This window comes from Nicotiana sylvestris, chromosome 12 (genome assembly GCF_000393655.2).
Source record: "Nicotiana sylvestris chromosome 12, ASM39365v2, whole genome shotgun sequence".
NCBI classification, from domain to species: domain Eukaryota; kingdom Viridiplantae; phylum Streptophyta; class Magnoliopsida; order Solanales; family Solanaceae; genus Nicotiana; species Nicotiana sylvestris.
The window spans coordinates 150,526,810-150,598,898 of NC_091068.1; the positions used below are offsets into that span (position 1 = coordinate 150,526,810).

General features: G+C 41.1%; 1 protein-coding gene across 1 annotated transcript; it reads left to right on the top strand.

Annotated features, from left to right (window-relative positions):
• The first annotated feature begins 15,741 nt into the window (after window positions 1-15,741).
• On the top strand, window positions 15,742-16,116 carry LOC104246309 (uncharacterized mitochondrial protein AtMg00820-like). Its single transcript, XM_009802109.2, has one exon. It carries the CDS (start codon window positions 15,742-15,744, stop codon window positions 16,114-16,116), a length of 375 nt encoding a protein of 124 aa, XP_009800411.2.
• Window positions 16,117-72,089: the final 55,973 nt, after the last annotated feature.

Below are 72,089 nucleotides of genomic sequence, written 5' to 3' on the forward strand. Positions count from 1 at the left end.
GGTCTCATTTTTGTAATAGAGCTTTTGACACTTTGCTTGCAAATTATGGTATCAACCACAAAGTTTCTACTCCCTATCATCCTCAAGAGAGTGGCCAAGTTGAAGTCTCAAACAGGGAAATCAAGAGTATATTATCAAAGATGGTCAATGCAAATAGGACCGATTGGTCAAAGAAGTTGGATGATGCTCTATGGGGTTATAGGACTACTTACAAGACTCCGATTAGTATGTCTCCGTATCGGTTGGTATTTGGAAAAGCTTGCCATCTACTGGTTGAGTTAGAGCACAAGGCCATGTGGGCTTTAAGGAAGCTGAATCTTGAATGGGATATGGTAGAAAATCTTTGTGTGGAGCAGCTTAATGAACTTGATGAATTCCGATTCCATGCCTACTCTAGTTCGTCCTTGTACAAGGACAAGATGAAGTACTTTCATGATAAATATGCTTGTGGCAAGGAGTTCAAAGTGGGTGATTTGGTTCTCTTGTTCAATTCTCGGTTACGTCTATTTCTGGGAAAGTTTAAGTCGAAATGGAGTGGAACTTTTGAAGTGGTATTTGTGACTCTGTTTGGTGCACTTGACTTGAAGAACAAAAATGGTGAGGTTTTCAGAGTGAATGAGCACAAGGTCAAGCAGTACCTGGGCAATATTAATGACATCCACGTGGTGGCACTTCTTCATCTAAAATGATTTAATGGTAACCTGCGTCGTGCCGCGACGTTAAATCAGGTGCTTCTTGGGAGGCAACCCATGTGTCTTTCTTTTGGTTCTTCTTTGATTTTCTTTGTAGTGTAGGATTTATTTTTTGACTGACTGGTTGTGAGATGATGTAGGATTGTGTTGATGTAGTGCAGGATCAAGTTGAAAAATGATCACTCTCTGAAGTTTGCAATGCGAACCACACTTCATTTTGTGCGGCCGCAAAGGCCTGTATGGGGGGGGGGGGCAAGAAATAAATGCGGGCCGTAGAGTCATTTGTCAAAAGTGGAGAGTCTCTAAAGTTTTCCATCGTGACTGCATTGCATTTTGTGCGGTCCGCGCTGGACCACTGCGGCCGCACTGGAATTCTTGCGGTCCGTAGTGGCCAATTTCCCAGGGCTTCATGGTTTTGAGCACCGCAGACCGCGGTGCCATTTTGTGCGATCCGCGGTGGGTAGGTGAGCTGGGGCCCAGGACCTTTTTCTATAAATAGGACCTGAGGCCCTCCATTTGAACTTTTCGATCTTTTTAATCTCAGAAGCCTAAAAATCAATGTTCACTCTCTACATTGCATGGATTCAACTGCTTATTCTTGATTAATCATCAGTGCGTCTCATTTCTGGTAACTTTAATTCCTTTCTAGTTATTTAATTTTGCTATTTTCTTTGACTTTCACTGTCTCTTAGCCTTTCTTCCAGTTTTTCTTTTAATTTAGTAGCATATGTTAGTTAATCCTGTTTAATTAGGAATAATTAGTTACAATTGAGGCAACACCTAGGGTATTGTCAAGGTGAAAATTTGGACTAAAAATGAACAAAACTTGAATCCTAGGTTGGTGTTGCTGCTGGGCACTCAATGCGGATCACAATGGATTTTGTGCGGTCCGCGGTGCCTCTAATTCGGTCCGCAATACTATTTTGTGCGGACCGTGGTGGATTAAGTTCTGAAAGCTAACATTTGAGGACCACGACCGCAATGGATTTTGTGCGGTCTGCGGTGCCTCAATGCGGACCGCAATGTATTTTATGCGGTCCACAGTGCATAGATTCAGAGAGTGGGTAGTCTGAACCCCACCTCTGTGTGGACCGCAATGGATTTTGTGCGGTCCGCAGTAGCCTTTTTGCGGCCGCACTTCATTTTGTGCGGTCCACATTCTGCAACATTTGACTTTCTGTAATAATTTTCCTGCAATTGAGCACTTCATTGATTCTATTGATACTAACCAAGCAAAACTGAATATTGCTTGTAGACAATGGTGAAATCATGAGGCAAAGGTGGTAAACAATCAGGAAGAGGAGAGTCCTTCCGGGGTAGGGGACAAGGAATGATAAGATTAACCTCGCAAGCCCAAAAAAACATCAAAAACATTAGGAAGCTCATAAAGGCTGCTGATAGAGCCATTGACCAATCAGGGAGTGAATATGAGCCTTCCTGGGAGGTATCGTCAGACTCCGTGCCAGAGTATGTTCCTGACTGGCCAGAGAGAAACAGGTTGAGGGATACACCTCCATCCTCTCCCACTACCCAAGCATCAGTGCGCGTATCTTCTTAGTTGTCTGAGGGCTCAGCTGTAGGCAGTGGCAATGAATATTCCACCTCTCCTATAGCTTCACTATCCGGGAGGGGCCCGTAGAAGAATAAGGGGGTGAGCCCCAAGTAGGTGGGATAGAAAGGACTAGAAATCCGGAGGCATGGCAGGACTGCTTTGTGAGTGAGGTTGCCTATCACAAGTTCAGAGAGTGGCGGCCCGAGAGGAAATTGATACTTGAGTGTAAATTTATCACCCGGGACCTTTTGCCTCACAACTTCAATATGTTGAGGCAGTTCAGAGATAGAGCTGGATGGGACTACTTTATATGCCATGTGGAGGATGTCAATGAGCACTTGGTGAAAGAGTTCTACACAAATGTTGCCCACATCAAAAAGGGCACTAAAGTCACCAAAGTGCGGAACTTGAAGGTGAAATTTGATGGCAAGACCATAAATGATTACTTGGGCTTCATGGAGGAGGATGGGTCATTTTACTTGGAGAAGATGGCATTGAGTGAGGCTGCTCGTCCTTGGTTGGTAGAGTACTTGGCAATCCCAGGTACCACCCCAGATTGGTTGACTGCATGAGTGAAGATCTTAAGGAGAACTTTGAATTTTGAGGCTAAGGGGTGGGAAACGTTTGTGTGTAGCAGGCTCGATCCCACCACTTATGACAATTCACTCCCTATTCACCGAGCTATATTGGCAGCGTCGATCATGGCGGGGTACCCGATTAACATTGGGAATATGATGTCCCGTGTTATTACACGGGTGGTGAACGAAGGTGACAAATCTTATCCCTTCCCCAACTTCCTAACCATGTACCTGGAGGACTTAGATGTGGAGAAGTGTAAATTTGATATGAAAGTGAAGGCGAAGGCACCGTTCTCATGGTAGAGCCTGCAAGGTGATGACAACCCTAAAGGCAAGCACTTCAAGGGCAATGCAAGAGCCAGTAGTGGTAGTGGTTCCTACTCAGCCTTCTTCCACCTCAGCAGACATGGCCCCAGGTCCTTCCACTTCCACAGCTCCAGAGATACCCTCCTCCACTGCATACCCATTGACTGCCTATCACCTGAGCTAGACCCTTGCCAGCATCAACAATTGGATGCAGACAGCTACTTCTAAGCCGTCTGTACTATCTACTACGGTAGCAGCCCAATCAGCACCCCTTCCTCCACAGATCCCACAGTCCATTGAAGACACTCTAAAGGAAATTCTAGACAACCAAAAAAAGATCATAGATGCAGTTGACTATCATGGAAAGGAATTGTAGGAGCTTGCTAGGGAAGAGAAGAAAATGAGGAAGACTCCGGCTTCAAAAGAGACAGTGAAAGAGCTAAGGGTCGAGGTAGAGAGGTTGAAGGCGGATCACCTACCTTTGGATTTGCTATTGCATGACTCGGAATCAGTAGCCCAGCCCTAACCAGAGCAGGAGTCCGAGAGGCCACCCAAGAGGAAAAAGGTGATTCTCCGTTCTGATGATGCAGTTATAGAGTTGGAGGACCTACATGGAGGTTCCTCCAGCTAGCCCTAGGACTCAGTCCATGTCCAGGCACAGGTCCCAGCAGAGCCATAGATCACAGGGAGCCCGTCACAAGTTCCTAAGCAGACAGAGAACCTAGGGACCTAGACTCAGGATCCTATGCAGACAGAGGGCCCATAAGGAGTTTCTTTCTCCTCTTTTTTCTATTTTTGTGCTTATTTTGGTTAGTTGGCATTGAGGACAATGCCAGCTTTCATTTGAGGGGGTAGCCCTATTTGGATATTTGGATGACTGTATATATGACAATATTTTATGCTTTCTTTCTTTTTATCTTTGGTATGTATATATTTTATCAATTCATTGCACTTTTTGTACTTTTTTCTTTGGGTCTGTATATAAAGTTACATTTTTATGTATATATTCATTCTCCCTATTGTATATAAAGCCCCCTTGTACATATTCATTTTACTTTCTGCATTTTTTCCTTTCTTAGCTTCTTATTTTATGTTCGTAGCTTCTTGTTTTGAGTTTTTGCAATAAGCCTTTGGTTTTCTTAATGCCACGGTTCTTTCCAAAGGTGGAATTTGTGTGAACCGGGTGGCTCTTCCCGATGATAGATGGCATGACAACCTTCTTAAGGGTTTGAGTCTGTTTTTCTTTTTGCTTTTTAGTAGTTAGTTGGTAAGGGTGCCTCAGGCAAAACTTCACTTGGGCCTAACACATTTGCCTTTGATCCTATGGTCAAAAATAAATCGTTGTGTATATGATGATGAAAGTTGTGACCTTGAGACTCTTGTGTTGGCCGATAATCATCAAGTGGTTTTTCGGGACCATTGTGTTGCTCAAATCTTAGCTAAGGTTGTTGTGGGCTCCTGACTCCGTGTCTTTAGCAATCCCATGGCCTGTGTGGTGAGAATTTGAATTTCAAGTCCAAGTCCCGAGCCCTTGGTCTAGAACTTGCCCTAAATGTTTGTCTAGGCGAAATCCTAAGTGTAATTAGACTTGAGATGTGATTATAGGCTCTCCTTGATCCAAATGATATCTTGAACACTTCCATAACCTACCAATGATAAAATCCCTAGTCAACCCTTTTGAGCCATAAAGCTTTTTCTTTCAAGAACCACAATACAAGCCTTTACCCGTTCTAAAAATACCCTCTCTTGGAACCCGATCTTTCCTTAGCACATGGGAGCCAGAGGTAGGGGTCATACCGCTAAAGGTGGAGGTCAGGCCGTTAGAGGTATAGGCCAGGCCGCTAGAGGTGGAGGCCAGCCAGTAGGAGGCTGTCCCAGAGATATGGTTTAGAGTGGTAGGGCCCAGTCCTGATGTTATACTTTCCCAGCCAGGCCTGAGGCTGAGTCATCTGATGTTGTTATCACAGGTACTGTTTCAATATGCAATAGAAATGCTTCAGTTCTATTTGATCCAGGGTCTACATAGTCCTATGTGTCATCTTACGTTGTTGCATATTTGTTTGTGCCTCGTGATTCTTTGAGTTCTCCCGTCTATGTGTCCATACTGGTAGGTATTCTATTATTGTAGATCGTGTCTATCATTCGTGTGTGATTATTATTGGGGGTCTTGAGACTCGTGTAGATCTTCTACTTCTCGATATGGTTGATTTCGATGTCACTTTGGGGATGGATTAGTTGTCACCTTATCATGCTATATTGGACTGTCATGCCAAGACCGTGACCTTAGTCTTTCCAGGGTTGTCCCGATTAGAGTGGAGAGGGACTCCTGATCATTTTACCAACAGGGTCATTTCTTATATGAAGGCTCAGTGGCATATGGTCGAGAAGGGGTGTCTAGCTTATCTGGATTATGTTTGTGATTCTAGTTCAGAGGTTCCTTCCATGGATTCTGTACCAGTTGTTCGAGATTTTCTAGAGGTATCTCCTACAAACCTGCCTGGGATGCCACCCAATAGGGATATGGACTTTTGTATTGACTTGATTTCGGGCACTCATCCCATTTCTATTCCGCCATACCGCATGGCCCCGCTAGAGTTGAAGGAGTTGAAGGAGTAGGTACAAGATTTTCTTGATAAGGGCTTTATTAGATCCAGTGTCTCGCCTTGGGGTGCGCCCGTGTTGTTTGTAAAGAAGACGTACAAATCAATGAGGATGTATAGAGATTACCAGTAGTTGAACAAAGTCACCATCAAGAACAAGTATCCACTGCCGAGGATTGATGACTTATTTGATCAGCTTCAGGTTGCCAAGGTGTTTTCAAAGATTGATTTGAGGTCTGGCTACATCAGTTGAGTATTAGGGCATTCGATGTCCCTAAGACAGCTTTTCGGATGCATCGGGAATTACACTCAAGTAACGATCCAATGTATTTTACGATTTTACAAATATGAGCGAGTTTATATTAATTAGCCACGGATAATAATTCTTAATTAGCTTCTTCCGAAGACTAACAAGACTTCCTAATTGAATTATCTCTAAAACAATTAAGAGACTAAACACACCCGGAATGGCTACAAGTATTTCAATCCTATTCCTAGGTAGAATCTATAAAATGAGGTTTAAAGCCTCAAGTTCTTGTTAATTAATCTTTTCCAACCCCAAATTATCTTTTCGAAAATTAATTCGGAGTTAATGGGCGAGTCCTAGGGTTAGCTAATTCCTTTGAAAACATTAAAGAACAAGAATAATTAAAGAAAAAACAACTCACTTCATAAAAATATAAAAATCATTCAATACATAAGCACAATAAGGTATTTAATCCACACTTTAAATATGAATATTTCCATAAACAAGATTCAAGTTTTTGAATAAAATACTACATACTTAGATATCAATACAAAGCAAGGAAATGAAGAAATAAACATAAATGGATAAGAAAATCTTAACCACAAGCTTCAAATCTTCAAGACCAAAGTGTGTGTGCAAAGCCCTAGCTTCCAAAACTTGTTCTCTCTAGCCCTAAGAACTGAAAATAAGCCAAAGATCTCCAAAAAATCTGTTTGGACGAGTATTAAAATGGTTTGGGAATGAGAAAATGTGAAATGCCTAATTTGCCCAGATCTGATGCCCGTTGACCGCATCTGCAGATGAATTCTCGTAGATGCGGTTCCGCAGATGCAGATACCTTATCGTAGAAGTGAAATGTTGAAATATGATTGCCACCGCAGATGCGAACCCCAAATGTGCAGATGCGCTACCGCAGAAGCGGAAAGTGACTCCCAGATACGATTTCTTCCAAGCCTAGACTCCACCGCAGAAGCGGATCTTCTCACGCAGAAGCGGGGTCACTTCTGTGACCATGCTTCCGCAGATGCGGAATCATTGGGGGGGGGGTTGCATTATTTTTACCCTCTTTTGCTCAATTCCACTTCAATTCAATTCAAATCACTTCATAGAATCATTTACCTGAAAATCTAACAATACACACCATAAACGACCTCATATTATAGTTAAAAGACATAAAAGCTAAGGAAAAGAGACTATATTGAGTGGTAAAATCACCACTCATCAACACCCCCAACTTAAAGCTTTTGCTTGTCCTCAAGCAAACCAAAACCAACACTTCAATGAGGATTTACCATTTAAAACACAAGTGGTATTGCTATTATTTACAATTCACATTCTCCAATTAGGTACTATACTTATGGATTTGGTTGGTACTAATAATTAGGCTCAAGTATGTGTATCTTTCCCGAATGACTCTCCCAGTTAAAAACAACTACAAGATTGTGCAAGGGAGTTTCAAAATAATCAAGTGACAAGAATAAGCCTCAAGAAGTGACTCAAAAGCACTAGTCCACTACATATGCTCAACTTACTCAATTTCACCAATCCTTCCTAATTCATGTGCCCTCACAAGAAAGAAAGTCCCAAAATCACTATATTTACAATACAACATAAGGGACAAATTTACAAAAAACACTCACTCTCACAAAGAATTTCAAATGTTACAACATATCATATCATAAGCTTGCCCTCATTTTAATTCATCGCCTATTCAAGAATGTTCGGTTGGAGGCTCCATAAGGACTTTTTAAGCTTGTAATATAGGTTTAGGGAAGGGTCGGATAAGCATTTGGATACAAGTGACTTCACCCTCCTTGAACACTACTCACATTTATCTTTCTTTTTGCACTTTGTTTCTTTTCAACTCACATATCCTCATTGGCATCTAGTTACCAACATAGAACCCCCTTAAATACCTCTCAAATTTTCATCAAGGCTCCATATTTATATACATACAAATATTTCTCTTTTTTTTATATACATTTTTATTTTGGAGCTTGAATAATTTAATATGAACACTTTGAGTATATGTTCCTACACTCACTGTACAACCTTACCAATTTTCACTTTGACACCACACCCCCAACTTAGGCTTTTAGCGTGGGCAAAGAGTCACTAAAAGAGCCAAAATTTTATCACACGAATTATTTTTCACCATGCAACTTACTTGTTTTAGTTCAAAGCCGAAATTCGGAGGGGTATTCTTAATTCACATTTCACGCACAAGAGATTGATTTTACTAGTACCAAATAATCCAAAAGTCTCCTCCTAGCAAAACAAGACTAATTCCCTTAAGAAAGTTGTCACGCCATCTATCATAGGGAAAAGTCACCCTCTTCACTTCAAAAATGTTCCTTGGGAAAGAACCGTAGCATGAAGAAAATCTAAGGAAATATTACTTAAGGAAATAAAAATGAAAGAAAACAACACTACTAAAAAGGATACTAAAATAAAAGCGACTAATACTAATAACAACAAGCTACTAAAGAAAATAAATAACGAAAGAAAGATAAAAAATAGACTAATCACACCAAGCTCAGCAAGAGCACCTGCTACACAAAATAGCCCGGCAAAGGCACACAATATCCATAGCACAAAAATAAGCCGGCAAGGCTACACAGTATCCATAACAACAAAATAAGCCCGTCAAGGGCACACAATATCATAACATGGATACAGTATATTCTTTCAGCCACCCCCAACTAAAAACATTGCAGTGTCCTCACTGCATAATATCAAATATAAAGCATAAATAGTTTAAGGGTCTCCCTAAGGTCTACATCAGACTAGAAGACTGTGGGAGGACAGCTGATCAATGCTGTGCATCGCTCGTGGCCTCATAATCATCAGTCTTCTCATCATCACCACCATCACCAGCAGCCGTGGTGGTGACTTTCCTTTTCTTTCTTTTGACTGCACCACCCTCTCCTATCACTCTCAGTGGATGAAAAGGTTTATCAGCTGATAGCCATCGATCGGTGCTACACACCTCAACCTCTGCTCTCGTGCATAGATGTGTGATCATTGAAGGGAACATCATCCCTGCATCCCTGTCCCGCAAATATTCCCTCATCTCCCGCATGATATAGTATCCGACATTCACAAGAATGCCGTCCAGGATGCATGCAATGATCAATTCCCTAGTGTAGAAGACATCTGAGACATTTTCGCAAGGAGACACCCTGTTACATATGATGTACAACCACATTTTTGCCTCAGCTGTGAAGTCAATTGACCGCAAACATTTTCTCTTGTTTCCCCATTTGGCTCTCAAGCTAGGAGGGTAGAGTTGGAGACAAGCCATTCCCTATTGTCACACTGATCTTTCTCTTGCATTGGCTCCATTAGATAATTGTGAATCCCAAGAGTACCATTTATCTGCTCTATCCCAAGCCTTACCAATTTTCCTCTGATGACGATTTGTGGGCTGGCAAAATCTGTGCGCTTAAAGTTAGCGTAGAATTCATGAACCCACTCCTCATTAGCTTTGCATGGAGTGGGAATGAAGCATGACCATCCGGATATATGGAGTCGGGCATAGAAATCTGGGAGCTTCTCGGCCAATTTTTCTTCATTGATCCCCTTTTCAAGCACTATCCTTTTGTTAACGAGGAAGTCCAAATATCTACGCTGACCGTCAGCTGACATGAAACGTGATTCATCACACGGTTCCTCAACCTCCTCCTCAATTTCATGTTGTTGTCCGCTCATGTTTGGGTCCATTTTAGCTCAAAGTACCTTCATAAAATCAAAAACAAAGTTAGTTGGGAAATAGAATCATGTTAAGCAATTCAAAACACTACAATTAGGCCAAAGAATCAGGTTGAACGGGCTCAGAAAGGCTCTGTTGCAAAGCTACTGGAATTGTGCAATCTGCCCAGTTTTTACATCTGCGGAACAGTAACCGCAGGAGCGGTTCCACTTCTGTGAAAATTTCACCGCATCTGCGCTTTTGCCCAAGTTTCTAGAAATCGCACCTGCGGAACAATCGACATAGGTGTGAAACCGCTTCTACGAACAATTGACCGCATCCGGACAATTGACCGCATCTGCAGTATTCGTCATATTGTGCAACTGCCTAGAATTTCTGTCATTTTCAATTTTAAACCCGATTTTGGCACCTAATTATACTCAAGACTTCTTAATTAGTGCAGTACATGAAACTCAACTTCTAATGAGAAGGACTTTGTGGTACTTAGAAAGAATATTTCTTTTAAACCTTTTGTCAAACACCTTGCAAGCAGTGTAAAAAGACCTCTTCTTCACATAATATTGGTACTCAGATTTCCCACAAATTTGATTCAATAATAACAGCACACACACATGAATCTCTCAACCAATTTCCCTCACTTCCTAAAACTAACAGCAATTAAATCGAAAATAGAAGCATCAAATAAAAAAATGGGTCTGCTGCAATGAAGAAGAAGAGAGAAAGAAAGAAAAGAAAGGAAAAAAGATATAGAATAGAGGAGTAGATGGGAGATACCTGTGGTGTCTTATGCAAGAGCAAGAGAGTGAGATCAGTGAGTGTGAGATATGGGGGAGTTTGGGGTTTTGGGAGAAGAGCAATATGCATAGAGTACCTGATGAAATGAGGTCTATATATTTTTAAAACCTACTCGATTTTCGCATATGCAGTATATTTCCGCTTCTGCGAAGCCGCATATGCGGCAAAAGGAACGCTTCTGCGGATATTTCTGCTTCTGCGGTATCTAAAGCACTTCTGCGTGACCTCATCTGCGACCAAAAATCTACAGATGCGGTTATACCAGAAGATTGATGCACAGATTTTGCAATTACTGGTTTTGGCCCTCCGGACCACTCCAACCTGCTCAAATCAACTCCAAAAAATCTAAAACTTGGCAGATTAGTCACAAATAATATTCTAAGCTATTCTAAAAAATAAAATTTCAAAAACGACTAAATTTTTTTGAAAAAGATGGGTTGCCTCCCACCAAGCGCCGCATTTAACGTCGTGACACGACGCAACTCAACTTTACCACTTTTCTCGCCACTTGGATGATATGAACTGGGAACCTAGCTTGGAATCAAGTTGTGACCACGAGTGATGGGGTGTGGTAAGTTGATGATCAAGCCAAGCTTTAAATTATTCATTTTGGGCTTCTTGAATTTCATGTGAGGAATGTCATTTTGCCTTCTTGTTCCCTCAAATTTTAAGATGTATGGTTGTTGACTTTCCTCCTTGCAATACCTCATTAACTCGTGTAGTTCAATTCCCATATCACCACACAATTCCAATATTGAAAAATGCTTGGAATGTGACTTCAAACCTCCAACTTGCAATTTTTATCAGATTTTGACATCCTCTTCTTTCCCCGATCTAGAGTCAATCTCAACCAAATCTTCATTTACACCGGTTGACTCTAATTTCATATTTTTCTTGGCATCACTAACACTCATAGAGTCGGTTGGCGGATGTTCAATTCTCGAATCCTCAAAGTAAAGCTCATTTCTTCCCCGGAATTGGACTCTTCTTGGCTTCCTTCCACACTCTCAAGTTGGTGGGCATAGTGAGCCTCAACCAATATTTTCATTTGATCTTTCAAAGTGCGTATATGTTTATCATTGTAAGCCAAGCCTTGTTTCAAGTCCTCGAGTGAAAAGTTGTTCTTCTCTTCATTTTCAACAATGGTCTCCAACATGAGCATCATCTTCTCATTTTGAGCATTTGAGAGTTCTTCTTGGTTTTGATCGAGCGCCAAGGAAGGAAAATTCTTGGCTGTCATGAACTTCCGAGGATTTTTGGACCTCTAAAGCTTCAAGCATTTCTCCCATTTGTGAGTGCAACCTTTCAAGTGCCAAGTCATTTTGGAGACTATTCTCCAAAAGCTCCTCCAAAGAACTTTGCTCTTTGTTTCCTCCTTTGAGTAGGCACTCCAACATGAGCTTGAACTCTCCATTTCGTCCATGCTCAACTTCTTCCATTTTCATAGCCCTATCACTTTCATAAAAAACAATAGAATCATCATAGCGGGGGCTTGGGCAAGAGAAGAAAAAATAAGCATAATCATCCCAATGACCATTTTAAAAACCACACTTATCACAAATACTCAACTCATGGATTTGAGATTGTGCACACAATCCACCCCCAGGAGAATTTAAACAATTTTGCCACGAGTGTGGTCCTCCACAATAAGGACAAGGGTCATCAAAGTTGAACAACTACCATCCGACCAATTTTTATTATATGATGCCATTTTTCAAAAGTAAGAAAATAAACAAGAAACAAACAATAAAAATAGACCAAGGTAAGAAAAATAATTACACAAATATTCACAAGTTTGGACCAAAGCACTTACGCTTATTTATCAAACAACCTAAATTACGCCAAATTGTTCATCGGCAACGGCGCCAATTTTGATGACGTCCAAATCCACTACTAAAAAGTAAATGGACACGGTCGCATGCAATATAATTTACCCAACAATGAGTCGGAGTCGAATCCCATAGAGAACAATATATAGGCGATTAGGAATGTAAGAGAATTATCACTTGTCGCGCAATGCCAAACACTTAGAATTGGTTTTGAAGATGTTTTATATCTAAATGCAGAAATGTAAACTAACCTAGAAAGCAAGTAAAATGATCAATGGCTGCAAGTATGGATGCATCGGGAATTACACTCAAGTAACGATCCAATGTATTTCACGATTTTACAAATATGAGCGAGTTTATGTTAATTAGCCACGGATAATAATTCTTAATTAGCTTCTTCCGAAGACTAACAAGACTTCCAAATTGAATTATCCCTAAAACAACTAAGATTAAGCACACCCGGAATGACTACAAGTAGTTCAATCCTATCCCTAGGTAGAATCTATAAAATGAGGGTTAAAACCTCAAGTTCTTGTTAATTAATCTTTCCCAACCCTAAAATATATTTTCAAAAATTAATTTGGATTTAATGGGCGAGTCCTAGGGTTAGCTAATCCCTTTGGAAAAATTAAAGAATAAGAATAATTAAAGAAACAACAACTCACTTCATAAAAAGATAAAAATCATTCAATACATAATCACAACAAGGTATTTAATCCACACTTTAAACATGAATATTTCCATAAACAAGATTCAAGTGTTGAATAAAATACTATACACTTAGATATACAATACAAAGCAAGAAAATGAAGAAATAAACATAAATAGGTAAGAAAATCTTAACCACAAGTTTCAAATCTTCAAGACCAAAGTGTGTATGCAAAGCCCTAGCTTCCAAAACATGTTCTCTCTAGCCCTAAGAACTGAAAATAAGCCAAAGATCTCCAAAAAATCTGTTTGGACGAGTATAAAAATGGTTTGGGAATGAGAAAATGTGAAATGCCTAATTTGCCCAAATCTGATGCCCGTTGACCGCATCTGCGGATGAATTCTCGCAGATGCGGTTCCACAGATGTGGATACCTTATCGCAGAAGCGGAATGTTGAAATATGCTTGCCACCGCAGATGCGGACCCCAAAAGCGTAGATGCGCTACCGCAAAAGCAGAAAGTGACTCACAAATGCGATTTTTTCCAAGCCCAGACTCCACCGTAGAAGCAGATCTTCTCACGCAGAAGCGGGGTCGCTTCTGCGACCATCCTTCCGCAGATGCAGAATCATATGGGGGTTTTTGCATTATTTTCACCCTCTTTTGCTCAATTCCACTTCAATTCAGTTCAAATCACTTCGTAGCATCATTTACCTGAAAATCTAACAATACACACCATTAAGTAACCTAATATTATAGTTAGAGGACATAAAATCTAAGGAAAAGAGACTAGATTAAGTGGTAAAATCACCACTCATCACCCTTCACTTAAGTGGGATCCCAAAAGCAAGTACCCCATACTTTCGAAGAACAAAATTTGCACACACTATGGTAAAACTGGTCACTATAAAAGTGAATGCACTGCAAAAGAAAAGGCAAGTCAAAAGAACAAAGAATTTGTTCAATGGAAAAATAGGCTGCCAAGTTGGGCTAAAAAGAATATGATTCATCCTTTCGCCTATAGAAAGGGACCTAAACTAGGTTGAGTTCCTAAGACTAACCCCTGATTTCCTTTTGCAAGTCCAAGTGAAGGGGGTCAACCAAATAAGGTACATGGATAGTGGCTTCTCAAAGCATATGACAGGAAGTAAGAACAACTCCTTTCACTTGAGGACCTTAAAGGAGGTAATTTTTCCTTCGGAAATGGGAAGAAATGTGAGATCATTGGGGTTGGCAAGGTAGGTAAGACTAACTCTCACTTTATTGAGAATGTCTACCTGATTGATGGACTGAAGTACAGTCTAATAAGTGTATCACAATTGTGTGATAGAGGTAACATGGTTGCATTCACCTCTACAAAATGCTTTATGATTAATCTTATCACTAGCAATATAGTTTTGCAGGAAAAAAGAGTGAACAACATATATATTGTGGATCTGTCCACACTCTCAGATAATGAACTCACTTGTTTAAGTGTGTTGGATAATGATCCCCTCCTTTGGCATAAAAGACTTGGACATGCTAATCTAAGTCAACTCAACAAACTAGTCTCCAAAGACTTGGTGATAGGACTGCTAACATTAAGTTCAAGGAAGATAAAGTTTGTGAGACTTATGCAAGAGGGAAGCAGGTAAGATCCTCTTTCAAAATCAAGAAAATGGTAAGCACCACCAGAACAATGGAACCGGTCCATATGGATCTTTCTGGACCAATGAGAACATTGAGTAGAAGTAGTAAGAGATATATTATGGTGCTTGTTGATGATTACTCTAGGTTTACTTGGACACTGTTTCTAACATCTAAAGATGAAGCATTTGACATGTTCACTTCTTTTGTTAGAAAAACTCAAAAACAACTAGGTAATCAACTTGCATGAATTAGGTCTGATCATGATACTGAATTTGAAAATGCTAAATTTACTGAATTTTGTGATGAGCATGACATAGATCATAATTTTTCTGCTCCTAGGACTCCACAAATAAATGGAGTAGTTGAAATAAAGAATAGGACATTGGAAGAAATGGCTAGGACTATGCTTCTTTCTAATAAATTGCCCCATAGTTTCTGGGCAGAAGTTGTGAATACTGCATGTTACATCATAAATAGGTGCATGACTAGACCTCTTGTTGAGAAGACTCCCTATGAGTTACTTAAAGGGAAAAGCCAAATATATCCCATCTTAGGGCATTTGGATGCAAGTGATTTGTGCACAATAATGGTAAAGACTCCCTAGGTAAGTTTGATCCTAGAAGTGATGAGGGAGTATTCTTGGGATATTCTTTACATAGTAAAACTTATAAGATCTTTAACAAAATAACTATGCGTGTAGAAGAAAGTGTACATGTGCTTTTTGATGAAACTAACACTCTTTATGAGAGGCAAGAACATGAATATGAAGCAATTGGGCTGGTAAGAAACTCAAATAAAACCATAGTCCAGACTGAAGCTGCAATAGAGGAGGGAACAGGTGATGGAATAGGTTCTTCTACCCAGGACAACCTGACAGGGGGAACTGAACAAAGAAGAACTGATCCTCAAACCTTGAGGGAACCTATCCATGGACCTATTTCTCAGCAACAAAATACTAAAGGAACATCTAGGGGAAACCAGCTCGTTGTGAAATCTAACAAGTACCAAATTTCTTATCCTATTGAGAACATAATTATTGATCCAACCTTTGGAATCAAAATCAGATCTTTTTTGAAGAATTTTTGTGCTTTTAATGTTTTTTATACCTAAAAATGTTGTTAAGGCTTTACAGGATGCAGACTAGGTGAATGCGATGCAAGATGAACTCAACCAATTTGAGAGAAGTCAAGTTTGGCATCTGGTACCAAGACCCAAGGACAGATCAGTAATTAGCACAAAATGGGTCTTTAGAAACGAACTTAATGAAGATGGAACAATTACAAGGAACAAGACAAGATTGGTAGTTCAAGGACATAGTCAAGAGGAGGGCATTGACTATGATGAGACCTTTACTCCAGTTGCAAGGTTGGAAGCAATTAGACTCATTATAGCCTTTTCTGCTTACATGGAATTCACTCTCCATCAGATGGATGTCAAGAATGCCGTCCTCAATGGCTATCTAAAGGAACAAATGTTTGTCAAACAACCTCCAAGCTTTGAAATCAAGGAATGTCCTAATCATGCTTGAGCATGACTACAAGAGAGGTAAAATTGACAATACTCTATTCTTGAAAGAAAAAGGTAAAGATCTCTTGGTAGTTCAAATATATGTTGATGATATAATCTTTGGAGCAACTACTGACAAGTTAAGTAAAACATTTTCTAAACTAATGGGGAGTGAATTTGAAATAAGTATGATGGGTGAGTTTAATTTATTTTTAGGCTTACAAATTAAACAAAAATCAAACGAAACTATTGTCATGATTCTAAACCCGGACCTGGTCGTAATGGCGCCTCTCGTGAAGACAAGGCCAGCCGACACGTTCCCAGTTCATTTTTTAAGAAATTAAGTAATAAAACTAAGTCTTAATCATAAATCCCAAAATAAGGTAAATAATACAGTTTGCGGAAAAAGACATAGCCCGACATCGGGGTGTCACTAGTCATGAGCATCTATAATAATACTACAAGTTTGAAATAGTCTACTCAACTATTAGATAAATAAATAGAAGGAAACAAGATATAGGGAGAAGCACTGGACTACGAATCGCCGGGCAACTACCTAGTGAATCTCCGAAATCTACTGGACAGCTCTCAACCCTCGCAAGCAGGACCTGATGCGCCTGAATCTGCACACGGGGTACAGGGAGTAAAGTGAGTACTCTAACTCAGTGAGTAATATTAATAAATCAGACTAAATAATAAGAAACCACGTAAAGACACATCAACAGACTAAAAAGAAGCAGTAAAAGCAATGAAACGGTGAAAAATAGGTAAAGTCACTTAAGTTTAGTTAAAACTTCTTTGGAGTGCCTTTTAACAATTAAGCAAGTAAATGACAGGCAATTAGGAAAAGAAAAACACATAAAGAACTGCTCCTCAGGCATAATACCACAAAATCAGCCCCTCGGGCAACACATGGAACAATACCATCCCCTCTGGCTATATCTCACATCACAATGGGTACCCGCACTCACTGGGGGTGTGCAGACTCCTGGAGGGGTACCTTACGGCCCAAGCGCAATATCAAGCCATCTCGTGGCATAATCAATAGGCTCTCGTCCTCATATAAGCCATCTCGTGGCGTACAACTCAGGCCCTCGGCCTCATAATCATAATCAGTGTATCCTCACAACACAGGCCCTCGACCTTACTCAGTCAGAATCTCATAAGCCACTCAGGCAATAGTAAAACATGATGCTCAACCCAATTTATCATTGAAAATATCATTTAATGTTTAAAACAGAGTAAACATGGCTAAGTTATGAAAATAGTAGAATATAGCATGACTGAGTACAAGTATAAAGTCAAAACAGTGAGGAAATATCAGTAAAAATCCCCTAAGGATCCAAATAGTTGGCACGAGGCCCAAATATGGTATTCAACCCAAAACATGATGATAATAAATAGTTTTCAATTAAATACGCGGTAAACCAGTCATTCGGGATGGATTAAGTCACAATCCCCAACGATGGACGACCCCACGCTCATCATCTAGCGTGTGTGTCACCTCAATCTTGCACAACGATATGCAATCCAAGGTTTCATACCCTCTGGACAACATTTACAATTATTACTCACCTCTACCCGGTCCAAATCTCAAGCTCACGATGCCTTTGGCCCTCGAATCAGCCTCCAGATGCTTCAAATCTAACCAAAATTAGTGTAAAACCATCAAAACATGCTAAGGGAACAAAGCCCACTCGAAAGAAATCAATTTACAACACAAATCCCGAAATTGGCCAAACTCGACCCCCCGGGCCCACGTCTTAGATTCCGATAAAAATTACATCAATAGACTCTTTATCACTCCCCGAGTTCATTCATACCAAAAGAATCAAAATCTAACCACAAATGACCCCTCAAATCCCAAATTCTAGGTCTCCAATTACAAGCCATAGTTCTCCAATATTAGGCTTAAATTTCATGATTAATTAGGTAGAATTACTAAGTCCATAAATCTTACCTCCAAGTGTTTCCCCTTGAATCCCTCTTCAATAAGCTCCAAAATCGCTCAAAAATGGTGGAAGTTAACCCCAAAATCGCGGACTAAATGACTATTTAAACATTCTGCCCAGGCATCCATTCTTTCTTCGCGAACGCGGTCAATGCCTCGAGTTCGCGAAGCACAATCTAACTTTGACCAAAATTATTTCTTCGCAATCGCGATGCCCAGCTCACGAACGTGAAGGCATATCCCCATAACTCATCGCAATTGCGACTCCTGTTCTGCGAACGCGAAGTGCAACCCAACCTGAAACTTAGCGGCTCAACTCCCTCTATGCGAACGCGGCTCCACCTCACGAACACGATGCACAACAGCCCCAGCCTTTTGCGAACGCGGAGCCTTCCTCGCGAATGCGAAGGCTAAATCGTCTGCTTCCTCAATAACCCTTTGTGAACGCGAGAGACTACTCGCGAACGCGAAGGCCATTTCTCTGCAACACTAAACATCAATTTTCTGCAACTCTCAACATCTAGAAATGATCCGATCGACCACCCGAAACTCACTCGAGGCCCTCGGGACCTCAGCCAAACATGACAACATATCACATAACATCATTCAAACTTGTTCCAATCTTCAGAACGCTCAAGACAACATCAAAACACCAAATTCGCATCGGATTCAAGCCTAAGAATTCTAAAATATTCTAAATTATGCTTTTGATAAAAAACCCAACCAAACCACGTCCGAATGACTTGAAACTTTGCACACAAATCCCAAATGACACAACGGAACTACTGCAACTCTCTAAATTCCATTCCGACCCATATATCAAAATCTCACCTAATAACCAAAAAACTCCAAAAATCCGATTTCGCCAATTCAAGACTAAATCTACTCCAGTCCTCCAAAACACATTCTGATCACGCTCCTAAGTCCCAAATCACCTCCCGAAGCTATCCGAACCATCAAAACTCACATCCAAGCCCTCTAACACATAAGTCAACATCCGATTGACTTTTCCAACTTAAGCTTCCTCAAAAGAGACTAAGTATCTTTAACCTTACTGAATCCTTTCTGAACCCGAGCCAACCAACCCGATCACATATAGAACTGATAGACAAAGCAATAAGAAGCAGAAATGGAGGAAACATAGCGGTAACTCATGAGACGACTGGCCGTGTCGTCATATCCTCCCCCTCTTAAACAAACATTCGTCCTCGAACGAGTCAAGAAACATACCTGAAGCCTCAAATAGGTGAGGATATCTGCTCCGCATCTCCGGGTCGGTCCCAGGTAGCCTCCTTCACGGGCTGACCTCTCCACAGCACTTTCACTGAAGCTATATCCTTAGATCTCAACTTTCAAACCTGATGCTCCAAAATAGCTGTTGGCTTCACATCATAAGTCAAATCACCATCCAACTGAACCGTGCTGAAATCCAGAACATGAGACGGATCCCCAATATATTTCCGGAGCATAGAAACATGAAATACCAGATGCACACTCGACAAGATGGGTGGCAAACCAAGCTCATAAACCACCTCCCCAATCCTCCGAAGCACCTCAAAAGGCCAAATGAACCGAGGACTGAATTTACCCTTTTTCCCAAACCTCATAACACCTTTCATGGGTGAAACCTTCAACATGACCTTCTCACCAACCATGTAGGACACATCCCGAACCTTCATGTTAGCATAACTCTTCTGTCTCGACTGCACTGTACGGAGCCTCTCCTCAATTACCTTTACCTTTTCTAAAGCATCCTACACCAAGTCTATCCCCAATAGCCTAGCCTCACCCGACTCAAACCAACCAACTAGAGATCTACATTGTTTCCCATACAAAGCCTTATATAGAGCTATCTGAATACTCGACTGGTAGCTGTTGTTATAAGCAAACTCTACAAGCAGTAGAAACTGATCCCATCACCCTCCAAAAACAATAACATAAGCACACAACATGTCCTCCAATATCTGAATAGTGCGCTCGGATTGTCCGTCCGTCTGAAGGTGAAAAGCTGTGCTCAACTCAACCTGAGTACCCAACTCTCGCTGCATAGACTTCCAAAACTGCGAAGTAAACTGAGTTCCCCTATCTGAAATGATAGAAACTAGGACACCATGCAAATAAACAATCTCCTAGATATAAATCTCTACCAACCACTCTGAATAATAGGTAGTACACACAGGAATAAAGTGCGCGGACTTGGTCAGCCGATCCACAATCACCCAAATAGCATCGAACTTTTTCAAAGTCCGTGGGAGCCCAACTACAAAGTCCATGGTGATTCGCTCCCACTTCCACTCTAGAATATCCATTCGCTGAAGCAAGCCACCTGGTCTCTCATGCTCATATTTCACATGCTGACAATTGAGACACTGAGCTACAAATCCCACATTATCCTTCTTCATTCTCCTCCACCAATAATGTTGTCTCAGATCCTAATACATCTTCGCGACACTCGGATGAATGGAATACCGCGAGCTATGAGCCTCTTCTAGAATCAACTCCCGAAGCCCATCTATATTAGGCACACATATCCGGCCCTGCATCCTCAACAACCCATCATCGCCAATGGTCACATCTTTGGCATTATCATGCTGAACTCTATCCTTAAGGACAAGCAAATGCGGATCATCATACTGGCGCTCTCTGATGTGATCATATAAAGAAGACCGAGAAACCATACAAGCCAATACCCGACTAGGCTCCGAAATATTTAACCTCAAAAACCGATTGGCCAAGGCCTGACCATTAACTGCAAGAGGTCTCTCCCCAATTGGAATATATTCCAAACTCCCCATACTCACCGCCTTTAGGCTCAAAGTATTGGCCACCACATTGGCCTTCACCGGATGGTACAATATAGTGATATCATAATCCTTCAGCAACTCTAACCATCTCCGCTGACTCAAATTGAGATCCTTCTACTTAAACAAATGCTAGAGATACGATGATCAGTAAACACCTCACAAGACACACCATACAAATAATGCCTCCAAATCTTCAACGCGTGAACAATGACAGCCAACTCTAAATCATGAACAGGGTAGTTCTTCTCATGGGGCTTCAATTGACGAGAAGCATAAGCAATAACTCTACCCTCCTGCATCAATACACACCCATTACCAACTCTCGAAGCATCACAATACACGGTATATGAACCTGAAGCTAATTGCAAAACTAACATTAGAGCTATGGTCAAGGCTGTCTTGAGCTTTTGAAAGCTCTCCTCATACTTATCCGACCATACGAATGAAGCACCATTCTGAGTCAACTTGGTCAAGGGCGATACGATAGATGAGAATACCTAAACAAACCGGCGATAATAGCCTGCCAAACCAAGAAATTTGCGAATCTCTGTGGCTGAGAACGGTCTGGGCCAACTCTAAACTACCTCTATCTTCTTCAGATCAACCTGAATACCCTCGCTGGACACCACGTGCCCTAAGAAAGCCACTGAACTGAGCCAAAAATCACACTTGGAGAACTTTGCATAAAGCTTCTCCTCCCTCAATCTCTTCAACACAACTCCCAAATGCTCTGTGTGCTCCTCCTAACTACGCGAATACAACAGAATATCATCAATGAAGACTATGACGAACGAGTTGATATAAGGCCAGAACACGCTGTTCATCAAATGCATGAACGCTGCTGGGGCATTGGTCAGCCCAAAAGACATCACCAAGAACTCATAATGACCATATCGGGTCCTGAAAGCTGTCTTAAGAATATCCAAGTCCCTGATCTTCAATTGGTGATAACTTGAACGGAGATCAATCTTGGAGAAGACTCTCTCCCTGAAGCTAGTCTAATAAATAATCAATGCGAGGCAAAGGATACTTGCTCTTAACTATTAGTTTGTTCAACTGGCTATAATCAATGCACATCCTCATTATGCCATCATTCTTCTTCACAAGTAGAACCGGCGCACCCCAAGGTGACACACTAGGCTGAATGAACCCCTTATCAAGGAGTTCTTGAAGCTGCTCCTTTAACTTCTTCAACTCTACTGGTGCCATACAATATGGCGGAATAGAAATGGGGTGAGTTCCCAACACCAGGTCAATACCCAAGTCAATATCCCTATCTGTTGGCATGCCCGACAGGTCTGCAGGAAACACATCGGGAAAATCCCTCACAACTGGAACAAAATCAATACTAGGAGTCTCTGCACCGACATCCCTCACAAAGGCTAGATACAAAAGACAACCCTTCCTACCCATACGCTGGGCCTTCAAGAATGAGATTACTCTACTAGGAACATAATCCGTCAAACCTCGCCACTCAATCCATGGCACACCCGGTATAGCCAATGTCACTGTCTTAGCATGATAGTCTAGAATAGCACAACACGGAGATAGCCAATCCATGCCTAAAATGATATCGCAATCCACCATAAATAATAATAAAAGATCCACTCGGGTCTCCAGAGCCCCAATAGTCACCATACACGACCGGTACACATGGTCTACAACAACAGTATCGTCCAACAGAATAGATACATGAACAGGTAAAACAAGAGACTCATAAGGCATATCCAAATAATGAGCAAAGTATGATGACACATAAAAAAAGGTGAATCTGGGATCAAATAACATGGAAGCATCTTTGTGGCAGACTGAGACAATACCTGTAATGAAAGCATCAGAAGCAATAACATTGGATCTAGTTGGAAGTGCATAGAAACGGGCCTAACCGCCACCTGATCGTCCTCCCCCTCTAGGGCAACCCCTAGCTGATTGGGTGGGTGGTGGTGAAGTAACTAGTACTGAAGCCGATGGCTGACTCCTCTGCTGAGATGAACTCGCAAGGCGACGAGGACACTGCCTCCACATAAGACCCATCTCTCCACACTCATAGAAACTCCCGGGTGCTGGAAACGGGGACTGAAGGGAACCCCTAGCACCAGAATGATTAGCTGATGAACCTGGCATAGAAGAGCCCTGAATTGATGGAGCACGGGACAAACTCTGAGCTGGAAGGGTACTAAGTGATGACTGGCCCGATGAGAACTGTGAGACCCATGACCCGATGATGCCCCATGATAACCTGGGTGAGCTGGCTGAGCATGCCTGAATGGACGACCTCTGCTGTGCTGAAACTGACCTCTCGAAGGAGCACCACTATAACTACTAGATCATCCAGGCCTCTTGGCCTCCCTCTCCTCTCACTCCTGGCGACGAACTGACTCAATCTCTCGAGCAATGTCTACCACCTCCTCAAAAGTAGCACCAGTCACCCTCTCCTTGGTCATGAGAATACGAAGCTGATAAGTGAGGCCATCCACAAACCTCCTAATCTTTTCTCTATCTGTCTAAACCAACCACATCGCATGACGAGCTAACTCAGATAACCACATCTCGTACTCAGCTCGTCCTCTGGCATGTCAGGAACTACATAGTCCTGAGCAGCTGTAACTAGCTGGGCTGGATGTGCCCCCAGTGTTTGAAGTCCTTGCATGACCTGCTCAGGTGTGCGAGTAGTAGGAGTCTGAGTGCCTTCCTCGGCTTGAGAAGTAGCTGCGGCTGTAGTAACTGAGACTGCTTGAGCTAGGCCAGTGCATACTGATAGAATTTGAGCCAAGGCCTCCTGAAGACCCAGAATCACAATGGGCACAACTAGTGCCTGAGTTGGTGCTGCTGGAGCGTCCACAACTGGGACCTGATCCTGAACTGGGGCGGCTAGTGGATCTACAGGTGCTGCCCTAGCTGATGTGCGAGCTACACCCCTGACCCTACCGCAACTACGACCACATCCTCGGCCTCTAGTGGCCACAACTGGTGGTACTGGTGGTTGTCCATCCTGACCGGTAGCGCGTGTCCTCACCATTTTTGAGAGAATAGAATAACAGAAGTTTAGTACTTGGATCAACAGATTCGCACAATAAGAATTTCAAGCATATGAAGTTTTTCCTAAAGGTTCTTCAGCCTCTCGAGGATAAATACAGATGTCTCCGTACCCTCGAGACTCTACTAAACTTACTCATAACTCGTGAGACCTATGTAACCTAGGCTCTGATACCAACTTGTCACAACCCTAAACCCGGTCGTGATGGCGCCTCTCGTGAATACAAGGCCAGTCGACACATTCCAAATTCATTTTAAGCAATTAAGTAATAATACTAAGTTTTAATCATAATTATAAATCCCAAAATAAGGTAAATAATACAGTTTGCGGAAAAAGACATAGCCCGACATCAGGGTGTCACCAGTTATGAGCATCTATAATAATACTATGAGTCTGAAATAGTCTACTCAACTATTACATAACTAAAACAGAAGGAAACAAGATAGAGGGAGAAGCACTGGGCTGCGAATATCTGGGCAGCTACCTAGTGAATCTCCGAAATCTGCTGGATAGCTCTCAACCCTCGCATGCAGGACCTGATGCACCTGAATCTGCGCACGGGGTGTAGGGAGTAAAGTGAGTACTCCAACTCAGTGAGTAATAATAATAAATGCAGACTGAGTAATAAGAAACTACGTAAAGGCACAACAATAGACTATAAAGAAGTAGTAAAAGCCAGTAAAAGCAATGAAACAGTGAAAAATAGGTAAAGTCACTTAAGTTCAGTTAAAACTTCTTTTGAATGACTTTTAACAATTAAGCAAGTAAATGACAGGGAATTAGGAAAAGATAAACACATAAAGAACCGCCCCTCGGGCACAATACCACAGAATCAGCCCCTCGGGCAACACATGGAACAATACCAGCCCCTCAGGCTAGATCTCACATCACAATAGGTACCCACGCTCACTGGGGGTGTGAAGACTCCTGGAGGGGTACCTTACGACCCAAGCGCAATATCAAGCAATCTCGTGGCATAATCAATAGGCTCTCGGCCTCATATAAGCCATCTCGTGGCGTACAACTCAGGCCCTCGGCCTCATAATCATAATCAGTGTATCCTCACAACATAGGCCCTCGGCCTTACTCAGTCAGAATCTCATAAGCCACTCGAGCAACAATAAAACATGATGCTCGACCCAATTTATCATTGAAAATATCATTAAATGTTTAAAATAGAGTAAACATGGCTGAGTTATGAAAATAGTAGATTATAGCATGACTGAGTACAAGTATAATGTCAAAACAGTAAGGAAATATCAGTAAAAATTCCCTAAGGATCCAAATAGTTGGCACGAGCCCCAAATATGGCATTCAGGCCAAAACATGATGATAGCAAATAGTTTTCAATCAAATACGCGGTAAAATAGTCATTCGAGATGGACTAAGTCACAATCCCCAATGGTGCACGACCCCACGCTCTTCATCTAGCGTATGTGTCACCTCAATATAGCACAACGATGTGGAATTCAGGGTTTCATACCCTCAGGACAACATTTACCATCATTACTCACCTCTACCTCGGTCCAAATCTCTAGCTCGCGATGCCTTTGCCCCTCGAATCGGCCTCCAGATGCTCCAAATCTAACCAAAATCATTGCAAAACCATCAAAATATGCTAAGGGAACAAAGCCCACTCGAAAGAAATCAAATTACAACACAAATCCCGAAACTGGCCAAACCCGACCCCGTGGCCCACGTCTCGGATTCTGATAAAATTACATCAATAGACTCCTTATCACTCCTCGAGTTCATTCATACCAAAAGTATCAAAATCCAACCACAGACGACCCCTCAAATCCCAAATTCTAGGTCTCCAATTACAAGCCCTAGTTCTTCAATATTAGGCTTAAATTCCATGATTAATTAGGTATAATTCACATAAGAATCGAGTATTAAGTCCATAAATCTTACCTCCAAGTATTTCCCCTAGAATCACTCTTCAATCCTCTTCAAAAATCTCCAAAATCGCTCAAAAATGGTGGAAGTTAATCCCAAAATTGCGGACCAAATGACTATTTAAACATTCTGCCTAGGCATCCATTCCTTCTCCGCGAACGCGGTCAACACCTCGCGTTTGTGAAGTACATTCTAACTTTGACCATAATTCCTTCTTCGTGATCGCAACACCCAGCTCGCGAACGTGAAGGCATAGCTCCCTAACTCATCGCGATCGTGACTCCTCTTCCACGAACGCGAAGCACAACCCAACCTGAACCTTTGCGGCTCAACTCCCTCTATGCGAATGCGGCTCCACCTCGCGAACTCAATGCACAACAGCCCCAAACCTTCGTGAATGCGGAGCCTTCCTCCCGAATGCAAAGGGTAAATTCTTAGCCTCCTCAACTAACCCTTCGCGAATGCGAAGGCCATTTCTCTGCAACACTGAACAACAATTTTCTGCAACTCTCAACATCTAGAAATGATCCGATTGACCACCTGAAACTCACCCGAGCCCCCCCGGACCTCAACCAAACATGAAAACATATCCCATAACATCATTCAAACTTATTCCAATCTTCGGAATGCTCAAAACAACATCAAAACACGAAATTCGCATCAGATTCAAGCTTAAGAATTCCAAAATCTTCTAAATTATGCTTTTGATAAAAAACCCAACTAAACCACGTCTGAATGACCTGAAAGTTTGCACACACATCCCAAATGAAACAATGGAATTACTGCAACTCTCGAAATTCCATTCCGACCCCTATATAAAAATCTCACCTAACAACCGGAAAACTCCAAAAATCTAATTTCGCAAATTCAAGCCTAAATCTACTCCGTACCTCCAAAATACATTCCGATCACGCTCCTAAGTCCCAAATCACCTCCTGAAGCTATTTGAACTATAGGAACTCATATCTGAGCCCTCTAACATATAAGTCAACATCCGATTGACCTTTCCAACTTAAGCTTTCTCAAAAGAGACTAAGTGTCTCAAACCTTACTAAATCCTTCCCGAACCCGAACCAACAAACCCAATTACATAGAGAACCAATAGACAAAGCAATATGAAGTATAAATGGGGGAAATTGAGCGATAAATCATGAGAAGACTGGCCGAGTCGTCACAACTATGATCCATCACCAGAAGTATGTGAAAGAGTTGCTTAAAAGGTTTAATATGGATGATTCCAAAGAAATTGACACTCCTATAACACCAACCACAAAATTGGATATAGATGAACCTAGTTCATTTGTTGATCAAAAAGTTGTATAGGGGAATGATTGGTTCTTTGTTATATCTCACTGCTAGCAGACTTGACTTTGTTTTCAGTGTAGGCCTTTCTGCTCGATTTCAGCAAATCCAAAGGAGTCTCACTTGACTGCTGTCAAAAGAATCTTAAGATACCTAAAAGGCACCATTGAACTTTGTCTATGGTATCCAAAAAGTAGTAATTTCAACTTAGTGGGATATGCTGATGCTGATTATGCAGATTTTCTTGTGGATAGAAAGATCACCTCAGGTATGGCACACTTTCGTGGCTCATGACTTGTGCCTTGGGCTACCAAAAAGCAAAATTCTGTGGCCTTATCTACTGCTGAAGCTGAGTATGTTGTTGGTGCCTCATGTTGTGCTCAATTGTTGTAGATCAAACAACGATTATTGGATTTTGGAATTGATGTAGGTACTATCCCAATATTTTGTGATAACATTATTGCAATTAGTATGACTAAGAACCCAGTTCATCATAAGAGAACTAAGCAAATAGATGTTAGACATCATTTTTGAGGGACAACTATGAGAAGGGATTGATCACCGTGAAATTTTATGCTACTGACAAGCAAATAGCTGATATCTTCACAAAAGCTCTAAGTAGAGATCACTTTGAAAGGAACATGTTAGAATTAAGGATGATTAAGATCACCTAAAAGGAACCATTTCTAAATCAAAAATTGGTTAGAAAATTGTGATTTTTTGTACATAATTAAATTAGATTTTGCTCAGTCTCATACTTTCATCAGTATACTCTTATGCCATGTGCTAAAATGACTCATTAATCTCTAATGATATTATCTCTATTTTTTTTGGAAAATTCAAATTTACACAAGAGATTTCTCAGTGAAGAACCTGGTTCATCAAGATTACGTGGTATGTATTCTCCAGTGTGCATATTTTGGAATAATTATATTTGGATCATGATTAAGAGGAGAGTCCCATTTAATCACAAACTCTTTTGAACTTACCCGTTATGAAATGAACTTGTTTCGTTCAAAAAGAGTCCAAAACCGCATTAACGACCTAGCTTCTATGGACACTCTTCAACGTCTTTTCAAACTGAATTCTATTTTAATTAGACTTCTGAAAAGGCTGTCGTTACCCAATTAAACATCCCATTCTTAAATTGATTAGGCCTTAGTGTTTTTTCACTTCTAATTCTCAAGACGTAAAAATTATATCTATCTTCTCTCATCTTCCAATCACACTCAAACTCATCTTCTCTCATACCCAATATAAATGGCAAACATCTCTGAGAATCCCTCATCACCACCCAAGGAAATCTCACCCACACCATCTATTACACCTTCAACCATACCCATCTCTAATAAAGGAAGGGTAAAGATGATGGCTTGCAAGGTTGTCACTAGTTGAGAGTAAATTAAGAAAATAAATGAAAAATTGAAAGCGAGTCAGGAAGAAGAACCCCAAAAATATGATGAATCATTCAAGTATGCTACTGAAGGGGAAGAAACTATTTCTTCTGAGATAGAGCTCGTAACATCTAGCACTAAAGTTACTCTTGAAATCATCTCTGACGTTGCTACAAATCTGGAAAATAGGTTTGCTCTGGTAGGAATTGTGGTTGGGGTTGAAACAACTAAGTATAGGAAAATTAGTGGTAAAAATAAAGAGATAAAAGAAAAGGAGAGTGAGGGTTCTCGAGGTGCTATGAGGGGAATGGGAAAAGGAGTAGCTGAATCTTTACCCACTCCTATTAGTTTAACTAAAGAATCAAGTGCTATGTTTGTGTGGAGTGAGGAATCTGCTAGAGAAGAAGAAGGTATGAGAGAAACGGGGGGAAGCGGGCCTGGAGAAGCTACTGAGGGGTTGGTTAGATTAGGAAGGATGTTCAAGAACCTTTTCCATCTAAGCAGAAAACCCTCGCAAACCTACTGAGAAAGGTATCTGACAGTTACATCCTAAAAGGAAAAGGAGTTTATGAGTCAATGTCCCCGGTACTGCTAGGGAAAATAAGAAAATAAAGGCTGCTTCATCTATCCTTGTAGAGACTCCTCCTATAAGAGGAAGAGATACAAGGAGTCAGAAGAAGCAAAGTGAGGCTCAACTGGAAAAGGCCTTAGAAGAAAGTAAGAAGAAAGCTACTGTTAAGGGAAAGAAGAAGGTAGTTGACCCTGTTGAGGCAGTTGAAATTGATGAGATGGACCTAGTCCTTCGGGATGAAGAGGAGAGAGAAGAAATTGAGGTTGTGACTCCAAAGGAAAAGAAAGACAAGACTTCCACAAAGAAGTTTGTTTCAAAAACCAAGTCTGCGTAGCCATCTACTTTGGCTAAAAGAACTAGGTTTGCATTGAAATCAAGAAAAGTAAAAATAATGGAGGAAGAAGAATGGATTGGGGAAGGAGAAGAAGAATCTGATGCTGAGAAGGAAAAGATGATTAAGTTTGGGAAGAGAACCATCTTGAAAGGTAGACTCCTTAGGGACTTGGATGAGGAAGGTATGTTACTGCTGCTGGAGAAGTGAAAATTGCAAGGTTGAAAGGACATGGTCCTTCAGATGGATGGAAAGCTGGCTAGAATTGAGATTGTGGAGTTCATGGCAAATTGTGAGATCAAAGATGGTAGAGTCACCAGTGTGTTAAAGGGGGTAACAGTGAGTTTTGATGATAAAGAACTAGGAGAGATCTTATGTGTACCTGCTGAAGGGTACAATGATTATAAGAAGCTTAAATGGCCAAGTCTAGAGAATCTCCCTACCGCCCTTGCCATTACTAGGAAGTTCATTGACAATGAAAAGGAGCTTGAGCCCAAGGCTATCTACAAAAGTGAGATGAAGCCACCCCACAAAGTGCTGTTTGAATTTGTGAACAAAGTTGTGCTTCCTAGGTAGGAAAGGAGGCACATTGCCACATTCATGGACCTGGTCCTTATGGAATATTTGGACAGTGGGAGGCAAATCAATTGGCTGGGATTTATCATCCATCTTCTTGATAGGGTTATGAATGGCACCAAAACTCACGCCATACCCTGTGGTTTTATTTTCATGGATGTACTTGCACACTTCAAGGTACCCATAAAAATGGGAAGTTGGTACAAGCAAGGACCATTTTGGGGTAAATACTCTAACTACTTGTGACTATAAAGTTCAAACCACTCCCAAAGAACCTGGTTCATCCAAAAAGATGCATGTGAACAGCAAAGTACAAGCTTTGTTGCAATAAAGTAGGGCTAAGGATGTTGAAATTGAAAGGCTGAAGAAGAGGTTAGTAGAAGTGCAGACTGAGAGAGATACTCTCAAAGCTGAGCTGGCAAAGGAGAAGGAGAAGAATGATGGTAATCTTTAGAATATGCTGAAACTGCTTTAAGCCAAAAATCAAGAACCCGGTCCTTCCCAGCCTTAAGCCTCCTAGCCTAGTTAGACCAACCAGTGACCCATATGGGATTTTTTTGTTTCTTTTGCTCATGATCCAATTTTTTTATTTCTTTTTATGCTTTGTGGTAGGATCTTATCAATCAATGAAATTCACTCCTTTTGCTCTAATTGTTTGTTGATATTTCTTATATGGCTAATATCCTTAGATTGATAGATGATGCTTGATTCCATGATTGCATTTGAAGTAGCCCAATGTCCATGAGTAATTTCTTTTAAAATCTTGTTATCTAACATAATTATGCAACTTTTTGATGGTGCCAAAAGGGGGAACTAGGTTGTGTTTTTAATTTAGACTGTGATATTTATAACTTAATGAACTTGGTCCTTGATGATTAGTGAACTTTAAAAATGAAAAGTGTTCTAACTTTGTGTTGATGTTGAGCTAAGTTGAAACAGGGCCTACACTTATAAAAAGGGGGAATTTGTTGGTCCAAGTAAAGTTTGTTTTGATGATTGACAAAGGAACTCAAGCATGAATCTGGTCCATCCACAGTGTACAAAGACACGGGCAGATTCAAGCATAAGGGATGCACGTGAGAGAGATAAGCTTAACTTATTATATCTGATATCTCCTAATTGAAAAGGTTGCATAATTTATAAGAAGAAGGACTCCTTACTTAAAGAACACTATCCAAGATAAGGAAGGAGTTAGAAGTTGACGTTAACTAGAACTCTTCCACCAAGGAAGAGTATAGCATTGGAACTCTAGTTATTTCCTATTCTACTAACTCTATAAATTACAAGATATTCTCACTTTACAGGTACACACAAAAGTGGAAGTTAAACATGAGTTGAGAGCAAAATAGCAAGGCATTTTGCAAGAAATTCTCATGTGATTCAAGTGTGCGAACCTAAAGCTACATGAACTAGATAGAAGAACCAATTCCATATGTCTGTCTTTTATACTAATTTTATTATAGTAGGTGTTTTCAAATTATACCTTTCAGCTTTATGTAGAACCAATTGTATTAGGTATTCTAAGTATTCAAGTTAGAGTTAACTTGAAGTTGTCGCAACAGTTAGAGATGGTTGCCACAACGGGATTAGAGGTAATCCTTAAGTTTACAAAGAGTTTTTGTAAATGTTGTTTTGGCTCAGTGATTTAGTGAAGTGTTGGGAAAATCCTATTGGGTAGTAGGTCGTGGTTTTTTCACCTTTTGAGTCGGGTATTTTTCACGTAAAATACTTGTGTTCTTTACTTTCTACATTTATTATTTCTGCAATAGTAGTATAAGGAACACATAGAAGAACCATGTCCTTCTATAATCTGTGCACGTGAAAATTGGACACTACACAAATCACCCCCATCTTGTGTGGCATTGAAGTATAAAATATCAGTTTCGATAATAGAATCGAGGGTTGTTGGCTGAGTTTTCCTGGGTGTTTAAGGGTGGTTTAAAGCTGGTTTTTGACACTATTTTGTTGGATTGTTTTGCTGGTTTTGGAACCGATTCGAGGCTATTTTTGGACTTCTTTTAGGTTGCCTTTTTAGCTGCGTTTTGGGGTTAAAATTTGGACTGTCTCAAGGTGCAATGCAGCCGTATGTTTTGGGTATTGTTTCAGCCATTTTGACTGGTTTTTGCGGCTATCTTTCAACTGGTTTTTGGCTTGCTGTTTGCTAGGTTTTTGGAGTGGTTAATGGCTGAAAAATTAGAGCTTCAAGGCTAGTTTTCATGGTTGTTTGGAGCTATAGTTCAGGTGGTGTCCATGGTTGGACTTTTGAGGGGGTTTTTTGGTTAAGGAAAAAGGGTAGGAGAAGAAGAGGCTGTAGAAAAATGTTGACGAGGAGTCCCCCCCCTTTGCTCAAAACTCCCAATTTCCTTGTGGCCCTCCAGGCATTGTTCTCTCATTTTTCCGCTATTTTCTCTGTTTCTCTCCAGATCTGTTATCCTCCCCCCTCTCTCGTGTTTTTTGTATTTTTTGTGTGTCCTTTTAATTATATGAGTGAGTGAAAGATATAGGTATGAGTCTAGGGATTAATTGGTCGCAAATAAAATAAGAGTGCGGTGTGCATGTGAGTTTTAAGTGAGAGCATGTGAGTTTGTTATAAAAGATAAGAAAGAATCTTACTAGGTGACATTTTTGTATTAGTTCTTTTTTTCTTTTTTATTAATTAAAGATAATTAAAATTAAAGATACTACACTAAAACTAAAAACTAGAAAAATATAAGAAACTATTAAGGAAAAAGTTATAAAATTGCTAGTCTTACCAAAATTAGAAGAAAAAACATATATTTGTGAATTTCTTTTCTTTTGCAAATTAAAACTAAGTTAGTAATTCAAAAATGTGAATCTTTTGTGAGTTTTAAATTCCTATGAAAAATCTATAAAAGGTAAAAAAAGCTAAAATATGTAGATTAAACTCAAAGAATATTTACATACTAAAAGTGGTGAAAAGATAAAAAATTAGGTGCTCATAATGACGAAGTCATGGCATTGATTCTACAATCATCTCTATCAGAGAGATGGTATGCAACAGTAATTGCAGTTAGCGGTTCAATGGGAAGTACCAAACTCAAATTTGAATGATATTAGAGACTTGGTTCTAAGCAAAGATATTCGCCAAAGGGAATCAAGTGATTCCTCGTGATCTTCTTTTAATACCGGAAGCAGGGAGAAGCAACCAAAGAGGACAAAGTCATGGTCGTAGCAGATAAAAGTCAAAGAATAAAAAGGAAGAAAATTCAGCAAATGTAATTGCTGAACAAGTCGGTGATGCACTAATTTGTTGTGCATACAGTCCAGTTGAATCATGAATTATGGACTCAGGTACATTCTTTAACTCTATATCATGCAAAGAATTATTGCAGGAAAATTCAGGAAAGTTTATCTAACAGACGGCGAACCTCTGGACATTTTCGGAAAGGTGAAGTTCATATATAAACTTCACAAGGCACACTATGGAAATTGCAAAATGTCCGACATATTCCTGGACTCAAGAAAAATCTGATATCCATGGGTCAGATTGACAGTGAAGGATATACAACAACATTCGGTAACGGATTGTGAAAGATAACCAAAGGAAATTTAGTTGTGTCACGAGGCTTCAAGAAGGGAACACTGTATGCAACTACAATACAGAGAAATACTATAACAACAATTGATCATGGTCATGATATAACATTATATAATCAGAGGCTCGAGCATACGAGTGACAAGGGAATGAAGTTGTTGGCATCCAAAGAAAAGTTGTGAAACCTAAAGCATGTTGAATTAGGTTTATGCAAAGATTGCATTTACGGGAAACAAAAGAGAGTTAATTTCTCAAAGGCGGGAATGACGCCAAAGAAAGAGAAGCTAGAACTAGTGCATACAGATGTGTGGGGACCAACTCCTGTAACTTCTTCAGGAAGCTCATGCTATTATGTCACCTTCATTAATGATTCCACAAAGAAGGTGTGGATTTATTTTCTGAAAAATAAATCTGATGTGTTTGTTACCTTTAAAAGATGGAAAACTGAAGTTGAAAATCATACAAGTCTAAAGTTAAAATGTTTGAACATAGAGGAGAGTATGATAGTCAAGAGTTTAAAGCATTCTGCTTTGAGAATGTGATCAGAATGATCAAGACAGTTCCCGGAATACCGGAACAAAATGACATTGCTGAGAAGATGAACATAACCCTTAATGAATGAGCCAGAAGTATGAGAATACATTCTGGATTGCCAAAGTATTTTTGGGCTGAGGCTATTAACATGGGAGCTTACCTCATGAATAGGGACCCTTCGGTACCACTGAATTTGAAAATTCCTGAGAAGGTATGGGCAGTAAAGGAGGTAACTCTCCCACATCTGAATTTTTTTAGTTGTGTTGCTTATGTGCATGTAAATTCTAATGATAGATATAAGCTTGATCCTAAAGCCAAGAAATATTTCTTTATTGGCTATGGTGATGATAATTTTGGTTATCGATTTTGGGATGATCAAAAGAGAAAGATCCGAAGACACACGAATGTCACATTTAATGAAAATGTGATGTACAAAGACAAGCTTAAAATAGAACTAACTAGTACCAGCAAACAAACATCTAAAATAGTTGATTTAGAAGAAATATCAGAAAATGAAGTATATAGAGGGATTAGAACTGATTCTAAAATTGAAGATGAAGAACCAGAAGCCAAATCTAGATCAAAACCAAAACCGGAACCAGAGATAGAATCAGATGCAGAACCAAATCCGGAGTCAGGACTTGAATCAAATTCGGGATCAGTTACCCTTGAACCTACATTAAGGAGACCTAAAAGAGTCATGAATACTCTAGATAGGTTAATTCTCTCTCTCTCTCTCCACTATTTACTTCTGACTGATGCTAGAGAACCAGAGCATTTTTCTGAAGAAATGTAGGTGATAAACTCTGATAAGTGTAATATAGCCATGAAAGAAGAAATGAATTCTCTTTAAAATAATAAAACATGTATACTTATAGAGTTACCAAAAGGAAATAAGGCATTGCAAAGCTAGTGGGTGTACAGAGTCAAGGAAGAGCATGATGGTAAGAAGAGATACAAAGCACCATTAATAGTAAAAGGCTTTCAGTAGAAGGAAGGAATTTACTACACCGAGATCTTCTCCCCTCTAGTCAAATTAACTATTATCAGGTTGGTGCTAAGTATCATAGCTACAGAAAATTTGTATTTGGAGCAGCTATATGTTAAAACTATTTTCTTGCATGGTGACCTTGAAGAAGACATCTACATGAAGCAACCTAATTTTTTTTAAGTTTTTGTTAAAGAAAACCTTATGTCTAAGTTGAAGAAGAGTTTGTATGGTTTGAAACAAGCTCCTCGACAATGGTATACGAAATTTGATGGATTCATGCATAACAATGGTTTCACATGATGTAAGATGGACCATTGATGAATCCTATATCACTTTACTGTTATACGTTTATGATATGCTAATTACAGGATTGTGATGACCCGACCAGTCGTCTTATGAGTTACCACTCTATTTCTCCCATTTCAGCTTCTTATTGCTTTTTTCATCGGTTCTATGAGTGATCGGGCGGGTTGGCTCGGGTTCGGAAAGGATTTGGTAAGGTTTGAGGCACTTAGTCTCTTTTGAGGAAGCTTAAGTTGGAAAAGTCAACCAGATGTTGACTTATGTGTTAGAGGGCTTGGATGTGAGTTCTGATGGTTTGGATAGCTTCGAGAGGTGATTTGGGACTTAGGAGCGTGATCGGAATGTGTTTTGGAGGTCCGGAGTAGATTTAGGCTTGAATTGGCGAAATTAATTTTTTGGCATTTTCGGGTTGATAGGTGAGATTTTGATATAGGGATCGGAATGGAATCCTGAGAGTTGCAGTAGTTCCGTTGTGTCATTTGGGATGTGTGTACAAACGTTCAGGTAATTTGGACGTGGTTTGGTTGGGTTTTTGATCAAAAGCGTAATTTAGAAGATTTTGGAAACTTAGGCTTGAATCCGATGTGTTTTGGTTGATTCGATGTTGTTTGAGGTGTTTTGAAGATTGGTATAAGTTTTGATGGTGGTTTATGATGTGTTTGTGCTTTTGGTTGAGGTCCCGGGGGTGTCGGGGTGATTTTGGGATGGTTGACGGAAAGAATTGAAGTTTGAATGGCAGCGGAAGTTGGAATTCTACTGTCATAACCACATCTACGATTCGGAGGCCATAGATGCGAAGCTGCAGATGCGGAAAAGAAGTCACTGAAGCAGATAGGGGCTAGGAAGGCTGTGACCGCTGAAGCGGTTGGGTAACCGCACCTGCGATGGCACATATGTGGAGTGTGTATCGCAGATGCAGAGGTTAGGACTTAAGTGAAAAACCATAGAAGCGGTTCAAGGACCGCAAAAGCGGAACCGCAAAAGCCGGATTTTGACCGCAGATGCAAAATCCCTGGGCCAGAAGGTATAAATTATTTCCTTCGCGATTTTTGAGCTATTCCACCATTTCTAAGTCAGCGTTTGGAGCTTTTGGGCAATTTGAAGAAGGATTTCAAGGGGATTTCATTGAGGTAAGGATTTTGGACCTAAAACTCGTTTCTATGGTATTATTTCGCGGATTAGGCTTGTAACTTATGGAAATTAAGGGTTAAAATTGGGAAAACTAGGGCTTGGTATTGGAGACCTAGAGTTGAGGATTTGAGCGACCATTTGTGGTCGGATTTTGGTACTTTCGATATGTGTGAACACGTGGGGAGATAAGGAATCTATTGATGTGAATTTTATCGAATTATGAGACGTAGGCCCGAGTATCGGATTTTGGTAATTTCGGGATTTATGTTGTAAATTGATTATTTCTGCATGGGCTTTGTTCCTTTAGCATATTTTGACATTGTGATTGGTATTTTGGTTAGATTTGACGCGAGTTGAGGCCGATTCGAGGGGTAAAGGCATCGCGGGCTAGTGTTTAGACCAGATTGAGGTGAGTAATGATTGTAAAAGTTGTCTTGAGGGTATGAAACCCGGATTTGCACATCGTTTTGCTATATTGAGGTGACACACACGCTAGATGACGAGCGTGGGGTCATGCACGGTTAGGGATTGTGACTTAGTCCATCCCGAATGATTGTTTGACCGCGTATTTGATTGAAAACTATTTGTTATCATCATGTTTTGGGCTGAATGCCATATTTGGGCCGCGTGCCAATTATTTGAACCCTTAGGAGATTTGGGCCTCTCTGTTTTGACTTTATACTTGAACTCAGTCATGTTATATTCTACTATTTTCATAACTCACCCATGTTTACACTACTTTAACACTTAAATGATATTTTAAATAATATTATTGGGCTAAGTACCCTATTTTTACTGTTGCCCGAGTGGCTTGTGAGGTTTTTGACTAGGTAAGGCCGAGGGCCTATGTTGTGAGGAAACACCTGCTTATGATTATGAGGCTGAGGGCTTGAGATTTGTACGCCACGAGGTAGCTTGTTGATATGTTTCTGAGGGCCTAGTGATTATGCCACGAGATGACTTGACATTGCGCTTGGGTCTTAAGGGGCCCCTGCAGGAGTCTACACACCCCCACTGAGCGCGGGTACCCATTGTGATGTGAGATATAGCCCGAGGGGCTGGTGTTGTTCTATGACATTACCCGAGGGGCGGATTTTGTTGACATTGTGCCCGAGGGGCGATCCTTTATGTGTTTATCTTTCCTAGTTGCCTGTCATTTACTTGCTTAATTGTTAAAAGGAAATTCATGAAGTTTAAACTGAACTAAAATCACTTTACATATCTTCACTGATTCACTATTTTTACTGGCTTTTACTGCTTCATTATAGGCTGTAATGTGCCTGACGTGATTTCATATTTCTCAGTCTTTATTTATGATTATTACTCACTGAGTTGGAGTGATCACTTTACTCCCTGTACCCCATGTGCAGATTCAGGCGCTGCTAATCCTACTTGCGAGGGTTGAGAGTTCCCGGTAGATTTCGGAGTTCACGAGGTAGCTGCTCAGAGTCCGCAGCCCCGTGCTTCTCCCCCTTTATCTCATTTCCTTTTCTCTTGTTAGTGATTCTGTAATAGGTTTGTAGATGCTTCAGACTTGTAGTATATTGATAGATGCTCATGACTAGTGACACACCGATGTCGGGTTGTGTTGGTTTTAAATTATGCAAATTGTTCTGTTCACTGCTTATTTTGGAATTTTATCATGTTTATGACTTAATACTTATTACTTTAATTGCTTAAAATTAAAATGGGAATGTGTCAGCTGGCCTTGTCTTCACGAGAAGCGCCATCACGATCGGGTCCGGGTTTAGGGTCATGAGAAGTTGGTATCAGAGCCTAGGTTACATAGGTCTCATGAGTCATAAGTAGGTTTAGCAGAGTCTCATGGATCGGTATGGAGACGTCTGTATTTATCCTCGAGAGGCTGCAGAACCTTTAGGAAAACTTCATATTCTTGAAATTCTTGTCGTTCAAATTTGTTGATTCGAGTACTAAACTTCGGTTATCCTATTCTTTCACAAATGGTGAGGACACGCGCTACCGGTTAGGATAGATGCACCAGTACCACTAGCTGTGGCCAATAGAGGCTGATGACGTGGTCATGGTCGCGGTAGGGGCAGGAGTGTGGCCCGTACAACAACTAGTGCAGAACCTGCAGATCCACCAGCTGCCCTAGTTCAGGATCAGGCCCCAGTTGTGGACGCTCCAACAGCACCAGCTCAGGCACCAGCTGTGCCCATTGTGATTCTGTGTCTTCAGGAGGCCTTGGCTCAGATCCTATCAGTTTGCACTGGCCTAGCTCAGGCGGTCTCAGTTACTATAGCCACAACTACTTCTCAGGTCGAGGGAGACACTCAGACTCCCGCTACTCGCACACCTGAGCAGGTTGTGTAGGGACTTCAGACACCGAGGGCACATCTAGCCCAGCTGGTTACAACTGCCTAGGACTATGTAGTTCCTGCCATGCCAGAGGACAAGCAGCGTATGTTGAAGAGGTTTATAGGCTTCAGCCTCCGACATTCAGTTGTGTAGAGGACGAGGATGCCCAGAGTTTCTTGGATAAGTGTCAAAGGATGCTTCGTACAACGGGTATTCTGGAGATCAGCGGGGTCGCTATCACTACTTATCAGTTTTTTGGAGCTACCTTCACTTCGTGGGAGGCTTTTGAGAGTCATAGGCTTGTTGGTGCAGCACCCCTTACCTAGCAGCAGTTCTCTATTCTCTTTCTAGAGAAGTATGTGCCACAGTCTCGCAGAGAGGAGCTGCGCAGGTAGTTTGAGTGGATGCGTTAGAGAGAGATGATTGTGATGCAGTATGAGATGAGTTACTCTGAGTTAGCTCACCATGAGATTTGGTTGGTTCCAACAGATAAAGAGAGGATTAAGAGGTTTGTTAATGGCCTTACTTATCAACTTCGTATTCTTATGACTAGGGAGAGGGTGACTGGTGCGACTTTTGAGGAGGTTGTAGAAATTGCTCGTGAGATTGAGTCAGTTCGTTGCCAAGAGGCCTCGAGGATCTGGTAGTTATAGTGGTGCTCCTTCGAGAGGTCAGTTTTAGCACGACAGAGGTCATCAATTCAGGCATGCTTAGCCAGCTCACCCAGGTTATCGTGGGGCGTCATCGAGTCATGGTTCTCATAGTTCTCATCAGTTTCAGTCATCACTTAGTGCCCTTTCAGCTCAAATTTCATCTCGTGCTTCATCAGTTCAGGGCTCTTCTATGCCAGGTGCATCTACTAGTCATTCTAGTGCTAGGGGTTCCCTTTAGTCCCTTTATCCAGCACCCGAGAGTTGCTATGAGTGTGGAGATATGGTCCATATATGGAGGAAGTGTCCTCATCGTCTTGCGGGTTCATCTCAGCAGAGTTGTCAGCTATCGGCTTCAGCGCTAGTTACTTCACCACCACACGCCCAGCCAACTAGGGGTGGAGGTCAGTCAGCTAAGGGTCGCCCTAGAGGGGGAGGTCGACCAGGTGGCCGTCAGGCCCATTTCTATGCACTTATAGCTAGACCCGATGTTGTTGCTTCCGTTGCTGTTATCACAAGTATTGTTTTAGTCTGCAATAGAGATGCCTCTGTATTATTTGATCCTGGTTCTACTTTTTCTTATGTGTCATCATACTTTGCTCGTTATCTGGGTACGCCTTGTGAGTCTCTTGTTTTACCTATTCATGTATCTACCTGGTGGGCGATACTGTTGTTGTAGACCGTGTGTACCGGTCGTGTGTGGTGACTATTAGGGGTCTGGAGACCCGAGTGGATCTTTTACTATTATGTATGGTGGATTTCGATGTTATTTTGGGCAAGGATTGGCTATCTTCGTGTCGTGCTATTCTGGACTATCATGCCAAGACTGTGACATTGTCTATACCGGGTGTGCCACTGATTGAGTGGCGAGGTTTGACTAATTATGTTCCTAGTAGGGTAATCTCATTATTGAAGAAGGGTTATCTTCTGTATCTAGACTTTGTGAGGGATGTCGGTGCAAAGACTCCTAGTATTTATTCTGTTCCAGTTATGAGGTATTTTTCCGATGTGATTCCTGCAGACCTACCGGGCATGCCACCGAACAGGGATATTGATTTTGGTATTGACCTGGTGCTGGGCACTTAGCCTATTTCCATTCCGCTGTATCGTATGGCACCGACGGAGTTGAAGGAGCATCTTCAGGAACTCCTTGATAAGGGGTTCATTTGGCCTAGCGTGTCACCTTGGGGTTCGCCGGTTCTATTTGTGAAGAAGAAGGATGGCACTATGAGGATGTGCATTGGTTATAGGCAATTAAACAAAGTAACAGTTAAGAACAAGTATCCTTTGCCTCGCATTTATGATTTATTCGACCTGCTTTAGGGAGCGAGAGTATTCTCCAAGATTGATCTCCGTTCAGGTTACCACCAGTTGAAGATTAGGGATTTAGATATCCTTAAGACAGCTTTCAGGACCCGATATGGTCATTATAAGTTCTTGGTGATATCTTTTTGGCTGACCAATGCCCTAGTAGCGTTCATGCATTTGATGAACAACGTGTTCTGGCCTTATCTCAACTTGATTGTCATAGTCTTCATTGATGATATTTTGAGGAGCACGCGGAGCATTTAAGAGTTGTGTTGTAGAGATTGATGGAGGAGAAGCTTTATGCAAAAATCTCCAAGTGTGAGTTTTGGCTTAGTTCAGTAGCTTTCTTGGGCCACGTGGTATCCAACGAGGGTATTAAGGTTGATTCGAAGAAGATAGAGGTGGTTCAGAGTTGGCCTAAACCATCCTCAACCATAGAGATTCACAGCTTACTTGGTTTGGCAGGCTATTATTGCTTGTTTGTTCAGGGGTTCTCATCTATCGCATCGCCCTTGGCCAAGTTGACTCAGAAGGGTGCTTCATTTGTTAGGTCGGATGAGTGTGAGGAGAGCTTTCAGAAGCTCAAGACAGCCTTGACCACAACTCCAGTGTTAGTATTGCCATCAGCTTCAGGTTCATATACCATGTATTGTAATGCTTCGAGAGTTGGTGATAACTAGGGATTTTGACGCATTTTATACTCCTTCTTGCTTACGCTTTGATTATAAATTCATACAAAATAGTCCCAAAAGGCTCATAAGTTGTGCTTGATTGCAAGTCTTATCAACAAAGTGACAAGATGTCAAAGATCAGCTCAAAAGGAGTGAAACTTGCACAAGTACGAAAGACAAGACAAACTCAGGAAAAATAGGCCTAGTGCAGCCGCACTACACTTTGTGCGGTCCGCACTAGGGAGATTCAGAGAGCTGGTATTTCAGGCATTAAGGTAGTGCGGCCACAGAAGGTTTTGTGTTGTCCACACTGAAGGCAATACGTCCGTACTGAAGGCAATGCGGCCGCACTACCATTCTGTACGGTCCGCAGAGCCAAGGTTAAGAGAGGGTGAAGTTGGAGCTTTCAAGCTTGTGCGGATCGCACTAGAAGCATCCGCGCAGTCCATTCTATGCGATCCGTGGAACCTGAGTTCAGAGAGTCAAGTTTTCAAGTTCAAGAGCCTAGTGCGGTCGCACACCATTTTGTGCGCTCCGCACTAACCCCGCAGGGGCAATTTTGTCCAGATTTTTTAGCTTAGTATAAATAGATCCTTTTTCCATTTTTAGGGCATCAGACATTTTAGAATAGTTGCTGTGCTCGTGGGAACGTATCTTGTAGCCATTTTGGTCATTTTTACTTACCTTTTATCATTGAATCTTTGTATTTAGCTTAGAAATTAATTAATATGTATTCATTTTCATCGATTTCTCTGTTTTTCTCTTCAAGTATGAGTAGCTAGACCTATTAGCTAGGGTTGCGGCTCAACCCTAGTGTGGGTAATTGATGGGTGTTGCAATTTAGGGCTAGATTGACTATGGGTGTTTGCTATTTGGGTCAATTTCATGGTTTAATTACTGAATTAGTGGTTGCAAACACTAGTTTGTGCTAAGTTGACTTGGGCTCTTCTTGAGAAAGAGAGCCTAAGTCTCCGAAATTGATCCAACAAGGAATTGAGACGGACTCAAGAGAATTGATAGTCCCAATTAAAGGGTTAAACCTCGAGCGAGTAATATCTGACTTGAACCCTAGTTGCTTGAGCAAAATACGCATACCCAATTGGTTTTGAGAAAGTCAATTGGGACCGAGAGGTGTGAGAGTGGGTAATATCAAGCAACGGTTATAACATATTCCCCAATCATGTCAATCGTGTTTTAGACACAATTACCCGTCAATTGGCCACCTAGGTGAAAGTCACTACCCTAGTGCCTTTTAGAATATTTGAACAACTTGTAGCATTTTACTCTTAGCTTAATCTAGTTGCAATTATAATTTGTAGTTTGATAATAGTAGAACTATAAAATAAAACCCAAAAATGAATAGAAGTGCAATTTGGAACCAATACGCAATCCCAACCTAAATAGATAGTCAACTCCCTTTCTATCTCTCTGTGGAAATCGATCCCGGCCCAAAATCGGGTAAAAGCTATTGCGACCCTCTCTCGCTACTTTTTAGTGGTGTGGAGTAGTCTACGATCACTTTTTGGCGCCGTTGCCGGAGAGCTAACATTTTTGGCTATCTATTTAGTTAGTTTTGTGTATTGTTATTCTTTCCTTCTTTGTTACTTACTTGTTTGTGTCACTACTCAGGTACTAAAATGGCATTGAACAACGAAAATGACACCCTTGGAAATGTGATTGCGGGGGAGGAGGTAGATGATGTTGAACAAGATGAGGTTCCTCTTGTTCCTCGAGGACAACGTAGAGGCCGTAATGCCAATTCTAATCCAAATGACAATATTCCAGACCCTCTTTCGCCACTTCCAAGAGTGGCTCCCAGAGTACTTCCAAACCAGGTTTATGCAAGTGCTATTGTCCCACCCAGAATCCGGGCGGGCAACTTTCAGATAACCAATGTGATGTTGACCTTACTTGAGCAGCATGGATACTTCACGGGCGATGCGGATCAAAATGCCTACAAACATATCAAGGGGTTCATGGATACATGCTGGGGGAGCAAACAGACGAATGTGTCCAAAGATGATCTTAGGTTGAGACTTTTCCCATTATCACTTCGGGGGAAGGCATTAGATTGGCTCGAGAAAGTTCCCAACCATTCCATCAAACTTGGGATGAGTTGGCGGATAAATTCATTGCTAAATTCTTTCACTTGGGCATATGGCGGCACTTCGAGATGAGATATTGGCTTTCAAGCAAGAGCCCACGGAACCTTTTCATGAGATTTGGGAGCGGTATAGAACGATGGTGAAGTAATTCCCCAACAATGATATGACCGATGCTATGATCCAACAAACTTTCTACCGGGGCATCAATACAACAAATCAATGCATAGTGAACCAACTTTCCGGGGCAACTTTATGAAGCTGTCGTATGATGAGGCATGTGATGTACTTGATGAGATGGCTGACACTTCTTCTGCATGGCAAAGTAGAGCCAATGTGCCTCAAGGTGACCTTACAGTTATTCATTTGCACAAGGAATTATATGACCATGGGCAAGCTATAGCGGAGTTGACAACTACTATGAATCAATTGGCTAAGGCATAGTTGCAACAAGTCCAAAATCCTCGCCAAGTGAATGCCATGGAGGGTGTTAATATGCTTGTCAACAAGAGAAGGCAAAGAAGGCAACAAAACCAAGGGAATTCTGAGCAATATGATGATGCATGTGATGTGTTTCAAAATGATGGTTATGATGACCAAAGTGAAGAGGTTCAATATGTCAACAACTATCTAGGCCAACAGGGCAACTCTTCCAACCAATAATAGTGGCGACCTCAAGGCAATTGGGGCAATCAACAACAAAATAGTGACAATTGGGGGAACAACAACCAAAACAACAACTGGGGTAATCAGAACAACAATCAAGGCAACCAAGGGAATTGGAATGGTAATAACAATAATTGGGGTGGAAATAATAATCAAGGAGGATGGAACAATGGAAACCAAGGAAACCGGGGGCAAGGCTTTCAAAGGCCCCCCAATATACCAACAACCGAACAATCCACCACCATTTCCATTTCAAGGTCCTAGTTCTTCGGGTAATGATATGGGTAGAATTGAAATGATGTTCTAGCAGATGATGAAGAAGAATTCGGATTCTGAGGCATAGTTAGCTTCTCACAACACCACTATCCGAAACTTGGAGGTGCAATTAGGCCAAATCTCTCAGTCATTGAATACTCGCCCGAAGCGTGCTCTACCAAGTGATACGGTAGTGAACCCAAAGGGTGGGAACAATCATGTTATGGCGGTTACAACAAGAAGTGGGAGTGGCGGTGATGTGAATGCCTCTAAGAAAAAGCAAGTCATGGATGATGATGTTGAGTTGCAAGATGACGAAGTCCCTTTGGTAGTTGAAGATGTGGTTGATGAAAATGTGAACAATGAAGTGAGGATTGATATTCAAGAAGTCGAGGTGGAAACTCAAAATGATGTGAACCCGTCTAGGGAACACATAATTGACATGCCGGAGCCGGTTGTGCCAAAAGCCAAGGCTCATTTGCCAAGGCCACCTCTACCTTTTCCTCAAAGACTCGCAAAGCAGAAGAATGATAATCAGTTTAAAAAGTTCATTGATATGATGAAGAGCTTATCTATTAATGTACCTTTGGTGGAGGCACTTGAACAAATGTCGAGCTATGCAAAATTCATGAAAGACTTGGTTATAAAGAAGCATTCTATGGATTGTGAAACTATAAAGATGACTCACCAAGTCAGTGCTATAGTGCATTCAATGGCCCCGAAGCTTGAAGATCCCGGTGCTTTCACCATTCCTTGCACCATTGGGAGTGCGGATTTTGCCAAGGCTCTATGTGACTTTGGATCTAGTATCATTTTGATGCCCTACTCGGTTTTCAAAACTTTGGGTATCGGGCAACCTAGGATAACCTCAATGAGACTTCCAATGGCAAATCGATCGATGAAGCGACCTTTGGGCATTATTGATGACGTGCTTGTCCAAGTGGACAAATTCATATTGCCGGCCGACTTTGTGATTTTGGATTGTGAGGTGGACTATAAGGTTCCTATTTTCTTAGGAAGGCCTTTCCTTGCAACGGGGAAGGGATTGGTTGATATTGAAGCAGGTGAGCTCACTTTCCGAGTGGGAGATGAAAAGATCGTCTTTCATGTTTGAAAATCTATGAAGCAACCTAATAGCACCGAGGTGTGCTCATTTATATACCTTGTCACAAGTGTGATTGTAGATGACACCAGTGCTATGATCAACATGGAGGACCCCGTTTAGGCCGTGCTATTAAATCTTGATGTCAATGATGATGCAAGTAGAGTGGAGTGCGTGAATGCCTTACATAGGATGGACTCTTATTCCTATGAGCCTATAAAATTTTCTTTGCATCTTGTAAACCGAAAAACTCCACCAACAAAACCATCAATTGAGGAGCAACGGTATTGGAGTTGAAACCACTGCCTCCACACCTCAGGTATGAGTTCTTGGGCTCACATTCTACTTTACCAGTTATTCTTTCTTCTTGCCTAACTAACATGCAGGTTGAGGCCACTTTGGCGGTGCTTCAAAGGCAAAAAGGGCAATTGGATGGACTTTGGCTGACATTCGGGGAATAAGCCCCACATTCTGTATGCACAAAATTATCTTGGAGGATGATGCAAAACCTTCCTTGGAGCATCAAAAAAGATTGAATGAGGCAATGCAAGAGATTGTAAAAAAGGAGGTGATCAAGTGGTTGGATGCCGGGGTTGTGTACCCCATTTCCGATAGCTCGTGGACTTCTCTAGTGCAATGTGTATCAAAAAAGGGTGGTATGACTGTGGTGACAAATGACAACAATGAACCTATTCCCACTCGGACAGTTACCGGATGGAGGGTATGCATGGACTGCCGGAAGCTGAACAAGGTGACCCGCAAGGATCACTTCCCATTGCCATTCCTTGACCAAATGCTTGATCGCCTTGCGGGGCATGCCTTTTATTGCTTTTTGGATGGATACTCGGGGTATAATCAAATCTTGGTTGCTCCGGAAGATCAGGTAAAGACCACATTCACTTGTTCGTATGGCACATTTGCTTGCTCTAAGATGCCTTTTGGGTTGTGTAATGCACCGGCTACATTTCAGCGGTGTATGATGGCCATTTTCACCGATATGGTGGAAGACATTTTGGAGGTGTTCATGGATGATTTTAGTGTTTTGGGGGAGTCATTTTATGAATGCTTGAAGAATCTTGATAGGGTGTTGGCCCGTTGTGAAGAAACCAATCTTGTCCTCAATTGGGAGAAATGTCACTTTATGGTGGAAGAAGGAATCGTTCTCGGGCATAAGATTCAAAGCGTGGGATTGAAGTTGACAAAGCCAACATAGAGGTGATTTCAAGGCTTCCTTCTCCCATTTCCATCAAGGGGGTGAGGAGTTTTCTTGGGCACGCGAGGTTCTATCGGAGGTTTATAAAAGATTTTTGAATGGTGGTAAACCCTTTGTGCAAGCTACTAGAAAAAGATGCAAAGTTTGTGTTCGATGAGGGATGTATGCAAGAATTTGAGCTTCTCAAGCTTAAGTTGGCCACTACCTCAATCATTACCACACCAAATTGGAGCTTGCCTTTCAAGCTCATGTGTGACACAAGTGACATTGCGGTTGAGGCTGTCTTGGGTCAAAAAGTTAACAAGATGTTTCATCCGGTGTACTACGCAAGCAAGACCATGAATGAGGCTCAACGGAACTACATGGTTACCGAGAAAGAGTTGTTGGCTATAGTGTTTGCAATGGAAAAGTTTCGGCCGTATCTTATGGGGGCCATAGTCATAGTGCACACCGATCATGCCGCTCTTAGGTACTTGATGACAAAGAAAGACTCCAAGGCAAGATTGATGCGATGAGTATTACTACTTCAAGAGTTTGATCTAGAAATTATGGACCGGAAAGGTAGTGAGAACCTTGTGGGGGACCACTTGTCCCATTTGGAGGAGGATGGGAGGCCTTGTGATGGCCTTCAGATCAATGATTCATTTCTCGACGAACAACTCCTTGCGATGTCAATGAATGATATGCCATGGTTTGCCGATGTTGCCAATTACCTTGTGATCGGAGTAATCCCGTATGAGCTCTATTCTAACCAAAGGAAGAAGCTCAAGTGGGATAGTTTGGATTTCTATTGGGATAAGCCATACTTGTTCACGATTTGCACGGATGATAGATGTGTCCCGGAGGAAGAACAATTGAGTATCTTATAGGCTTGCCATTCTTCACCCTATGGTGGCCATCACGGTGGGGTGAGGACCGCCTCGAAAGTTCTTAGTTGTGGATTCTATTGGCCAACCTTGTTCAAAGATGCGGGTGATTTTGTGAAGACGTGTGACGAATGCCAAAGAGCGGGTGAAATTTCTAAAAGGGATGAGATGCCTCTCAATACCATTCTTGAAGTAGATATCTTTGATGTTTGGGGCATCGATTTCGTAGGTCCATTTTGTTAGCTCTTGTGGGAATAATTACATTCTCGTGGCGGTTGACTATGTCTCAAAATGGGTTGAAGCCGTGGCTTTGCCTAACAATGAAGCTCGGAGTGTTGTTGCATTTCTTAAGAAGAGCATTTTCACAAGGTTTGGTACTCCCCGTGCGATTATTAGTGATGGGGGATCTCATTTTTTCAATAAGGCTTTCGACACGTTGCTTTCTAAGTACGGTGTCAATCATAAAGTTTCTACCCCCTATCACCCTCAAGCAAGTGGTCAAGTGGGAAGTCTCCAACCGGGAAATCAAAAGAATATTGTCAAAGACGGTCAATGCAAATAGGACCAATTGATCGAAGAAGTTGGATGACGCTCTATGGGCTTATAGGACAGCTTTCAAGACTCCGATTGGTATGTCCCCGTATCGGTTGGTGTTTGGGAAAGCTTGAGTTAGAGCAGAAGGCCAGGTGGGCTTTGAGGAAGCTTAATCTTGAGTGGGATGTTGTAGCCAATCTTCGGGTGGAACAGCTCAATGAACTTGATGAATTCAGATTCCATGCCTACTCTAGTTCGTCCTTATATAAGGACAAGATGAAGTACCTTCATGATAAATATGCTCGTGGAAAGAATTTTAAAGTAGGTGATTTGGTTCTCTTGTTCAACTCCCGATTACGTCTTTTTTTCGGGAAAGCTCAAATCCAAATGGAATGGACCATTTGAAGTTGTTTTTGTGACCCCTTTTGGTGCTCTTGATTTGAAAAATAAAAATGGTGAAGTCTTTAGAGTTAATGGGCACCGGTTCAAGCATTATCTTGGGAAAATTGATGACAGCCACGTGGTGGCGCTTCTTCATTTCAAATGATGTGATAGTAACATGCGTTGTGCCACGACGTTAAATCATGCGCTTCTTTGGAGGCAACCCATGTGTTTTTCTTCTTGTTTTCTTTGTTTTTCTTTGTAGTAGAGGATTGATTTTTGGGCTAATTGGTTGTGAGATGTTACAGGGTTGTATTGATGCAGTGCAAGATATAGTGGAATAAATGCACAGGTCTCTAAAATTTCCAGTACGGCCACAGTACATTTGGTGCGGTCCGCACTAGTGTGGGTAAAATGAATCCTCTCTGAAGTTTGCCACCGTGGCCGCACTACATTTTGTGCGGTCCGCGGTGGATCTCTACGGCCGCAGTTCATTTTGTGCAGACCGCAGAGCGTTGCCTTCTCAAACTTGAACAAAGCAGGGCAGTGCGAACCGCAGTCCATTTTGTATGGTCCGCACTGGCTGGTGAGAATGGGCCCCAGGGGTTTTTCTATAAATAGACCCTGAGGGCCTTCTTTTACCCTTTTCGCAAAATTGAATCTCAGAGATTATAAACACTGCTCATCTTCTCCTTTGATCGTTATTACTTGATGTGCATTGTGTTGATTCAATTCATCTCATAATCTGGTACCATAATCTTACTTTTACTTGTTTAATTTTATCAATTTCATTTAATTTTTGTTTTTCTTAAGTTTTACTTTCCATTCCTCCCGTATTTCTTTAAATGATAGGTTAGGTTAGTTTAAAATTGGATTCATATGGACTTAGTTAGTGTAATGGGCTGGGTAATCATCTAGGGACTCTAATTAGGTGGAAAAATGGCCTTAAAGGCAAAATTTCATGAACCCTAACTCAGTGCCACTTCTGGGCACTCAGTGCAGACCGCGATTATTTTTGTGCGGTCTGCGGTGCCCCAGTGCGGTCCGCAGTACCATTTTGTGCGGACCGCACTGGCCCATGTACGACTACACTCCATTTTGTGCGATCCGCACTGGGTATCTTCGGAGAACTGTCTGCAACATTTTGCCTCTGTTCGGCAATTCTTTCTGCAACAATAATCTGAATTGCTTCTATTGATACTAACAAATGTATTGAATGATGTTTGCAGACAATGGGTAAACAAAGAGGCAAGGGATCTAAACAACCTGGCAGAGGTGAATCCTCCCGGGGTGGAAAGCAGAAAATGATACAACTCACTCTCCAAGCGAGGCAAAACATCAAGAATATGAGAAAGGCCATAAAAGTAGTTGATAGGGCCTTTGATATGTCGGGGAGTGAGTACGAGCCCTCCCAAGAAATCTCTTCGGATTCTATACCTTAGTACATCCCTGACTGGCTGGAGAGGCATCGATTGATAGACACTCCTCCACTATCACTCACTGCCCAAGCACCAACTCATGTTTCTTCTAGGTCGTCTGAGGGCTTAGCAGCCAGTAGTGGGGAATACTCCACCTCTCCCATAGCTTTATTATTCGGGGAGGGTGCAGAAGGAGGTGAGGAGGAAGTACAGGGAAATGAGGAGGTAGCTGAAGGAGGTGAGCCTCAGGTGTGAGGCGTTGCTAGAACTAGGAAGCCCGAATCTTGGGAGGATAGGTTTGTAAGTGAAGTGGCGTACCATAAGTTTAGGGAGTGGTGGCCGGTGAGAAAGTTGATATCAGAGCGGAGTTTCATTGAAAAGACTTACTACCCCACAACCCCAACGTGCCGAGACAATTTAGAACTAGAGTGGGTTGGGAGCACTTCCTAGATGCTTGTGTGGACGCCAACGAACACTTGGTCAAGGAGTTTTATTGCAATGTATACCACATCAAAAAGGTCTCCAAAGTGACCAAGGTTCGGAACCTCAAGGTATTATTTGATGGGAAGTCGATTAATGAATATCTGGGCTTCAATGAGGAGGATGAGACTCTGTATATGGGGAAGATAGAGATGGAAGAGGAGGTCCATCCATGGCTAGCACAGTACCTGGCAATCCCAGGCACCGTCCCCGATTGGTTGACTGCTGGGGTCAAAATATTGATAAGGACCTTGAACTTTGAAACGAGGGGATGGGAGACTTTTGTTTGCAGCCGGTTGGACCCTACCACTCATGACAACACCCTTCCTCTCCACCGAGCTGTATTGGTTGCTTCGATTATGGCGGGGTACTCCATAAATGTGGGGAATGTGATGTCCCGGATTATCACGATAGTGGGTGCGGAGCATGACCAAAACTACCCTTTCCCTAGTTTCCTCACTGAGTACTTCCAGGACCTATAAGTGGACAAGAGGACATATGACATCAAGGTCAAGGCGGAAGCCCCATTTTCCTGGTATAGCATGAAGAGGGATGACAACCCCAAGAGCAAGAACTACAATGTACCAGCTACTGCTCCAACTGGCCAATCTGAGGTGCCGGTTGAGGTAGTGTCTTCTACTGAGCATACCTCCACATCTATAGATATCCCTCCCAGTCCATCCACATCCTCAGCCATTCCTCCTGGCCCATCCATATCAGCAGGCCCAGAGATCCCATCTACTCGGGCCCATCCTATTACTGCCCACCGTTTGAGCCAGACACTTTTGAGTATCAACAACTGAATGCAAACTGCCTCATCCAAGTTGTCCATTTTGACTACCATTGTAGAGGCTCAGTCGGTCCCCCCCAGCTCCACAGGTGCCACAGTTGATAGAGGATGCACTCAAGGAGATACTTGACAACCAGAAGAAGATCCTTGATACTCAGGCTGCGCTCTCAAAGGCAGTCAATTCACATAGCAAGGCTCTCAAGGAGCTTGCTAAGGAGCATAAGAAGCTGCGGAAGACACGAGCCTCCAAGGAGTCCGTGAAGGGGCTGCGGGCAGATGTTGATAGACTGAAGGTAGACCAGTTGCCTTTAGATTTATTTCTTGATGACCCAGTGCCAACAGCTCACCCATAGCCGGAGCAGACACAGAGGCCTCCGAAGAGGAAAAGGATGATTCCTAGAGCCGATGATGCTATCATCCAGTTGGTGGACCCACCGGAGACTTCTTCCAGTCAGCCACAGGATGTACCAGTTCTAGATCCTGTCTAAGTCCAGGCCCAGGTCCTAGTAGCAGAGGAGCAGACCACCGGGAACCAGTCTGAGGTTCCCGAGAACACAGAGGACCTAGGGACCACTCATGATCCTATGCAGACAGACATGGCCTAGGAAGTCTTCTATATCCTTTTTCTCTATCTTTTTGGTGCTTATTTAGGCTAGGTGACATTGGGGACAATGCCATCTTTCATTTGAGAGGGTAGACCCTACTATTCATTTGGATGATTGTATATATATTTGATACATTTTTATGCTTTCTTTATCTTTTTATCTTTGGTTTGTATATAATTTTGATATTTCGTTACATTTATCGTACTTTTATTTTACTTTGGGTCTATATATAAAGTTATGCTACATTGTACATATTCATCCCCATCTATTGTTTATTCGACAATTCCCCTCGTGTATATGTTCATTCTATTTTCCCCTCGTGTATATATTCATTCTATTTTCCACAAATTTTTCGTTCTTAGCTTCTTATTTGTGATTTGTAGCTTCTTGTTTTCAAAGTTTGCTATAAGCCTTTGGTTTTCTTAATGCCATGGTCTTTCCAAATGCGGAGTGTTATGTAAACGGGGTGGCTCTTTCCAATGATGGCGCGACAACCTTTTTAAGGGTTTGAGTCCGTTTTTTTTCTTTCCGTTTTTAGTAGATTGGTAGTTAAGGGTACCTCAAGCAAATCTTCACTTGGGCCTAGAACATTTGCCTTTGATCTCATGGTCAAAAACAAACTGTTGTGTTTAGGATGGTGAAAATCGTGACCTTGAGACTCTTGTGTTGACCGATAATCATCAAGTGGTTTTTCGGGACCATTGTGTGCTCAAATCGTATCTAAGGTTGTTGTGGGCCCCCGACTCTATGTCTTTAGAAATTCCTTAACTTGTGTGGTGAGTAATTGTAATTGCAAGTCCAAATCCCGCGCCATTAGTCTAGAACTTGCCCTGAATGTTTGTTGAGGTGAAATCATAAGTGAATTTTGACTTGAAACATTATTATAGGCTCTCCTTGATCCAAATGATAGTTTGAACAATTCCATAGCCTACCAATGATATGATCCCTAGTCAACCCTTTTGAGCCTTAGACCTCTTTCTTTCAAGAACCATGATACAAGCCTATACCCGTTCTAAAAGATACCCTCTCTTGGCACTCGATCTTTCCTTTAGCACATGACAAAAATATATGTTTGGGGGGAGAGATGAGGATTGCAACAAAGTGATAAAAGAGCACAAAAAATGAAGAAAAGGAAAGGCAATGAAAAAGAAAGAAAAGAAAAAGACAAAAAGAATGTTCAAAGTGAAAAAGAATAAAAAAGGATTCAAGAAAAAGCAAAGAATGAAAGGTGTGGAAAGTTGAAAAGGAGAAAAGGTTTGAAATACATAAGAAAGAGTGACAGTGTGTCTCTCTAACCCCTTAGAAAGAAGTGAAATGACTCAAAGAGTCAAGTGAATTGTGCCAAATGAATCAAAAAAAGTGCTTAAAGGAAGATAGAACCTACTTAAACCAAAACATGTCCTACCCTGAACCAAAAGCCTTCATAATGTCTCCACAAAATCCCTATATGATCTTGAGTTTAATGAAAATTACATTAGTGGATACTTACATAAGGGGCAAGCATATGGTACCTAGACCCGGACTTGTGACTTTTTCTTGAGAGAGATGAGTGAATTTCCATTAGCCTCGTTTTGCGTTCCTATATTCTAAAAGTGAGGTTTGCTTAGGGAAAGTTGAGGATGTGTGAGTTTGGGTTCTATAATGACCAAAGTAATTGAAAGAGTTCTTTGATGTGTTGAGTCAGCTCTTGATGCTCGTTTGTCGCACTTAATCCATGATGTTTCAAAGGTTAAATATTGTTAATGAATCATGTGTGTTGAGGGCAATTGTTATTCCCAATTGATGTTAGTTGAGGTTGCCTTAGGACAGTTGAAAATTTCTTGGATTTTCCTTTAAGGGGTGGGTCTTATTTTGTTTGCTTGAGGACAAGCAAAAGCTTAAGTTGGGGGGAGTTGATAACTAGGGATTTTGACGCATTTTATACTCCTTCTTGCTTATGCTTTGATTATAAATTCATACAAAATATTCCCAAAAGGCTCATAAGTTGTGCTTGATTGCAGGTCTGATCAACAAAGTGACAATATGTGAAAGATCAGCTCAAAAGGAGTGAAACTTGCACAAGTACCAAAGACAAGACAAACTCTGGAAAACAGGCCTAGTGTGGCCACACTACACTTTGTGCGGTCTGCACTAGGGAGATTCAGAGAGCTGGTATTTTAGGCATTAAGGCAGTGCAGCCGCAGAAGGTTTTGTGCGGTCTGCACTGAAGGTAATGCGGCCGCACTACCATTCTGTGCGGTCCGCAGAGCCAAGGTTCAGAGAGGGTGAAGTTGGAGTTTTCAAGCCTGTGCGGTCCGCGGTCCAGTTTGTGCGGACCGCACTAGAAGCCTCCGCAGCCGCAATCCATTCTATGCGGTCCGCAAAGCCTAAGTTCAGAGAGTCAAGTTTTCATGTTCAAGAGCCTAGTGCGGCCGCACACCATTTTGTGCGATCCGCACTAACCCCGCAGGGGCAATTTTGTCTAGATTTTCTTCTTAGTATAAATAAATCCTTTTTCCATTTTTAGGGCATCCGACATTTTAGAATAGCTGATGCACTTGTTGGAACGTATCTTGTAGCCATTTTGGGCATTTTTACTTACTTTTTATCATTGAATCTTTGTATTTAGCTTAGCAATTAATTAATATGTATTCATTTTCATCTATTTATCTGTTTTTCTCTTCAAGTATGAGTAGCTAGACCCATTAGCTAGGGTTGTGGGTCAACCCTATATGTGTAATTGATGGGTGTTGCAATTTAGGGCTAGATTGACTATGGATGTTTGCTATTTGGGTCAATTTCATGGTTTAATTACTGAATTAGTAGTTGCAAACACTAGTTTGTGCTAAGTTGACTTGGGCTCTTCTTGAGAAAGAGAGCCTATGTTCCGAAATTGATCCAACAAGGAATTGGGATGGACTCAAGAGAATTGATAGTCCTAATTAAAGGGTTAAACCTCGAGAGAGTAATACCTGACTTGAACCCTAGTTGCTTGAGCAAATATGCATACCAATTGGTCTTGAGAAAGTCAATTGGGCAAAATCATTCTTTCTACCAAGAGGTGTAAGAGTGGGTAATATCGAGCAACGGTTATAACATATTCTCCAATAATGTCAATCGTGTTTTAGACGCAATTACCCGTCAATTGGCCACCTAGGTGAAAGTCACTACCCTAGTGCCTTTTAGAATATTTGAACAACCTGTAGCATTTTACTCTTAGCTTAATCTAGTTACAATTATAATTTGTAGTTTGATAATAGTAGAACTATAAAAGAAAACCGAAAAATGAATAGAAGTGCAATTTGGAACCAATATGCAATCCCAACCTAAATAGATACTCAACTCCCTTTCTAGCTCTCTGTGGAAATCGATCCCAACCCAAAATAGGGTAAAATCTATCGCGACCCTCTCTCGCTACTTTTTAATGGTGTGGAGTAGGCTTCGATTAGTTCGTATTGGGTGTGTTTTGATGCAGGAGGGTAGAGTTATTGCTTATGCTTCTCGTCAATTGAAGCCCTATGAGAAGAACTATCCCGTTCATGATTTGGAGTTGGCTGCCATAGTTCACGCGTTGAAGATTTAGAGGCATTATCTGTATGGTGTGTCTTGTGAGGTGTTTACTAATCATCGTACCCTCCAACACTTGTTCAAGTAGAAGGATCTTAATTTGAGGCAGTGGAGGTGGTTGGAGTTGCTGAAGTATTATGATATTACTATATTGTACCATCCGGAGAAGGCTAATGTGGTGGATGATGCTTTGAGCTAAAAAGCGGCGAGTATGGAGAGTTTGGCATATTTTCCAGTTAGGGAGAGACCTCTTGCAGTTGATGTTCAGGCCTTGGCCAATCGATTCATGAGGTTGGATATTTCAAAGCCCAGTCGGGTATTAGCTTGTGTGATTTCTCGGTCTTCCTTATATGATCGCTTCAGAGAACGCCAGTATGATGATCCGCATTTGCATGTCCTTATGGACAGAGTTCAGCACGATGATACCAGAGATGTGACCATTGGTGATGATGGGGTGTTGAGGATGTAGGGCCAGATATGTGTGCCCAATGTAGATGGGCTTCGGGAGTTGATTCTGGAAGAAGCCCATAGTTCGCGGTATTCCATTCATCCGGGTGCCACAAAGATGTATCAGGATCTGAGACATCATTATTGGTGGAGGAGAATGAAGAAAGACATTGTGGGATTTGTACCTCGGTGTCTCAATTGTCAGCAGGTGAAATATGAGCATCAGAGACCGGGTGGCTTGCTTCAGCAGATGGATATTCTAGAGTGGAAGTGGGAGAGAATCACTATGGACTTTGTAGTTGGACTTCCACGTACTTTGAAGAAGTTCGATGCTATTTGGGTGATTGTGGATCGGCTGACCAAGTCCGTGCACTTCATTCCTGTATGTACTACCTATTATTCAGAGCGGTTGGCAGAGATCTATATCCGGGAGATCGTTCGTTTGCATGGTGTCCCAGTTTCCATCATTTCAGATAGGGGCACTCAGTTCACTTCATAGTTTTGGAGGTCGGTGTAGCGAGAGTTGGGTACTCAGGTTGAGTTGAGCACGACTTTTCACCCTCAGACGGACGGATAGTCCGAGCGCACTATTCAGATATTGGAGGACATGTTGCGTGCTTGTGTCATTGATTTCAGAGGGTCATGGGATCAGTTTCTACCATTTGTAGAGTTTGCTTATAACAACAACTACCAGTCGAGTATTCAAATGGCTCCATATGAGGCTTTGTATGGGAGGCGGTGTAGATCTCCAGTTGGTTGGTTTGAGCCGGGTGAGGCTAGGCTATTGGGGACAGACTTGGTGCAGGATGCTTTAGAAAAAGGTGAAGGTAATTTAGGAGAGGCTTCGTACAGCGCAATCAAGACAAAAGAGTTATGCCAACAGGAAGGTTCGAGATGTGTCCTACATGGTTGGTGAGAAGCTTCTGTTGAAAGTTTCACCCATGAAGGTTGTTATGAGGTTTGGGAAGAAAGGTAAATTGAGTCCTCGGTTCATTGGGCCTTTTGAGGTGCTTCAGAGGATTGGGGAGGTGTCTTATGAGCTTGCTTTGCCACCCAGCTTGTCTAGTGTGCATCTGGTATTTCGTGTTTCTATGCTCCGAAAGTATATTGGGGATCTGTCTCATGTTCTGGATTTCAGCACGGTTCAGTTGGATGGTGATTTGGCTTATGATGTAGAGCCAATAGCTATTTTGGGTCGTTTGGTTCGAAAGTTGAGATCAAAGGATATAGCTTCAGTAAAATTGTAGTAGAGAGGTCAGCCCGTGGAGGAGGCTACCTGGGAGACCGAACGGGAGATGCAGAGCAGATATCCTCACCTGTTTGAGGCTTCAGGTATGTTTCTTAACTTGTTCGAGGACGAACATTTGTTTAAGAGGGGGAGGATGTGACGATCTGGCCAGTCGTCTCATGAGTTACCGCTCCATTTCCTGTATTTTGGCTTCTAATTGCTTTGTTCATCGGTCATATAAGTGATCAGGTTGGTTGGCTCAGGTTCGGAAAGGATTTAGTAATGTTTGAGACACTTAGTCTCTTTTGAGAAAGCTTAAGTTGAAAAAGGCAACCGAATGTTGACTTATGTGTTAGAGGGCTCGGATGCGAGTTTCGATGGTTCGGATAGCTTCGGGAGGTGATTTGGGACATAAGAACGTGATCGGAATGTGTTTTGGATGTCCGGAGTAGATTTAGGCTTGAATTGGCGAAATTGAATTTTTGGCATTTTCCGGTTGACAGGTGAGATTTTGATATAGGGGTTGGAATGGAATTATGAGAGTTACAATAGTTCTATTATGTCATTTGGGATGTGTGTGCAAAATTTCAGGTCATTCGGACGTGGTTTGGTTAGGTTTTTGATCAAAAGCGTAATTTAGAAGATTTTGGAAACTTAGGCTTGAATCCGATGTGTTTTGGTTGATTCGATGTTGTTTGAGGTGTTTTGAAGATTGGTATAAGTTTGGATGGTGGTTTATGATGTGCTTGTGCTTTTGGTTGAGGTCTCGGGGGCCTCGCGGTGATTTCGGATGGTTGACGGAAAGAATGGAAGTTTGAATGGTGGCTGAAGTTGGAATTCTACTATCATAACTGCATCTGCGGTTGGGAGGCTGCAAGTGCGACGCCGCAAATGCGAAAAAGAAGCCGCAGAAGCAGAAATGGGCTTAGAAGGTTGTGATCGCAGAAGCGGTTGGGTAAACGCACCTGCGATGGCGCATATACGGAGTGTGTATTGCAGATGGAGAGGTTAGGACTTAAGTGAAAAACCGCAGAAGCGGTTCAAGGACCGCAAAAGCAGAACCGCAGAAGCGGGATTTTGACCTCAGATGCGAAATCCCTAGGCCAGAAGGTATAAATTATTTCCTTATTTTTGAGCTATTCCATCATTTCTAAGTCGGCCTTTGGAGCTTTTTGGGCTATTTGAAGATGGATTTCAAGGGGATTTCATTGAGGTAAGGATTTTGGACCTAAAAGTCGTTTCTGTGGTATTATTTCATGGATTAAGCTTGTAACTTATGCAAATTAAGGGTTAAAATTGAGAAAACTAGGGCTTGGTATTGGAGACCTAGACTTGAGGATTTGAGGGACCATTTGTGGCCGGATTTTGGTACTTTCGATATGTATGAACTCGTGGGGAGATAAGAAATCTACTGATGTAAATTTTATCGAATTCCGAGACGTGGGTCCGGGGGTCGGGTTTTGGTAATTTCGGGATTTATGTCATATATTGATTATTTCCGCATGGGCTTCGTTTCCTTAGCATATTTTGACGTCGTAATTATGATTTTGGTTAGATTTGACGTGAGTTGAGGCCGATTCGAGGGGCAAAGGCTTCGCGGGCTAGAGTTTGGACCAGATTGAGGTAAGTAATGATTGTAAATGTTGCCCTGAGGGTATGAAACCCTGGATTTGCGCATAGTTGTGCTATATTGAGGTGACATACATGCTAGATGACGAGTATGGGGCCGTGCACTGTTGAGGATTATGACTTAGTCCATCCCGAATGATTGTCTTATCGCGTATTTGATTGAAAACTATTTGTTATCATCATGTTTTGGGCTGAATGTCATATTTGGGCCTCGTGCCAACTATTTGAACCCTTAGGGAATTTTTACTGATATTTCCTCACTATTTTGACTTTATACTTGAACTCAGTCATGCTATATTCTACTGTTTCCATAACTCAGCCATGTTTACTCTGCTTTAACACTTAAATGATATTTTAAATGATATTTTTGGGCTGAGCACCCTGTTTTACTATTTCTCGAGTGGCCTGTAAGGTTTTTGACTGAGTAAGGCCGAGGGCCTATGTTGTGAGGAAACCCCTGATTATAATTATGAGGCCAAGGGCCTGAGATTTGTACGCCACGAGATGTCTTGTTGATATGAGGCTGAGATCCTAGTGATGATGCCACGAGTTGGCTTGATATGCACTTGGACCGTAAGGGTCGCCTCCAGGAGTCTACACACCCCCAGTGAGCGCTGATATCCATTGTGATGTGAGATATAGCTCGAGGGGCTGGTGTTGTTCTATGATATTGCCCGAGGGGCGGATTTTGTTGACATTGTGCCTGATGGGTGATCCTTTATGTGTTTATCTTTCCTAGTTGCCTGTCGTTTACTTGCTTAATTGTTAAAAGGCAATTCATGAAGTTTAAACTGAACTAAAATGACTTTACATATCTTCATTGATTCACTGTTTTTACTGGCTTTTACTGCTTTATTATAGCATGTAATGTGCCTTACGTGATTTCATATTTCTTAGTATTTATTTATGATTATTACTCACTGAGTTGGAGTACTCACTTTACTCCCTGCATCCCATGTGCAGATTCAGCGCTGCTGATCCTGCTTGTGAGGGTTGAGAGCTCCCGCCAAATTTTGAATTTTACGAGGTAGCTGCTCGGCGTCCCCAGCCCCGTGCTTCTCCCCCTTTATCTCATTTCCTTTTCACTTATTAGTGATTCTATAATATCTTTGTAGACGTTTCAGACTTGTAGTATATTGATAGATGCTCATGACTAGTGACATCCTGATGTCAGGTTGTGTTGGTTTTAAATTCCGCATATTGTACTATTCACTTCTTATTTTTGGATTTTATCATGTTTAAGACTTAATACTTATTACTTTAATTGCATAAAATTGAAATAGGAATGTGTCGACTGGTCTTGTCTTCACGAGAGGCATCATCACGACCGAGTTCGGGTTTAAGGTCGTGACAAGGATCTAGCATAAACGAGATTAATATGGTTAAGCAACAACTAGCGGAGGAGTTTGAAATGATAAACTTAGGATCGGCTAAGCAAATGCTTGGGATGAGAATTAGCAGAAATAAGTCTGAAGGAACCTTAAAATTTTCTCAAGAAAAGTATATACAAAAGGTACTGAGCAGGTTCAGTCTTCATGATGCAAAGAGCAGAAGCACTCAACTCGGAAGCCATCTTAATCTGTCAAAAAACCAATCACCTAAGACAGATGAAGAAATGAAGTACATGTCCAAAGTTTCATATGCTTTAGCAGTAGAAAGTTTGATGTATGATATGGTTTGCACTAGACCTGACATAGCCTATGCAGTTGGAGTTGTCAGTAGATACATGTCAGATCCACGAAAGGAGCATTGTGAATGTGTAAAATAGATATTGTGATATCTCAAAGGCACCTCAGGTATGACACTTTTTAATATTTAAAAAGAACAATATTATCTTACAAGGTTTTGATGATGCAAATTTAGGCAGCAATCTGGATAGTCAAAAAAGTACCACAGGCTATGTGTTCACCTTGGTTGGTACTACTGTTAGCTGGATGTCCAGACTTCAGAAAATAGTTGTTCTATCTACCACTGAAGCAGAGTACATGGCAATCTCAGAAGTTGGAAAAGAGATAATTTGACTCAATAATTTTCTTAAATAGCTAGGTAAAGAGTAGGACAATTGTGAGCTTTTCAGCCATGGCCAGAGTGCAATTCATCTGGCCAAGAATGCAGTATTTTATGCAAGATCAAAGCATATCCAATTGAGGTATCATCATATCCGAGAGTTGATAAGTGAAGAAACTCTTTCCCTACAAAAGATACCATGATCAAAGAATCTATCAGACATGTTGACCAAAGTTGTCGGTGTTGAAAAATTGAGGTTGTGCACTGCCTCTGTTAACCTTCAAGACTGATAGCGTGAAGGCAACACCAGAGAATAACAAATCTTTTTTTAAATTTTTTTTCTTGATGTAACATAGGTTTGAGAGAGATATTGATAGGAGCAAACCTGTTGTTGTATGTGAAAGAAAAAAAAGTAGACAAAACAAAAGAAAGAAAAGTCAAAGAGAAGAAAAATGATAGGCGAAACAATTCATCTTTGAATTCTTTTCTTATGACGTAAGTGTTTACGTCGGTAGGTTGGATTCTTTTCTTATGACGCAAGTGCTTACGTCGGCAGGGCATTCAAATGCCTATAACAGGGGTCTACATTTTTATTTGCAGATCATCCCTCAACTTCCTCTTTCTCTTCAATTAATAAAGAGCTATTCTTTATGTGGCTGTGTAGTAGGTAAAAATTGCCGAACCACCTAAATCTTGTCTTGTCTTGTCTTGTGCAATTTTTTTAAAGTAAATATACCACTAAGCTGGATGCCTAGTGGTGTTTTTTATTTAAATTATTAAAAATAAAACAATATGTGTTTGGACGTCTCACAAAATGTAAGTGCGTAAAAAGAGAAATTAAATTGAACCTATTATCAAAGTGTTGTAAAAGACAACCCTTTGATAGTACAAAAAGAGCTAAAGGCCTTAAGCATTGAGGGAACTTAGTTCAAAATATCTTGCAAGTCATTTTTGGTTGACTAGCTTTCTTTGCGGATGATTCTGGGAACTCTCACTTGAAACCTTGATCATTAGTCAACTCCATATGATGTCTAACAATGTGTTTTGAGCTTGACACTGGCTTCCTTTTAAGTAAATTACACGCGTAGTCTTCAACAACATAGGACCAGGTAAAGATAGGAGGGGCATCATAACAACTTTGCCTCCATATTACGTTTTCATACCTGGACCATCTTGCAACAAACTTGTTATAGGTAAGTTCCTCATGTGTGATAGACGCAACATATACTAGGAGATCCTCCAACACATGCTACAGTGATCCACCTAAGGGTGTGAAATCCCATGACCAAACTTGTCTGTTCTAGGCAGTAGCACGTTCTTGAGGATGTCAATGGCCATTGTAACTTGATGAGACCTGTAAATCCTAACCAATGTGATCCTCAGGAAATAGTTAATGCAAAGGGGTTTGCATTCTATGGTGAATTCCTTCTCATTTTCTCCACACTGAACATAGGTATGGGTCAGGAAGCAAAGGCTCAAAAGTAGCCTTTTCATTGTCTTGTAGAGAGTATTAATGGATTGACCTAAGTAGTGGTTACACCTGTAGGGAATGAGTATCAAAGATACTAATACCACCCTAATAGATTTGGCCAACATATATGTTACATCTCGCGATTTTTGTACGTTAAAATTTTATTTTTAGTTAATCAACGTAGACTCGGGGATGAGATCATCTTGATGTTAACGTACTTATGCTATTTATAATAGGCGCTAAATAAGTGTTATGAGGGATAAAGGGGTACACGGATTAAAGAAAATGAGTTTCGTTGAAAGTGATCAATTTGCAAAATAATACGGGTAGAGCGATAATACCTGATAATTATGAACTAGTACCATGAAAGGTACCATATGACCACGGTATTATAATATATAAAGTATATATGAAGTATTTTAAAAAAATAAATGAAATTCTAAGTAATTTGTGATAAATTTTAAATTATGCGGGTAATTGATTAATTACCTGGTAACATGACATTACTCAGTTAACTAATAAATGGATAAAAATTTAAATATACCACCCCTACTCCCCACGTGGCAGTATGCCATCATCTAACATATGACTGATAGTCATAAATGTTGGCATAACTTGTAACGTGTAAAGACACCAAAATGACTCATTAGAATGAGTCATTTTAAAAGCAAGACTTGTTTAACTTAAGTAAAATAGTCCATTCTGATTCTTGGTAACTTTTAAAAAGACACTTTGTCTTTAAGAACAAAAAAACGTTCAAAGACAGAATTGGAATCAAAATTTGTTCAAAATTTTAAAACCAAGCGAAGTTCGTCCAATTTCAAGGAAATCTAGTGTAAATTTTGCAGAAGCAGATTCGTTCAAGTAATTCCAGGAATAGGTATGTTAAGGCCTTCCATTCTTTCTTTTAGCATGGTCTATATGATACTGAAGAAATGAGAAAATACACGATTTCCATAAATTACTATATTCATAGAAATAGTAGGGGTGTCTATATTTTGATTCCCCATGAAAATTATTATTATCTTCCATTCATAGGTCTCAGAATAATACTCAGTTGAAAAAGATTATCCGGAAGGAATATTAAGATTATTACGTATTTTTCATGCATTTCACCCATTTATACATGTGCATTGATCCATAACCAGATGGCATTATATACGCGTATATATGTATATTATATTTATATGAGATACGGGAAAAAGGTTAAGACGTTATATACGCATCACCACCTGATCAGCTAGTATATGATGATGATGTTGCCCATAGTGGCTGAAATATGATTCAAATGGAATTATATACGCATATATATATATATATATATATATATATGTATTTATATGTATTTATATGTATATGGGATATCAGAAGAGGTTGTGGCGTTATATATGCACCACAACCTGATCAGCTAGTATATGTTGATGATGTTGCCCACAGTGGCCGAGATGATATGATGGGATGCCCTCAGTGACTTGATGATATTATGTACACCCATACCTATGCATGGCATGATATTTATATGCATGTGCATGATATTATAAACGTTTCAAAATTTACAAAGTTATTCAGATTTAAAGGTATTTTTGTATTCCATGTTTCATCTATGTCTTTTACGTACTTATTTTCATGCCTTACATACTCAGTACATTTTTCGTACTGACCTATTTCACGGGGCCTGCCTTTCATGCCCGCAGGTGCAGGTAGGCAAGTTGACGGTCCCCCTTTTTTGGATCCCTGATCAGCGAGAGTTGGCGTGCTCCATTTGATCCAGAGCTGCTTTTGATTTTAGTACGATACGTTTGTATATATATATGGGTATGATGTGGCTCAGCCACGTCTTTGTACAGTTATGTTCTGTTAGAGGCCTGTGGACAGTATGTCTAGTTGGGTTGTATGTGGCATTGTCGGCTTTTAGTTTTGGATTGTCTATAGCAGTCTTGCCGGTTCACCCACTGTATCCTATATGTATACGTACATATGCCTTGATGGCAGGTTATTTTTGTAATGCTGCAGATGTTATTCAGGTTCATATCTTAGGCGCATGCTTAGGGGTGTTTGACTGGTAGGACTCAGGCACCCGTCGCGACCCATCGGTTTGGGTCGTGACAAAAGTGGTATCAGAGCAGTTCTGTCCTTAGGTTCTCTATATACCATGTCTAGTAGAGTGTTGTTTATGGGTGTGTCATGCACCATACTTATAGACAGGAGGCTACAAGACATATAAGATGTTATCCTCTCTTTTTATCTCAGATCGTGCGATACAAGAATTCATGTTCCTAACGATACATTATATTTTCAGCAATGCCTCCAAAAAGTATGGTCACCCATAAGGGAAAGTCCGTGGCTGGTGAGACTACTAGTCGAGCGCCATGAGTTACCAGGGCTCGGGGAGAATCTCATAGTGAGGTTCCATCTCAGACTTCACATACCCCGCCCTTTCTAGAAGAGCTCTGAGAGGCACTAGCTCCAGTGCCCGCCCCTGTATGTTTAGTACCTCAGTTGGATGCACCGGGTCAGGAAATGAGAGATGTTATTCAGCTATTGACCCGATTAGTAGCCACACAGGCTCGACGTCAGAAAGTAGGCATTGGTCATGCAGATAGGTTCGTGAGTGCGAGGGTTCATGACTTCATTAATTTAGACCCTCCAATATTCACTGGACATACCCGAATGGGGACCCTCAGGTATTTATTGATAGAGTGCAGAGGACATTATGGGTAATGAAAGTCACTGCGACTGAGTCAGTTGAGCTAGCTTCCTATAGACTCTGAGATGTTGTAGTTAATTGGTATGAGTCTTGGGAATTGTCCAGAGGTGAGGATGCCCCTCCAGCAGTATGGCAGGAGTTTACAGAAGCTTTTCTTCGTCATTATCTGCCACTAGAGCTTAAGCGAGCTAGAGTTGATAGGTTCTTGACCCTTCGACAAGGTAACATGAGTGTTCGGGAGTACAATCTTCAGTTTGATTCATGGCTAGGTATGCTCCTACTATTGTATCTAAGATGGAGGATCGGGTTCACCAGTTTGTGATGGTATTAGAGCCTCACTTTCTTAACGATTGTATGTCAGTTTCACTTCAGCAAGACATGGATATTTCTCGTATTTAGGCATATGCTCAGGGTGTAGAAGAGCGTAAACAGAAACAGAGGGCCGATCGTGAGCATGATAGGGCCAAGAATAAGATAGCGAGGTCTTTGAGTCCTTCTGGTGAGTTTTGAGGTGGTCAGAGGCAGCAGTATTCGAGATATCCATCCCAGCCCTCGGCTAGCACGCCCCCTCAGTTTAGCGGTAAGAAATTTGATTGTTCTACATAGTCAAGGCCTGGTCAGAATTTTAGGGCCTCAAGTTCTTAGTATAGGGGTGAGTCAAATCAGATGAGGCATCCCTTGCCACGATGTACTCAATGTGGTAAGCGGCATACCGGGCAGTGCCATATGGGATTAGGTGTTTGTTATACTTGTGGTTATCCGGGCTACGCTATGAGGGATTGTCCGATGAGAGGTGATGCAAGCATAGCTCAGCCAGTAGGATCTGTAGCTGGTTCGTCATCATTAGTACGCCCCCTGGGCAAGGTCCCCAAGCACCAATGAGTCGTGGTAGAGGCAGAGGCGGAGCATCTAGCTCGAGCAGCCCTCAGAACCACATTTATGCATTGGCAGGACGACAGGACCAGGAGTCATCGCCTGATATTATTACAAGTATATTATCAGTCTTCTCATATTATGTATATGCACTGATTGACCCATGTTCCACCTTATCATACGTTACTCCATTGGTTGCTAGTAAGTTTGAAATAAAACCTGAATTTGTTAAAACTTTCGAGGTGTCTACACCTATTGGGGACTTGGTGATAGCTAAGCAAGTATATAGGGGTTGTATAATAGTAGTTCATGGTCGACCTACCGTAGCAGACTTAATCAAGTTAAATATGGTAGAATTTGATGTTATAATGGGTATGGATTAGTTGGCTTCGTGTCATGCCAACGTTGATTGTAGATCAAAGATAGTATGATTTCAATTTCCATGGGAGCCTATTTTGAAATGGAAAGGTAATACGGCATCCCAAAGAGGAAGATTCATTTCCTATCTCAAGGCAAGGAAGATGATCAAAAAGGGCTGTATTTATCACTTAGTACGGGTTCAGGATGTGGAAGTGGAGTCACCAACCATTTAGTCCATCCATATGGTGAATGAGTTTCCCGATATTTTCCCCAATAAGCTTTCGGGTCTCCCGCTAGAGGGAGAAATTGAGTTTTCTATTAACCTACTACCAGATACTCACCAAATATCTATTCCTCCCTATAAAATGGCCCCCACAAAGTTGAAAGAGTTGAAAGAACAACTAAAGGACTTGCTTGAAAAAGGTTTTATCAGACCTAGTACGTCACCGTGGGGAGCACCTGTGTTGTTTGTAAGGAAGAAGGATGGTTCCTTACGATGTGTATTAATTATAGGTAACTAAATAAGGTGAAGATCAAGAATAAGTACCCGCTCCCAAGGATTGACGATTTATTTGATCAGTTGCAAGGTGCCAAGTGCTTTTCAAAGATAGACTTAAGGTCTGGGTACCATCAGGTAAGGGTTAAGGATGAAGATATTTCGAAGACAACATTCAGGACTAGATACTGGCACTTTGAGTTGCGGGTTATGTCGTTTGGTCTGACCAATGCCCCAGCAGTATTCATGGATTTGATGAACCGTGTGTTCAGAAATTTCTTAGATCTATTTGTAATTGTATTTATTAACTATATATTGATATATTCTCGTTCAGAGGGTGAGCATGCTGGTCATCTGCGTATTGTGCTCAAAGTTCTACAAGAAGGGAAGTTGTATGCAAAATTTTCTAAGTGATGAATTCTGGTTGAACTCTGTAACTTTCCTTGGGCATATCATTTTGGGTGAAGGCATATGGGTGGATACACAAAAGATTTAGGCAGCAAAGACTTGGCCTAGACCCATAACACCAACAGAGGTCCGTAGCTTCCTTGGTTTGGCAGGTTATTACAGGAGATTTGTGGAAGGATTTTCTTCCCTTTTAGCACCTTTGACAAAGTTGACTCAGAAGGGAGAAAAGTTTCAATGGACTGATGCTTGCGAACGGAGTTTCCAGGCATTAAAAGACAGATTAACGTCAGCACCGGTTCTAATGCTTCCAAAGGGACCGATTGTTACGTTATCTATTATGACACTTCAGGCACTGGGTTGGGTTGTGTGCTGATGCAGCATGGTAAAGTTGTGGCTTATGCTTCTAGACAACTAAGAAAGCACGAGAAGAACTACCCGACCCACGATTTAGAGTTAGCCGCGGTGATTCATACACTAAAGATATGAAGGCACTACTTGTATGGCATTCATGTTTAACATATATACGGATCATAAGAGCCTCTAGTACATCTTCAAGCAAAAGGAATTAAATCTACGTCAAAGAAGATGGTTGGAACTACTTAAGGACTATGACATTGATATTTTATACCATCCGGGGAAGGCGAACATAGTAGACGACGCCCTTAGCCATAGATCTATGAGTAGCCTGTCGTATTTACAGCTAGAAAAGAGGGGAATAACCTATGAGGTTCATCAGCTAGCTAGTCTTGGAGTTCGGTTACTGGACTCAGGTGATATTGGAATTACTATTTAGGATATGACAACATCATCTTTAGTAACTGAAGTAAAGGAACGCCAGTATGAGGATCCTGTGCTAGTTCATTATAGGGATACCACTCTTCAGAAGGAAAAGACACCGTTTGAAATTAAAGAAAATGAGGTCCTCAGATATCAAGGGCAATTATGTGTGCCTAATGTTTTAGGGCTGCGTCGGTAGGTTATGGGAAGTAATCAATATGGACTTCATCATACGCTTACCTCGTACCCAGCGTAAGTTCGATTCGATATGGGTGATTGTTGATAGGCTTACAAAGTCAGCCCATTTTCTTCCTGTTAGAACTACATATTCCTCAGAGGATTATGCGAGGCTTTATATTAAGGAGATAGTATGATTGCATGGAATCCCTGTATCTATTATCTAGGATAGAGGATCTTAATTTGCAGCTAAATTCTGGAGATCCTTCCAAAAAGGATTGGGGACTCAAGTAAGTCTTAGTACAACATTTCATCCTCAGACAGATGGGCAGGCTAAGCGTACTATTCAGACACTGGAGGATATGTTACTAGCTTGTGTAATGGAATTCAAAGGTAGCTGGGATGATCATCTGCCACTTGTTGAGTTTGCATATAATGATAGCTACCATTCCAGTATTCAGATGGCTCCATACTAAGCTCTTTACGGACGGAAATGTAAGTTGCCTATAGGATGGTTTGATGTTGGAGAATCTGGATTACATGGGCCAGATCTGGTTCAGCGAGCCATAGATAAGTAAAGTTGATTTGGGATCGATTATTGAGAGCTCAGAGTCATCGGAAGTCATATTCTAACGTGTGGCGGCGAGACTTAGAGTTTGAGGTTGATAACTGGGTATTCTTAAATGTGTCACCGATGAAGTGTGGGATGAGATTTGGCAAGAAAGACAAACTTATTGCGCGGTATATTGGGCCTTATAGGATTATTCAGATAGTGGGCCAAGTAGTTTATGAGTTAGAATTGCCCTTGGAATTAGAGTCTGTCCATCCGATTTTTCATGTATCTGGGCGATCCTACTCGAGTGGTGCCCATGAATGATGTACAGATTACAGAAGACTTATCATACGAGGAAGTTTCGGTTGCCATTCTAGACCGACAAATCCGCAAGCTGCGGAATAAGGAGGTAGCTTCCATGAAAGTGCTTTGGAGAAACAACAATGTGGAAGAAATAACTTGGGAGGCCGAGGAAAACATGAAGTCTAGATATCCCTACTTATTTCCTCCTCCAGAAAAGGGTCCAACTGAGACGTCATAACCTCAAGGTGCGTGTACGAATTCTGGTGCTAGCTATTTTTATTGGTCTTGTGAGGCCATCGTTGTTATTAATGATTGTGGCCCTATATGGCATTAAATTACTAGGTTTCAACAAGAAGAGTTGGTAGTAGCGTTGTTACAAAGGCGACTCTACCAAGATTATATAAGTCCCGGAGAGTTAAACATTCGAGAGCAAATGTTTTCAAGGGGGGAAGGATGTTACATCTCACGATTTTCGTATGTTAAAATTTCATTTTTAGTTAACCGACGTAGACTCGGGGATGAGATCATCTTGACGTTAACGTACTTACGCTATTTATAACAGGAGATACATAAGTGTTATGAGGGATAATGGGGTACAAAGATTAAAGAAAATGAGTTTCATTGAAAGTGGTCAATTTGGAAAATAATACGGGTCGAGCGATAATACCCGATAATTATGAACTAGTACCATGAAAGGTACCATATGACCACGGTAGTATAATATATAAAGTATATATGAAGTATTTTAAAAAAATAAATAGAATTTTAAGTAATTTGTAATAATTTTTAAATTATGCGTGTAATTGATTAATTACCGGGTAACGGGGACATTACCCAGTTAACTAATAAGTGGATAAAAATTTAAATATCCCACCCTTACTCCCTACGTGGCAGTAAGCCATCATCTAACATATGACTCATGGTCATAAATGTTGGCATAACTTGTAACGTGTAAAGACACCAAAATGACTCATTAGAATGAGTCATTTTAAAAGCAAGACTTGATTAACTTAAGTAAAATAGTCCATTCTGATTCTTGGTAACTTTTAAAAAGACACTTTGTCTTTATGAACCAAAAAACGTTCAAAGATAGAATTGGAATCAAAATTTGTTCAAAATTTCAAAACCAAGCGAAGTTCGTTCAATTTCAAGGAAATCCAGTGTAAATTTTGCAGAAGCAGATTCGTTCAAGTAATTCCAGGGATAGGTATGTTAAGGCCCTCCCTTCTTTCTTTTGGCATGGTCCATATGATACTGAAGAAACGAGCAAATACATGGTTTCCATAAATTACTATATTCATAGAAATAGTAGGGGTGTCTATATTTTTGATTCCCCATGAAAATTATTATTATCTTCTGTTCATGGGTCTCAGAATAATACTCAGTTGAAAAAGGTTATCCGGAAGGAATATTAAGATTATTACGTATTTTTCATGTATTTCACCCATTTATACATGTGCATTGACCCATGACCAGATGGCGTTATATACGCGTATATATGTATATTATATTTATATGGGATACGGGAAAAAGGTTACGACATTATATACGCATCACCACCCGATCAGCTAGTATATGATGATGATGTTGCCCACAGTCGCTGAAATATGATTCAAACGGTGTTATATACGCGTATATATGTATATATATGTATATGGGATATGGGAAGAGGTTATGGCATTATATATGCACCACCACCTCATCAGCTGGTATATGTTGATGATGTTGCCCACAGTGGCCGAGACGTTATGATGGGATGCCCTCAGTGGCTTGATGATATTATGTACATCCATACCTATGCATGACACGACATTTATATGCATGTGCATGATATTATAAACGTTTCAAAATTTACAGAGTTATTCAGATTTAAAAGTATTTCTGTATTCCATATTTCATCTATGTCTTTTACGTACTTATTTTCATGCCTTACATACTCAGTATATTTTTTTTGTACTGACGCCCTATTTCATGAGACCTGCGTTTCATGCCCGCAGGTGCAGGTAGGCAAGCTGACGGTCCCCCTTTTTAGGATCCCTGATCAGCGAGAGTTGGCGTACTCCATTTGATCCGGAGTTGCTTTTGATTTTGGTACAATATATATATATATATATATATATATATATATATATATATATATATATATATATATATATATATATATGTGTGTGTGTGTGTGTGTGTGTGTGTGTATGTAGATGGGTATGATGTGGCTTAGTCCCGTCTTTGTACAGTTATATTCTGTTAGAGGTCTATGGACAGTATGTCTAGTTGGGTTGTATGTGGCCTTGTCGGCTTTCAGTTTTGGATGAATAGTTGTCTATAGCAGCCTTGCCGGCTCACCCACTGTATCCTGCATGTATACGTACATATGCCTTGATGGCAAGTTTTTTTCACGTATGTTATTTTCGTAATACAGCAGATGTTATTCAGGTTCATATCTTAGGCACATGCTTAGGGGTGTTTGACAGGTAGGACTCAGGCACCCGTCGCAACCCATCGATTTGGGTCGTGACAACATAGAACCAATACTCCTCCAAAGTACCTGCAAAATCAGTAAACATGTTAGTAAAACAATCCTTCCTTCTCTTTTCCCTAAGGATTTGAGTTGGAAGTGTACTGTGATCTCCATTCCTTTTAGCTTGCCTCCTTCCATCATGGTACATGTTCCTTCTCCTCTTAACAAAATTCACCCCTTATACTTCATATATATCACCTTCATTACAATTATCACTAGTATTGGCACTTCTTACCCTAATATAGATTATTTGAATCTTGTCATTGTTCAAAATCTTCCTTTTTTCCGATTCCAGCTCCCAAAAGGAGTGCCCTGCACCATGTGATGCTGATCCAATGTCAAGTTAGCTAAGTGGTCAGCTAACTTGTTTCCTTCCCTCAACACATGAACTACCTAGAACACACCTTTAGATAATAAACTTTTGATTTCATCCACCTAATTAGCAATGCTCCAAGGTGATTCCCAAACATTCTCCAATACTTTATTCGAAAGTAAAGAGTTAGTCTCAATTATACATGGAGGAAACCACATTTGAATTACATACCTGACCGCTTCTAGAATGGCCTGTGCTTCCGCAATATTATTGGTTGCCTCTTCAACTACATTAGCCTGAGCATATATAAGATCTCCTATACATCCCTAATGCAAAAATCATATGAAGATCTTCCAACATCCCCTCTAAAAGCCTCATCAGTGTTACATTTAATCCATCCATCAGGAAGCAATTGCCACAACACTTTAGTGAACTTCAATCT

Excerpts from the sequence above, each read along its gene's own strand:
- LOC104246309 (XM_009802109.2), top strand. The coding sequence starts at position 15,742 with ATGCAAGATGAACTCAACCAATTTGAGAGAAGTCAAGTTTGGCATCTG.